The sequence below is a fragment of the Rattus rattus genome, chromosome 6 (genome assembly GCF_011064425.1).
Source record: "Rattus rattus isolate New Zealand chromosome 6, Rrattus_CSIRO_v1, whole genome shotgun sequence".
NCBI lineage: Eukaryota > Metazoa > Chordata > Mammalia > Rodentia > Muridae > Rattus > Rattus rattus.
In genome coordinates, this window is record NC_046159.1 from 12410271 (window position 1) to 12475026 (window position 64756).

Below are 64756 nucleotides of genomic sequence, written 5' to 3' on the forward strand. Positions count from 1 at the left end.
GAGCACAGGAAGAGTAAAAGGCTGGAAGTAAATCCATAGTGCATTTCAATGTATACAGAATCACAGGGCTGGCAAGATGGCAGACGGGTAAGGAAGGGGCTTGCAGCTAAACCTGTCAGCTTGAGTTCTAGCTCCGGGTCCCACCAGGTGAAAGGGGAGACCTGACTTCCCCCAAGTTGTCCTCTGATCTCTACATGTACACCATTGTATATGAATATGAGCGTGCACACACACATATAAATTTAATAAAACTAAAATCAAAAAGTGAACTACTTTACAGGAGGAATGGTTATACACTCTCCCTTCCTTTTTGAATAAGTACCAGAACCAACCTTGCTTCCCTTGTAAATGGAATACCGAAGTACATGCAGATCTTATTGGAGTCAGGTAAACTAACACCCTCACACTAGACCCTACTGACCATCCTGTCCCCAGTTAACCAGTTTGGCCTGATTTCCAGTCATGGTTGTGTGGACAGCTGCATCCTCGGACCTCTGTCAGGTTTCATGCTCAGCCCTCTTTGATGATAGCATGGTCAGGGGTCCTCTGCCCAGCCTGAGTCTAAGTCTGATCAGGGCACGGTTTCTGCTACCCAGCATTCAATCTCACCTCCTCCGATCTGAGTGTATAACACCTATTTTAAGGAAAATGTTGAGCACAAAACTAGAGCGTGAAGGCACCTGGATTAGACAGTCAACTGGAGTGTGAGATCCTCTCCAGAACCTACAAGGCTTTCTAAAGTCAACCCCAGGTCTTACTGGAATTCATCCTTACTGCTTCAGGATGAATCTAGAAAGAATAAGGGCAGCGAGCTCCACTGCCACGCCCTCCCAGAACACCAACCAGAGATCTAAATCCCAGTCTATGTTCACATGTGCCCAACTGTCCCAAAATAACACCCAGTGTGACTTAGATGCAAATCAGGGCTAGCTATGCCATCTAATCTCCTAAATCTATTTTTTAAACTTGTCGTTCTTTGAGAATTTCACGTCCTGCACCCCAATCCCATTCATCTCCCCATCCCTCTGTATCAGACCTCTGCTCTTGCAACCTCCTCACTTTAAGAAGAAAAAGGAAAAACCCTCACTGTGGAAGCTGTAGTGCACAGTGTGTCCCACAATACGCCCTTTGGTCTACTCACCTGTGCTTGCAATGAGCCATTGGTCTGGTTCATGGTCTCTGGCTTCTGCTACTCTATCCATACTGGCTCTTCATTGGGACTCCTCTTCCATATCCTGTGCCATGGAGACCCTGAAGTTTCGGATCCACAGGATCAATCCCTTCACTCACTCCAGTAGTTCGTAGAAGAGGTGGATGTTGGGGTGAGCCAACACCAAGTCCTGGATCTGGGCCTGGGTGGGTCAGTCTGCCGGCTCTCCCACACCACACCAGCTAGGTCTATGGTCAGGGTCAGCTCTCTAACACCACCTTAGCTAGTTTACCCAGTGCCACAGCTGGTACCAGCTTACCCACCCCTTCACAACCAGGGCCAGCGCTGCTATGATGCCCAGGTGAGGTGTGGGGCCCAGACTCCCAGGTGTGAAGCAGTTGAGGAGCAAGGCCAGTTCTCCCACCTGTCCCAGGTGGTGATGGTAGGAGGCGTCTCTCCGTCACCCATGCTACCTCACCGCAGAGGAGTGGCAGGACCAGAACTCCTGGAACCCTGCCACCAGAGCCAGCTCTCCCAATGCTGCCCCGTGCTCAGCACAGTGCTCAGACATCAACACGGCCTCCCTCAGGCAGCAGCCCATGTCAGAAACATCTGCACGGCCTTCGACGTTAACATGGGCCTCAGATATCAACACAGACCCCAGTCTTGATAGGACTGTAGACCCAGACATAGCCCCCAGCAGCAGCATGAGCCTGGATGTCATCATGGCCTTAGGTGGCAGCCCAAGCCACTCAGATCAGATCTCTCCTAGCAGCGGCTCAGTCCTCAGACATCCACGTGATCTCAGGTGGCTGCCTGGAGCGTGAACATCCACATGGCCTTTGGTGGTTAACTCCGGCCATGGACCTTGACACAGCCTAGGCTACAGTGGACCGCAGACCCACATATGGTGCTTGATGCAGTCAAAGCCAGTACACGCCATGGCCTCAGGCCGTTGCTTCAGCTCCCCACAGCTGTCTGCTCCACAACTCTGAGTCTCCAGTTGTGCCTTGCTCCACAGCATGCAAACCCCTCGGCTGCACTGTCTGCTCACCCTTCCCCTCTCCCCACTGCTCATTCACACATCGTAATGGCACCTACTGGGTGTGCTTTGGTGCCTTCATTCTTAAGTTTCTCAATTTAGAATAATCCTAACTCATTTTTAAAAAGACTCTAACGTTTTTCTAAACATATTTATGTGTGTATTTATTTCCGGTGTGCTGGGGTAGCCTTGGTACAGGTATGGAGCATGGAGGAAAACTTGCAGGAAACAGTTCTCCCCTTTTACCTTGGGGGTCATGGAGACTGATCTGAGACCCTCAGGCTTAATGGTACCCGTTGAGCTATCTCGGAAGGCCCAGTAATTCCTTATATATTGAAAGGTGGCCATTAACTTTGTAAAGAAGCAAGTTAATTTGCCTTACAAAAAGATTCCTCCCAGGTTTTTGGTCCTGGAGTCACAGGCTGCCTAGGGCTTACAGCCCCTGACTGTTCTCCTAAGCCAGGGAGGGTAAACCGTGTCCTTCTGAGGCCTTCCTGCTAACTTAATATGCAGCAATCTTTGTTCTTCCCAAATTGTTCTGAAGCTTGAAAACGTTACAAAAATTGTTTTCCTTCATTAACTTCCTGCCCGTTTTTCTTGTAAAATATTTACATGCTTCCAGACTGAAAACACGTCCTCAGGCCCATTCAGAGAATTCTTTCCTCAACCTTGTGTTTTTCTGAGGTTTTTACTTCTAGGTTTATTTATGTTTTATGCGCATTGCTGGTCTGCCATGTGTGTATTTGTGCACCAACCATGTGCAGACAGTGACCAAGGATGTCAGAGAGGGCGTCAGACGCCCTGGAACTGGAGCTAGGAAGGCTTGTGAAGCACCATTTGTGTGTTACCCTCTCCTAGAGCAGAAAGTGCTTTTAGCCACGGGGCCATCTCTCCAGATCCTTCCTCAGTTTTTAACTTTTTCAGATGTATAGGGAGGAAGGGGCTTCCCCTGACCCCATTTTCTCTGCAAAAGCCAGCGTACGGTAGGCACTCTCTTATACCTTGGTCTCTGGCCAGCTGCAGTCTCTGGACTGGAAAAAGACGATGCACAGAGACCCTTCTGATAGAGCTATTCCTTTTCGTGGCTGTGTATCAATCCACGGTGCGGGGTTCTATTACCAAACCAGCAGGCCGCTGGCAAATCTGTAAGCGCTTCTGAGTCTTCTGCTATTGCAAATGTTACCCACATGGGTAATCCCATGTGTGCTTCACCTTTTATTTCTAAATTTATGTTTGTGATAGGCTTCCCATGATGAGATGGCTACGTTAAATAAAAGTTTCAGTAGACTGTTCTGTGTGGGCACTTTCATGTTGTTAACCCTTTGAAGGCTGTCCCAGTTATAGTGATCTGTACATAATAGTATTCCCACCCCCATGTCCACGAGTCAACCAGTTACTTCAGTACCTCTGTGCCAGTCAGGGTTCTCTAGAAAGGAATGGGCATCAATCTGCCGTGGAAATCTCCGAGAATGGACCTGGTGGGTCTGCAGGCTGGAGCTCTGATGTCTGAGAATAAAGTAAGGCAGTTGCATTCTCAGCACACAGATGGTGCCCCACAACCCTTCCTAGCTCCAGTTCCAGGGGATCTGACACCCTTGGTCTCAACATCCTCGCTCCGGAAGTGAGAGTAGAGTCATCCTTTCCTCAACCTTCTTCATTCAGCTCAGTAACATGCTCTTTTAAACACACACACACACACACACACACACACACACACACACACACACACACACACACACACACACACACACACACACAGAGAGAGAGAGAGAGAGAGAGAGAGAGAGAGTCAGGGATGGAGAGGCAGAGAGATCTGTGTTATCAGACTTGGGTGTCCTTTGGTACACACAGTATTGCTTAGAGCAACAACATCCTGTCCCCCGGGAATTCCTTATGGTCCAACTCCACTAGAAACTTCAGTTTAACAAGGTATTTCATTAGACACTTTAATGTCTGAAAGTTCACTGGCCTCTCCAGGTCTAGTCCATCATCATCAGCATCACCTTGAACTGCTTCTCAAGGTGCTGAGTCTTAGACTTTGCCTGTGGAAATTCTGATTTACTCAGCACAAGTGAGACCTACCTTTCTACAGCTTTCAAGCCTCCGATGCTGACACAAACTAAGGAACCAACTTATAAGATATTTTGTGGAAATTCCCAGAGCATGTGTACATTAAATATATAACTGGTTGTTCAGTTGGACCAGGGGGAATTTCCTCCTTGAACAGGACAAGAGTGAAAGAATCTTTGAGGCACTTGAAACTGATGCCTTTCTTTGGTGATACAGAAACGTTCAAAACTGCATTGTTGATAGTTAAATCCAGGACTGAAGGTTAAACTTAAACCTCAAAATTAGTCTAACCTATTCCAGAATAGTCTTCCACTGATTTTGTTTCTACAACCCCAGAATCTGCACGAAAGGGGTCTTTATCATTAAGCAGAGCCCTGGATATCATGCTGTGGAGTAGGGCTGATGTTGGGGAACAGTAAGAACTCCACTCCCACGTTAAACCCATGTGCGGAGGATTGAATGAGAAACGCCCCCCATAGGACCTAGTGTTTTATCCTCCCCATTCCCCACCATTGATGGCACTGCTTTGGAAGGTTTAGAGGGTGTGGCCTTGATGACATAAATCTCACCATACTCCCAGTTTGCTGTCTTGCTGGAGGCTCAAGGGGTGAGCTCTCAGTTTCTTGTTCCCACTGCCAAGCACGCCTACTGTGATGGAGTCTTGATCTTCTGGAATTGTAAGCCAAAAGCAACTCCTCCCTTAAGTTGCCTCCGTCAAGGTGTTTTAACACAACAGAAGAGTACCTAGCATCTCCCTCTTTTCGGAGAAAAGTAAATATTTCAGGTCTACTTTTCCCCTTCCTTCTGTCAGGATGCCAGATATATAATTTTCCAAGCTTCAAATGCTAAATTTAAACATCGAGGGGTGGACGCTCTATAGCAGACTGCGTGCTAAGCATATATGAAGCTGTGGGTTCAATCCCCAGCATTCGGACACAGTCAGAGAGGTGAAACGCGGCGGGCTCAGCCTCGCACTTCTGTTTCCACACCTTCACTTCTACTTTCTGGCTCCGTGGAGTAAATGTTTTTGTGTAGCAGCGTTATCAGAGCTGTAGCCAATGGTTTCACAGTGGTCAACAGCAAAAACTGGGGACCCGCCTTCTCGCGAGATTCACGGAGCTGCACTTGGATTTCAGATTTATTTCTGTGTTCATTTGGATTTGTTTGTTTGTTTGTTTGTTTGTTTGTTTTGCACACAGGGTCTCATCTAGTGCAGGTTGCCTCCACCTCACTAGCTACCGTAGCCCAGGATGACCTCGAACGCCCATCTCCCTGCTTCTGTGTGCTGAGATCCGTTGGGTGCTAAGAAGCCAAGTATGAGGTGGTTTTGATCACTGTGGTGCAAACAGAATTTCTGCAGGCATTCTTCTCCGGTTCAGAACTGCAGGCAAATGTCGTTATGATTCCCAAGGTCATCATAAAGAGTACAGGCTGTGTTACGTTTCAAACCCAGGACAAAAGGCTGAGATGCCTATTTAACATATCAAGGTGGTTCCGGCCTCCAGCTTCTCCCAGCATCCCCCAGTCCCTGTTATAGGGTATGGCTGGACCTCTACCCTAAACTCTCCAGCCCAGGGGCTGGGCTGCCCTTCCCCCATAGGCTTTTCCCTATATAATCTATTCATTCTGGCTACCTGCGCCTTTTGTACCTTTGGTTCCTGGCTGGTACACCTGGTTCCCCTCTCTACCTCTCCCGACATGCCCCAACTCAGTCTGATCATGTCTACTGTGGACTCTCACAGGCGGCTCTGACTCTGCCTATGCTCGCCCCACATATCTATAATAAACTTCCTCCTTCATGATACCTAGGAGCAGTCATGTCCTTTCTTTTCCATTTTGTTTTTCCAGTCTGTAGTGACTTCAGAGCCTTCTGTCTACAGACTTTAAAAGTCAGTTGATCCAGCACCACCAGTTGTAAGTACACGGGTTTCAAACATCTGAGCCTGTGTAAGACCCCAAGTTAACCTATAAGCCCCACCCACCCAAGGACCAAGTAACTTCCTGGAATGCTGGGAGTTGTAGTTCTTAGAAAGTAACAAAGCCTCATTGGAAAATATCATGGCCTATGGGTTTATCCTTATAAGCCCTTGCAAAACTCAGCTGGGAATTCCAGGGAGCGGTCCTGACCAAAGCCCATCCTGGTTAGTATTTAATTAGAAGCTAGGCTCAAATGGTGGAACTGTTTTTTCTCCAGCAAATCTCAGGGACATTTTACATTCCACTTACTATACTTTCCTCCACCGCGAGGCTGTGGAAGGTCGTATTCCTTTCTCCTGTTTGCTTTCTCATAATGAAGCAGTGGGTATAGCACCAGCGAAATGCATTCCAACTTCCGGTGCAGCCCCCATTGCATCCTACTGTGAACTCAAGAGGAAACAGCCTAGATAGGTTTTGTTTTCCTTTTCTTGGACAAATACAGTTAACAATGCCTGCCTTGCCGCTATGGCACATCTGTCAAGAGGATAAAATGGAAAATGGCTTGGGGTGGAAAACCACGGCAGAATCCCCTTGGACAGGAAAAGTTTTGCAGGAAAAATTCTTTCTGAAGGCCATTGCGCGGGTGAGGCAGGCTGCAGAGCAGGGAGAGCTGAGTCCTGCATTTAATCTTCCTGCAGGGGCGCGGCCAGGGCTTGCTCTAAATTGCTCTTTACTAACTGGCTTTTGTGAGCACTGTTGAATCTGGTTATGTTCTGTCATGTTAAGAACATCAAGCCAGCTAAGAGCTTTTGCGCAAACCCCACCCCGGTGTAATTTTGTGCTCAGTTCCGGGCTTCAGAAAAGCTTCTGCTGTGTCAAAAGCGATCACCGACACTTGTTCAGGCTGCTGCTTATGCGTCTCTGACAAAGGACCTGGGCTCTGTGAATTTGTTCTCTTCGCATTGTCACCGATAGAGATGTATTCTTTTTCTCTCTCTTTCAGATTCGGCGGCAAAACATTGCCCGAGCCTGCGATTACTCCTATCGGATATTCAGGACTCTTTTTCTTTTTCCGGTAGCTTTTCCCTTGATACGGCACAATGCAGAGAAGATGAGACCAGCTCTCACACACAATAGAGCTTTAAAATATCTAACAACGATCTGTCTTGTACTGCCTGGTTGAAGTAGAACAGATCTCTTACAATGAAGGAAAACGTTAGGGGAGGGAGATGTCTGGCGTGTTAAGTAAGAAACTAGAAGTCCAAAGCTCTTTCCCATCCTTCCAAATTCCCCATTCCTACATTCTCCAAGGGGCCCTTAGAGTTTGAATGTAAAGGCTCACAGCTCCTGTGGTTTTTTTTTTTTTTTCTTTTTTTTTTTTTGGTTCTTTTTTCGGAGCTGGGGACCGAACCCAGGGCCTTGCGCTTCCTAGGTAAGCGCTCTACCGCTGAGCTAAATCCCCAGCCCCAGCTCCTGTGTTTTGACAGCCCCAGCTGATGGCTCTGTTCGGAAGGACTGAGGTATCTTTACTCCGTGGTGCCTGGCTGATGGGAACAGTTCAATAGAAGAGGCCTTTGAAGGTGATGTCTGCCCTGGTTCTGTCCTGTGCTCCCCAGGACTCTAGGGCCACAGGTAGCAGTGGATGTCTTGCTACGGTAGACTGAAATGGCCCTGAAACCGTGAGCTGAAAGAAGAGCTTCCTCCCCAGAGTTGCTTCTGAAGTGTGCTCGGTCACATTCCAGAGGAAGTAGACATGATGCCGTTGTCGCATAGCATTCTTTTTTTTTTTTTTTTTCTTTTTTTGGTTCTTTTTTTTTTCGGAGCTGGGGACCGAACCCAGGGCCTTGCGCTTCCTAGGTAAGCGCTCTACCGCTGAGCTAAATCCCCAGCCCGTCGCATAGCATTCTTATATCACACCTGTGCACCCCTGTGCACCTCTGTGCAGATTTCCCCCTCAGGAAGACGGGAAGAGCAACCGTAATATTCTATTGCTTCAGCACGGATCTAGAAAGATCCCCCAAATGCTCGTGATTTGAGCTGAGTCCCCAGCCTGGGGCATTGTACAGAGATGGTAGAATCTTTAAGAGGTTGAGCCTAGGCGTGGGTCCTAACTCACCGGGGACATGCTGTCCAAGGGGATTGTGGGGTTCTGCATTCTTGGCTCCCCGGATGTACGTGAGTGGTTTTGCCTCATCCCAAGCTCCCACCATGACATGCTTCCTTGACAAAGGACTGAAGCTATGGCACTGATCACTCCTGATCTGAGACTTAAAGCAGAGCTAACACGAACATTTTCTCTTTCTATGTTTCACACACCAGATGCTTGCCATGGCGATTCAAAACATGACTAATATTATCTCACAGGAAAGACTGCTTCCTTCCCAGTCCACAGCGCAGGCGTGGGGTGGGTGGGAGGTGTTGGTGAAACCAACGTGGAACACTCATCATCATTATTCGCATTGTAATACTATCTCAGTGTGATGCACTAACATTAGCCGTTGACCCATGCCGTCCCCTTTATTCATACTGATGCTAATTGCCACCACCTGTATAACAGTGCTGGGTAGTGCCTATCTCACCCATACCAAAACAAGATTTTCAGGACTCTTCTGAGCTCAGCCACGTTTCCTCTGTATCTTTGACACAATTCAATGTCTGCCTGGGTTTCACTCGTACTTTCTTGGTACTATGAGATAAGGTCCTTAAAGAGTCAGCTATAACTGGCTCATGAACTAATGAATCTGTTAGCAAGTCTGTTTTCCAAAAGCAGAGTGTCTTTAAGAATGGGTGAGCCACAAGATGGACGGACAGACAGACCTTAGTGCTACATTTACACAATGTGAGCACACCCGATCTCCAGACCTTTATCTTCCTCCAAAACTGAGACTCTGCACGTCAGACAACTATTGTCTTTCTCTCCCCGCAACCCCTAGAGTCCGGAAGCTGCCATTCTATTTTATGTTCCTGTAATTTTGGTTACTCTAGAGGCCACAAATAATTGAGATTCTATAAAATTATGTAAGAATCAAAGAGCATGCATAAGTCATACAGTTCTAAGTGTGGAAGGAACCACGAGGATTTGGCCATCTGATCTGAGAATTTCTTTACGATGGAAGAGACAGGATTTTTTCTTATTAGAAATTATTCAGGGGGCTGGAAAGATGGCCCAGCAGTTAAGATCCCTTTTGCTCTTCCAGAGGATCAGTTCCCAGCCCCCACTCCCAGTGGCTCACAATCACCTGTAACTCCAACTCCAAGAAACTGGGTGTCCCCTTCTGGTTTCTGTGGTTACCTGTACACAAGGTGTCTTAGTCAGGGTTTCTATTCCTGCACAAACATCATGACCAAGAAGCAAGTTGGGGAGGAAAGGGTTTATTCAGCTTACACTTCCACATTGCTGTTCATCACCAAAGGAGGTCACGACTGGAAGTCAAGCAGGTCAGGAAGCAGGAGCTGATGCAGAGGCCATGGAGGGATGTTGCGTACTGGCTTGCTTCCCCTGGCTTGCTCAGCTTGCTCTCTTATAGAACCCAGGACCACCAGCCCAGGGATGGCACCACCCACAATGGGCCCTCCTACCCTTGATCACTAGTTGAGAAAATGCCTTACAGCTGGGTCTCATGAAAGCATTTCCTCGAGGGAGGCTCCTTTCTCTGTTATAACTCCAGCTTGTGTCAAGTTGACACACAAAACCAACCAGTATACAAGGCATATACACAGGAATACATACATACACACGAGAAAAAGAAAAGGAGAAAGTATTGAGTAACAGAGGACCCTCTGTCTTGGAGGATCCACACCCCATTTCTCCACAAATCTAACCATTAGATTCTAACACTTTCCTTCTTTTGAACTTATCTTCCTGGGGGCTGATCTTGAACCATAGCATTTTGACTGAAATAAAGCAAATTATGGTAATTAAAGACCCACCTTGAAACCTTTTTGGCATTCTTGAAGGCACTATTGACTTTCTGAACTCTCTGCTTTATTCCGTGAGTCACTGAACTATGACGGTTACTACTATGAGATCCCGGAATAGCGATGTTTTGCACACCGGCTCCACTCTTTGGTTTTCGGGGGAGGGGGAGTGTGAAAACAGAGAAAGTACAAGAGGAGGAGGAGGTTAGCATTCAACCCAAAGCCAGAAACAAAGAAAACGCATTGTGGTGTCTCTGCTGCTGACGGCTTACTCCCACACTGCTATATTCTACTGTAATTAAGCTCTCTCAGTTTCCAACTTTGTACAATTGTACTCTCCAAAGGCATTTCAGAAATAGGAAAGCCAAGACACATCTTGCACCCTTATTTTTAGCATCTATTAATCGCATGAGGCAAAGGGTTCCTGATGGCATTTCCAGACTTGTACATAGTGTCCTTTCATCGATTCGCAACCTCCGGCATCCTTGCTTATCTCCCCTCCCACGCTCCCGACGGTCCCCTGTGCACTTTTATTTTTCTCCAAGATCTCAGAGCTGAGAGAAAAGATGGGATATCTGTTACTGTGAGGTTGACTTGATTTGCTGAACACGATGGTCTCAGATTCCATCCATCTTCTTGCAGGGCATAGAAGTTTGTTCTTTATGGCTGAATAATTGTGCGTGTGCACCACATTTTCATGGGCCATCCATTCATTGATGGACATCTAAGATCACTTCATAGTGTGATTATGTGTGTGTGTGTGTGTGTGTGTGTGTTTGTGTGTATAAAATTTCACAATATTGTGAATACTGAATGGTACGTACGCATGGGTACTCAAGTGTCTCCACGGTAAGCAGAGCTCAAAATGTGCTTAAAACCTTAAGCAAGAATTGAAACTCTGATGATATTGGGAAGGCTGATCAGTCATCGAAGGCTGAGGATATGACTTCCTCTTCCCAGCACCCACATACAACAACACAGCTAGGTGCGGGGGTACACATCCATAATCTCTCCAGTGGAAACAGGGTTCCAGGCAGATCACTGGAGTTCACTAGCCAGCCAGCCGATCGAGGTTCAGTGGGAGACCCTGACAAAAACACAAGGTGAGAGAGGTAGATGAAGATACCTGGTGTATTCACAAGTAAATGCACGCATATATGAATGCACACACTTGCACACACACATGTGCATGTACATACACCTACACAATCAAAAGAAAAGGACGCAAGCTTTGGAGAAGCTAGAGAAGAACACACAGGAAGCACATCACTCTGGGCATGGGTAATCACCCTCTGAACGGACTGTATCAGCTCAGAAAGTAATTGTCAGCAAGAACTGACAAAGTGCATTAAAGTGAGTTTAAAACGTTTCTGCACAGCAGATAGAGTGATCCAGAGGGGAGAGACGGCCTCCACAGTGGGAGAGAGGCTTTGAGGGAGTGTGCCAGGTATCCATCTACGTGAGGCTTAACATTCAAAATACATGAGGAGCCCAAACACTGAAAGAGCAAATTGGTCACTGAAAAAGCAAATCAGTCACTGAACACGTGACCTGGGTCCTTTTCAAACTGAGTTCAACATCTCCGGTAAGTATGTGGAAATGAATCCAATATCAGCCCGCAAGGATGTAAGAAAATAAAACAAAACCCCAAACAAACAAAACAAACCATGGAGATGCCCCCTCGCTCACTCACCCCTGCATGGATGGCAATCGTCATGGAAACAAACAGACACTGGCAGGAGGCAGGTGGGGAAGAACTCTTCCATCCCCGTTGGCAGGGATGGAAGGGATTGCAACCACTGTGGAGATGGGTGTAAAGTTTCCTGATAAAACAAATAAAATACGAGTAGAATTTCCTGTGCTCTAGCTATGCCACTTCTGGACGTCTAACCTGAAGAACTCACTTTTATCATTTATTTGGCCAACAGGAAGTCTGGGAATGAGAGTAAATGATGCCCAACGTCTTCGGTGGTGACGACTCAGTCCTTTTCCCAGTCCCTACACTTCATACTTCATCAGTGCATGGTCCAGGACAAAGTGGGCAAGCCTTAGACTGATACGCATCTTTGTTTCAGTAAGGTATGAAAACCTAGACCTTTCATTCTGGGAGTGGGGCAAGCAAGCTGCGTTATTTCTGCTAGGGTTGAACAATCGAGCACTAAATCTCTCCTTAGAATTTGAACCGATCCTCAACCCAACCTTGACGGAGTTTCCAGAGTTCTGTTGCCTCAGGTTTTGAAACTGCTGCTTTCAATTGCTCTCTTGTTTGCTGGATGATGTGAGTCTTAACTAGGGAGGGGGAAAAAACCCAAAAGCTTCAGGAAGAGTCTATCAACTCTCTATACAGCCTATGGGGGGGAAGTGTGGTTAAAGGGGGTGTGGCTATGGGGGGAGTGTGGTTATGGGGGGTGTGGCTACGGGGGAAGTGTAGTTATTCGGTGTGAGGCTATGGGGGGGAGTGTGGTTAAAGGGGGTGTGGCTATGGTTATTTGGTGTTTGCAGTTACCTAAAGAATTGTTCTAAGATGACAGGCAAGAATTCTCCTTTCCACTATGGCTCACAAGCAACACAGAACTCTGAGACCTATATTTTAAATTTTTTATTTATTTGATATTTTTGCGTCTTTCAAAGACTTGCATGCTCAGGTGCTCTGGCACACAGACAGTGACTGTTCAGGGTGTTGTGGAATTTTTAGGAAGTGGGGTATGAATGGAAGAAGAGGGCCCCTGGAGTGCAGACTGGGGATTTTAGGTTGGTTCGACGCCATGTTCCAGATCCACAGAGGTATACGCAAAAGGCTTCAAACTCTGGCTGCCACAGTCTTACCTCTCCCTCCACTACCAGGCCTTCCCCATGATGGACTGTACCCCTAAACCAAGACCCAAAGTGCATCCTTCTTCCTTAAGACACCCTCAGGGCTCTCTACAGGAACAAGCCGAGAGAATGAATATGTGTAGAAAAGGATTCCCTCAACTGGCTTATAGGACGCAGTCATAATAGTCTCAGGTTATTCGGAGCTGTGTCAAACTGACATCCAAAATAACGATCACGGATGTTTTCCCAGGTATTTGGTCATGGTGACAAAAACGTAACAGGCACATCATGTATGGCCTTAATGCTGAGATGTACGACTTCTAGGTACTTTTGTGAAGCCCCAAGTGTAACCTGAGACTAGTGAGAAGTGTTTGGGGGGAAAGAAGCGGGTAAGTAGACTCTCCCTCAGACACAGGCAAGCCTGACGCCTCCGGGATGCACCTCATACTTGTGGTCCTTGCTGCTGATGCCCGGGAATCATGACTCGGCTTTCACCAAGTTGAGTCACTGCTGCCCTGGGCTAGAGGTGACTCTAGATTCCCAGGCACCTGTGGTTCTCAGCCGTGTCCTGGCAGACCTTCACCTTGGAGGAGAAGCCTGGCTACACAGACATATATCCATTGAAGGAGTGCCTTCATGTGGCACTCCTGGGCAATCGTCGTGTCCGAAAATCTAGCCATGATTTATACACGAGGGGAAGAATGATGCACACATGACCGACAGACCAGCTGGGGCCAGAGTTCTGGTCTTTTTGCTCCACCTTGGGATCCCTTGGTACCTGTGTAAGCAATATAGTTACGGTTACAATGTATATTCCTCTCTGTCATTTATTTCATCCCTCATTTCTGACTCCTCCTCCAATGACTTCCATGTGGCTTTCTATGAGTCACCCTGGCCATGTGACAGCCCTTCTTCTGTATTCTCTCCAGCCACTTCCTAATGCTCCCTCGGCTGCTGGTTGTCCTGAATTCCCAAACCCTCTGCTTCTCTCCCTGGGCTCCGGGGACTGACTCACAAGGAATGGATAGAATAGATAGAGTGGTTAGTGTGGTGGCCTTCAACCAGGGTGACCAACAAGCCCTTTAGGGGACCACTGTCAGTTCTTGAGACATTATGCTCTAATGACCTGAGGCACATGATGCTCTTAACATCGTCCAAAGCATAGGGCAGTCTTTAAAACAAACCATCTAGCACCAAATATCAATAGTACCCCCAATTGTCCCCAGCGTTAGGAGCAGTACTTCATCCCAAAAAGTCTTTACTGGACAGAATGGCTGAACTCAGTTCTTTCTAGGCCCATGATACTCAGAGAAGATAATAGATTTCAAAAGAGCCAGCATGTGGAAGGGTGGCTCCTCTCGTTACGTGACCACAGAAGATGCCTTGGAGTACATGGGGTGAAAGTTCTCGGTCCCACAGACTGGATATTCGAAGAAAGCAGAAAGGGAGAGAGGACTGAGGAGTGAGCATTCTCAGAGACAGTAGGATTTGTTATGTAAACCCAATGGCGCTCCTAGGGTAAGAGGTGCACTCGGGGGACTGGTATGGTGGCTCGGCGGTTAAGTGCATGCATTACTCTTCCAGAGGACCTGAGTTCGATTCCCAGGAGGTTGCCTAGCTATAACTCCAGCTCCAGGGGATTCGAATTCTTTTTCTAACCTCAAAGTTACCTGCCTTCACATGTACACACACACACACACACACACACACACACACACACACACACACACAAATTATGAAAACGAAAAGACGCACACTCAGGACAAATGTAGCTCAGATTACAGCATGAGATAGCCGGGTGTTAATCGTAATAAGCTGAGGGGTTAAGTACTTCTGCTGTAGTAGCCCTGTGCCATGGTGAAGAACACAGTTCTGAAACGAGAGCTTGGGTGTGAAGTACATGGCTTCGTCGTTCCAAATCCATCAGAGCCAATGGCCTAAGTCTATCCTACCATCCACACAATGATCTTTAAAAGCTGTCCCTGGGTTGGGGTCATAGATATTTCTCATGAACAAAGAACACTTTGCTCTCGGCTGCAAGCTTCCTCACCTTCCTCCTCTGACATCATCAGCCCCGTGCTTCCTGGTCTCTCTTCTCTATCCTTATGTAGGATGAGCTCGAAGACCAAAGGCTCCTGATTCCCTCGTCTCCTGCGGTCGCTTTGTGTTTGGTGCCTGTGGTTGCAGTCTCGGGGATCGATACCGAGAGAACCTTTTCTTGAAATTCCCTTCCAAGTCCAAGTTTCCCAATCCAAAGCAATGGCATTTCTCTCCTAATCAGCCCCCAGTGGGGGCCACGTCCTTATCTGTCCCCTAGACCTGCCATTGGTAGTGGGGAGACACAGAGGAACACAGCCACTAGCAGCCTGAGAAGCTCCTTCTGTCTGGGAAATTGCCAATCAAGTAAAGGCCGATCTTTGTCTGTGACTAAGAAAACACTTTCAGTGTAAATCAGAAAGAAGGGAAAAGTTAGTGAGTTTATTCCACACACACACACACACACACACACACACACACACACACACACACACACAGAGAGAGAGAGAGAGAGAGAGAGAGAGAGAGAGAGAGAGAGAGAGAGAGAGAAGTACATATAGAAGACATGGGCTCAGACTGCACTTCGGTGTTTTGACAAGTGGAGATATATACAGTTTTATGTGGGGTTTTTTCTTTTGTTTGTTGTTGTACTGGCTGGTTTTGCATGTCAACTTGACACAAACTGGAATTATCACAGAGAAAGGAACCTCCCTCGAGGAAATGCCTCCATGAGACCCAGCTGTAAGGCATTTTCTCAACTAGTTATCAAGCGGGGAAGGACCCAGCCCATTGTGAGTGGTGCCAACTCTGGGCTGGTGGTCTTGGGTACTATAAGAGAGCAGGCTGAGCAAGCCAGGGGAAGCAAGCCAGTAAGCAACATCCCTCCATGGCCTCTGCATCAGCTCCTACTTCCTGACCTGCTTGAGTTCCAGTCCTGACTTCCTTTGATGATAAACAGCAATGTGGAAGCGTAAGCTGAATAAACCCTTTCCTCCCCAACTTGCTTCTTGGTTGTGATGTTTTGTGCAGAAATAGAAACTCTGACTAAAATAGTTGTTTTTGAGATAGGACCTCACATAGCCCAGGCTTGTCTTAAGCTCCCTGGGTAGCAAAAGAGACCTGATCCTACCCTTTCCTCCTTCCAAGTGCTGAGATAGCAGTCATAGGCTGCTAGCAACTTTGTGTCTGTTAATGTTACATCATTCAGGGACTGGAGAGATGGCTCAGCAATTAAGAGCACTTGTTAACTCTTATAGAGGACCCAGGTTCTATTCCCAGCTCCCACAAGGCGGTCTGTAACGATTTATATCCCCAGTTCCAGAGAATGACACCTTCTCCTCACCTCTGAAGGCATCAGAACACACATAGTACACAGACACACATGCAGGACACCACGACCCAGGGATGTAAAAGACAACCAGTCTTTAAAACTGTTAGTTACGTTGTTCAAAGGATGAAATTTAAAACACGGTTTAGGAGATTTTAAGATGAAACGATGAAAATTACGAGTGTGTTTGCTTTTTTTTTTAATGCATTTTGCTTTTCAAATAGAATCGTGAGGTAGTTTTTTTTGTAAGAAAGGTGTGAGTAAGGTGGACTCGAGGCTGCGAATGTTGACTGTTCTGGCCCCAAGTGAGAAGTGTGTTAATTTCAGCTTCCTGATTTGACATGTCTTTAGGAAATCACGTGACTTAGGCTTTATTTATTAATGTTTCTGACTCCCAGAAAAAGTCTGGAGTGAGGAGCTTTTTTTTTTTTTTTTTGTCCTGGTTGGTTTGGGCCAACTTATCAATCGGGAAGGAAGTGTCAAGAGAGAAGATCTGTCCATGGGACTGGCCTGTAGGTAAGTCTGTCAGCATTGTGTGACTAATGATTGATGTATGAAGTCCCAGATCTTTGTGGGTGGCGCCACCCCTGGGCAGGCAGGCCTGAGTTGTATAAATCAGGCTGAGGAAGCCACACACATAAAAAGCAGTAAATCATGGTCCCCCATGATCTTCAGTTCCTGCTTTGAGGTTCCTGCCTTGAGTTCCTGACCTGACTTCCTTCAATAACAGACTGTGATGCGGAAGTGTAAGGGAAACAGACCCTTTCTCTCTTCTGTTGCTTTTGGTCATGGCATTTACCACAGCCATGAAGACCTGAGACACCTTCCACAACCCACTCCTTACCCTGGGTTCTCATTACGCCTCAGACCTCAGTGTTAACACAAGACATTTTCCTACCTTCTCTGCTTGAGCCCCAGCCTTAGGTGTCTTCCCTTTCTTATTGATACTTCCTGAACCAGGAGCATGATGGGTAAGTATGTCATTTTCCTATTCTTTCCATACTATGGGGCTCTGAGACCAATCACAATTGTGCCCAGCTAAGGAGGCAAATGGGACTCGCTCCTCCCATTCCTCCTCATAATCAAAGTAAAATGTACATGCATGTGTGCATGTATGTGCATGTATGTGTATGTGTGTATGAATGTGTGTATGTACATGTGTGTATGTGTGTATAAATGTGTGTGTGCGTGTATGTATGTGTATATGTACATGTGTGTATGTGTGTATAAATGTGTGTGTGCGTGTGTCTAGCAACAAACAGATAAAAGCAAATGGGGGAATATTTTCAAGTATTTAAACGTAATAGAAGCCATTTGTCGTAAACAAGACACTGTCCGTAACTTCAGCTAATGTAATGAGTGCACACAAAGCAGCCGCCCTGTGCTCCCATTTCAAGTTTCAGAGTTGAAGAATTAGGCTGAGAAGAGATGGAGTCCAGGATCTGTCAGTTCTCGTTCACGCTGAGTCTCTTTGGGTGCCTGGTCCCTTTTCTCTTCGGCAAGGGTTTGCTTTTGAACAGTTTCCTGTTGACTGTCCTTGGTATTTCAAAGGAAGCTGACAGACCAAACTTTGATAGGACATTTCTGGGGGTCCCTGCTTCACTTCGTTTTGGTTTTGCCCTCGAAACACAAAGCAAGCAGGGCATTTAAAATGTGAAAAAATAAAGGTGCAATTTTAACACAAGGTGTGAGCTTTGTCTATTTCACTTCCCAAAGAGTCCAGGGAAACACCATTTGACGTTCTGCCAGCCGGCTCATTCAGGTAGACAAGCTAATTACAATAGTCAGACAAGAAGTTCATGTGGAAGTGTGCATTTAACCTTTATAATAAATTACTACTTAAAAACTCAATGAATTCAGTCAGAACAGCCAAACGCTTTAAGCCTTTTAGCAAGCTGCTCCTTGTTGAGCATTTTTCCAAGAAAAATGAGAGGCGAAGGAGAGAGAGACAGATAGAGGGCGGTGGGGGTAGGGAGAGACCGAGAGAGATACAACATTACTTAGTTATAGAAAGATGAGTGGCAGGAGCGGGGAACGGGTACACAGCATAACCCAAGCCTTTTGTGCCACAAACCTAAGACCAGAGCCTAAGGACGAGGGAGAAATATGCAGAGGGGAATCAAGAGGGACAGGAAGTCTGACAAGGAGTCCCCAAGCACATACCTAGGGCCTGAAATGCAGAGACCACTGTTGAGAATGGAGTGGCTAGTTATCCAAAGTTCCTCTGGAAGGCTGAGTATGGGGGCTCACACCCTTAAACCTAGCACTTGGGAGGCTGAACCAGGAGGATTGCTGTGAGTTTAAGGCAAGCTAGGGCTACGCAGTGAATTCTAGACTAGCCCAGGAACAGAATAAGATGTCTCCAAGATGGCGAGGAGGAGGAGGAAGAGGAGGAAGAGGAGAGGATGAAAAGGAGGAGGAGGGGGAGGAGGGAATGAGAAGGAGGAGGAGGGGGAGGAGGGGAGGAGAAGGAGCAAGAAGAAGAGGAGGAGGAGAAGAAGGAAGAGGAGAAGAAGGAAGAGGAGGAGGAGGAAGGGGAGGAGAAGGAGGAGGAGGAAGAGGAGGAGGAGAAAGGGGAAGATGAACCAAAGAAGGGGGAGAGGGAAGTGGTTTCTCTGTTGGATTTGTGTACTTCTAAAGCTGAGCCAAGTCTAAATCATGGCAGAACCCCAGTGGTCACTGTGAATGAGGGACTAAACACCAGGAAGTGGAGTAAGGCAGCTGGCAACCTGGCAGCGGGTGAGCCAACCACGTGGTCCATGTCCACATTTCAATCCTGGCAGCCAGAGCTGGTTGGTACTCAGGAAAGCTCCACCTTACATGCACCCCCTTCTCTTAAGTGGCTTGTCCTTACCTTTTAACCTTTAAAAGTGTCCTCCTCAGCTGAGGGATTAGGATCTGTCTGGCAGATTCTATAAACTGTTTTACTTTGTTCAGCTCTCAGTACCTCCAAAGCAGCAGCAGCAGCAACAGCAACAACAACAACAACAACAACAGCAACAACAACATCATCAACAACAACAACAGCAACAACAACAACAACATCATCAACAACAACAACATCATCAACAACAAACATCACATCAACAACATCATCAACAACAACAGCAACAACAACAACAGCAACAACAACATCATCAACAACAACAACAGCAACAACAACATCATCAACAACAACAGCAACAGCAACAACAACATCATCAACAACAACAGCAACAGCAACAACAGCAACAACAACATCATCAACAACAACAACAGCAACAACAGCAGCAGCAACAACACAAAGGTAAAACAAGGACGTAACAGGCAACCAGGTGTGGTGCTTTGTGCACGAGTCACTTGTCTTGTCGATTCCACAAAGCACCTGACAAAACCCACCTAGGAAAGGGGGGCTTACTTTGACTCACACTTTGAGGGCATGGTGCATGGCGGTGGGGGAGGCAGGACAGCAGGAACACAGGTGGCTGGTCACATCGCATCCAGTCAGGAAGTGGGGACAGATGGGTACCGGTTCTCGGCTCCCTTCGTTTGCCACCCCAGCCTATAGAGTTATGCTACTCGATCTTCCCATCTGGATTAACCTCATCTAGAAAATCACACATCGAAATGCCCAGACATCTGTTTCCATAACGACCGGAAATCCTGTCAAATTGACAATCAACATTAGCTACACAGAACACAACTGCGGTCCTCGTGCCTGGAAGGCTGAGGTGGGAGCATCAAGAGTTCGAGGAGGGTGAGGAGCACCACCTAGGACACAAAGCAAGTCAGCCTTCACTGGCGTGTGGGATGCTGTCTTCTTAGGGGGAAAAAAATTCCCCTCTCTACCTCCCTTCAAAACAAAACTGTTGTGGTTCAAGGAAAGGTCAGAGTTCATGGTTTGTGCAGCAGTAGGGGAGGGGCAGGCTGGGAGTAAGTCAAGATGAAATTTTGCTCAAAGGGAAATTGGAGAGAACTCAACCTTACCTTACAGAGGTAAGCATGGCCACCCCATCAGCTCTGACATCTTTCTGCCTCAACCTTCTGAAGTACCAGACTGTCATCTTAGCCAGGAAGTTTGTCATTAACATTTCTCAAAGATTCCAAGATCAAGACACGTTAGAAGCCATGTTTTGTCAGAGCAATGGCTGCTGTATCTGTCACACCCTTCTGTCGTAGTGCTGAGATGTCTGACGAACCCCACTGTTGGGCTCTTGATTTCAGGGGCGTCAGTTTGTGATCTGTTGGCTCCACTGCTTTGGAGGCGCCATACATCATGGGGGAAGTGTGTGTGCTGGAAACCTGTCACCTCAGGGTATCCAGAAAGCAAAGAGAGGAAGAGAGAAAGGCTCTGTATCTCATCGTCGCCTTGGGAGTACATTCCTAATGTCCCAGCTTTCTCTCACTTATTGTCAGCTCCTGTAGATTCTAGCATGCTCAGGTTGGGTTAGCCTTCCACACACGGGCTATGGGGTGACATTTTAGCACCTTGTTACTTGTTATTAGTAGATCCTACTGCTAAGGTGGGAAATACATCATTATTTTAACATGCTTGTGGCTTTATTTAATCCTGAAAGTATGTGGATTTAATTGTTCCGCAGCTGTTGCTAAGAATGCATGGTTAGTAATTCCCCAATAGCTGCCCTGAGAATTGAGTTTAGTTTTGTCTGACACTCAGGACTCGAGTCTTCCCACAGCGCTCAGTGTGCTTTACGTCCTTTGAGGAGACCGTTGTTCCATTTAAAGGCATGTCCAGTCCAGTTTCGTTTTGGAGAAGGTAGTCGATGAGTTAGCCGAGCTGACAGTAACGCTACATCTTGTTGGCAGCATAAACATTTGTCACTGTGGCTTCTCTAGGATACACTGAGGTCCAAGGAGGTCATTGGACACCTCCTAGCCACCAAGAGGAGTTAAAACTATAACAGGGGGCTGGGGGGAGATGGAGTCGTGCAACCCTTCTCAAATAAAGCTACACTTAAGATGATTAGACATTCTTTCCTGCCTTCTATTATTGACCCGTCCAGCAGGTCCAGTTATTCAGGGTCCCGAAGAGGCTTTCTACCTGTGGGTCAATGGGGGTGAAGAGAAGAAGGAGACCAAGCAAAGTTCTGTTGTCAAGGTCTCGTTTATTGGGGTGAGCGTTACAGCTTTTAAGGCTTTCAGGTAGGGGGAGTGTCCTTTGTGAAACACAAAGGATGGAGGGAGGAGGGTACCCTGATAGCAGGAGGTGAAGAGGTCATGCGGTGGAGACACCGGGTGTTTGCTCAGGAGACGTCTGGTATTTGCTCGGGCTGAAAGCATTCCATGATTGTTATCTTCCTGTGCCGTAAATTCATGGGAGAAGGCTTTTGTCCAACAATCTCAAGACTTTATGGAGGGGTGAGTATCTGTGGCCATACAGCCCAGAGTCACGTAGCCACTTTGAGCCATACAGTCACAAAGCGGCCAGGCCCAAATCCAATATGGCTCCCTACATATTATCATTAACCTGCTGGATGGAATTGAAGAGTGTTCTTCAAATTCAGGTCTATTGCCAAATTTGGAATATGACCTCATTTCAAAGTCTAATCTTGCAGAATCAATGTTAAGGCGAAATTATACCAAACTAAAGAGGGCTCAAATCTTCTCTCTCTCTCTCTCTCTCTCTCTCTCTCTCTCTCTCTCTCTCTCTCTGTGTGTGTGTGTGTGTGTGTGTGTGTTTGTGCTGTGCACACTACTAAGGGTGTGTACTAAGGGTGTATGTGCATGCATTTGGAAGTCATAGAATAGTCTTAGGAGCTATTTCTCAGTCTCTATCTACCTTGTTTGTACAGACAGTCTCTCCCTGGCACCTGCAGCTGGCTGACCAGGTTAGGCTGGATGGACGGAAAGGGATCCCCCTCTCTCTGCCTCCCCAGATCTGTTATTACACCTGTCTACAGCCACAACTGTCTTTTTATAAGACTCCTGGGCACCAAGCTCAGCCTTTCATGTGTGCCTACTCTCTGGGTCCTCTCCTCTGCTCCAGACTGGCATGTCTGTAAGAAGTGCAAGGGATTTTAGGCATCAAGGCACAAAGAAGTCCTAGCTGAGGACACTATGTAACGATGGTGAGTTACTGTTGCTGCAAGCACAGAAGTCAGAAGCCACCAGAGCCACCTTCCTCTGGAACTTCCCGGAGGAGCACAGCCCTGCTTCAGACCACTCAACATGTGGTGCTGTTATCAGCTCCTAAGGAAGTTAATCCATCCACTGTCGCAGACAGTTCATGTGCTCTCCCACTGAACGCTCAGAAATGCATTGGGTTTAAGGAGTGAAATTTCAAAAGTTGCCAAGAAAAGTGAGATACTGCAAGTGTCTGGGGGTGAGGTGGGGGGACAGGTATGCTGGCCCAGCATCTGAGGAGAAAGCGCGAAGTAGGGAGAGCAGGGCAGAAGCATTAGGGAGAGACCATGGGCTTTTCGCTTTTACTTTCTTGGGAGGAACAGATAAACAGGAGTCAGTGCTGCTGGTCTCTTAAGCTCATATAAAATGCCTGCAGGATGCTTTATAAATTATCTTAGGAGTTTCTTATCAGACACACCAGAAGAGGGTATCAGATCCCATTACAGATGGTTGTGAGACACCACGTGGTTGCTGGGATTTGAACTCAGGATCTCTGGAAGAGCAGTCAGTGCTCTTAACCACTGAGCCATCCCTCCAGCCCAGGAATTTCTATCACCACGCTTTAGACATTTTACGCCAATAAGTCACTATTCCTGGAATCAGTATCTGTTAAAGCCAAGCATACATCGTAGACAAGTGAGCACTTATTAAAAGAATGAAACTTGGGTCCGTTCTCCAGCTCCTTGAGAAGCGGAGGCAGGAGGATGACAAGGTCGAAGTCAACCTGGACAGTTCTCTGACATACTGTTTCAAACTGGAAGTGTCACAGGATCTGGGTGTGGATTGGCTCAGGGGTAACGAGATGCCACAGCATGTGTGAGGCCTGAGGTACAACCTCATTGTTATGAGAAGTGAAGAAGTGGGGGAAAAAAACCTTCAAAATAAAAAAAACCCTTCACATAGAAGTCTTGTAAACTTGATCGTTTGCCCTGGCTCTGGCTGGAAAACCCCTTTGGAACGCTATTTGTACAAACGGTGCTTCATTTGACTTCATAAAAATGTCTTAATGGGTAGTTTCAATGCTCTGCAGGCAAACAGAGCTGGACTTCAAGTTGATTGCTCTCCGAGTCTGCAAGTCTTGCGTGGAACTTTCAACTCACTGCTGGTCTCATTTATTATAAAAGAGAGAAAGGGAGGGAAAAAGCAACAACCCTGAAAGACCATGGTTTCATGAGGAAAGAGAGCCAGTGTTGGCAATCAGGGGCCTTCAGCTAACCTCAGCCCAAACTCTGAGGACGGACTCGCTGTGCAACGTTAAGGCAAACGGTTCGGCTCCTGCTGGCACACTTTACTATTTGTTTGAAGCTATGTGGCATTGAACATGTTATGTAAAGCTGTCGGACTTTAGTTTCCTTTCCCATTAAATGAAAACCATGACTTCTAGCTGCGTAGCCATGGCAACAGAAATGAGTTATCATATTGCGGCATGGAGAACAAGGCTTGCTGCGGTGTAACTAGCATTCATAATTCCTTCAGAATGTGTCTTCCCATTCACCCTGGCCTTGTGCCTTTTCAGGATAAGGAGAAAGTTATCCACCTGGCTATCTCTCAAAATACCAAATAAAATATGTCGCTCAGAGTAACTGCTCAGTAAGGCTTACTGACCCAAGTTTCCAAGTCAAGGATAAAGGCTATGTATTATCTACTTGGTAGGAGCTGTTATTATTAATTTTTAAAAATCCAGTTATCTGGGAAAAATATGAGAAAGCATCTTTGGGGAAAACATCTGTGGAGAAGACATTCCCACGAGAACATTTTTATCAGGTTGGAAAATGTTTTTCAAAATCCCCCTCCTTGGGGGCTGCATTCTTCCCTTCAGGCGACACTCTCTGTTCTCATAGAACAGTCTGGAACATGCCCACTAAGGCAAGGAGCTCACCTCATTGCTTTCTTAATCTTCCTTCCTGTTCCAGATTTCCCTGAGAACCCTTCCTCCCAGGAGAGCAAACAGTAAATTCATTACTGCATTAACTTTATTGCTTCTATCTTTGGAAGTCCTGAGGCTTTAGATCGTAATTATATTCCATTTATAAATATTATCTCTCAGAGAGGGCTAATAGCTTCTTCGCAGTGCGCTCTCGTGATTCTGTGGCCGCTAAATTTATGTGGCTGCCACATCTTAAAGTAAATAAAGTCTATAAACTGATTCCTATAAAATGACGTCAGACTTTCTGCTCAGATTAGAATCTTTAAGTCCGTCCTCAGCTAATTAGCAAGCAGAATTTAAAAATATAATAGAACATTCTGAACAGACCTGAACGACCAGGACAAATTCAAAAGTAACCTCAACAAGTGAGATTCGAATGTACTATTTGGAAGTCAAGACGCACTCTTCTAGAGGATCAGAGAAAGGACGTACAACTTCCAGGGGATCAGAGAAAGGACACACAGCTTCCGGGGAATCAAAGAAAGGACACACAGCTTCCGGGGAATCAAAGAAAGAACGCACAGCTTCCGGGGAGGTGGGGGGGGGCTGGTGGGGGGGGTGACAGAAGCGCACAGCTTAGTGGATTGGGGGTCGGAGAGGGATTGCAAGATAAAAAGTTTAAGGAATTTTAGGGAGGGTGGGAGGTTACTAGAGGGCCCAGTAGGTGGAAGTGCATCTCAAGAAGAAATTGTTCTCACCATGTGGGTTCAACAGAGAGCAGCAGCAGCAGCACCGGAGTGTGTAGATCCCTTCTCCATACAAGGAAACACCCACACAAAACTGGTCCAATGGCCCTCGCAACAAAAACGAGCCTTAGGTAGGGGCAAACAACTTCCTCTTTCATTGGAGGAGATTTGGAGATGTGGCCTCTCTGGGAGCCAACCTGCTTGGAGGACAGACGGTCGTGAATTTAATGTATAAGAATCTAGTTGGACAAGCGACAGTAGTTATTTCTAATAAGATAAATAATCGTTGTAAAGCTAAATGACCTAATATAGTTGGAGTGTTTACAGCAGGACCTAGCCTGTCCTAGGAGATCAACAAACACTTGCTATCATTACATTACTATCTTTAGAATAATTACTGGACTATTTTATTCAAGCCGTTATTTAAGATCTTGCCATCTTCTGTGACCACCCAGGAATGGCTGAACTGCCATGTGAGGAGATGTGGCACTCTCATTGTTATGACTCCAATAAGCACAATTCCACTGGCCCTAGAAGAAGGGATCTTTTTTTTAAAGACTAAAGTCCCTGTCCCTCCCCCCGTCCCCCCTGTCCCCCCGGGCTGGAGAGATGACTCAGCAGTTAAGAGCACTGACTGCTCTTCCCAGAGGCCCTGAGTTCAATTCCCAGGTTGTTCAGTCCCAAGGGGACTCACAACCATCTGTGATGGGATCCGATGCCCTCTTCTGGTTGTCTGAAGACAGTTGCAGTGAACTCACATAAAACAAACAAGCAGAGAGATAATAAAAATCTGAAATGATGGAAAACGCAGGACACAGTGTTCTGTAATGACTTGTCACTACAAGTATGAGAGAGCTGGGGTCCCTGAGGACTCTTTGTAGTCTCTAGGGCCCCTCTAGTCTCAGAATACAAGGAATTTGGACTGTTTTCTCCCTCCTTGGATCTGTGGCTTTTGTTCTCATCCAAGATTGGCTTTGCAGGAGACCTCTCCCTCTGCCGGGATTCACTTCCTTTCTGTAACTGACCACCAAGCAGTCTTTGCCCATCTGTTCCCATACTAGTCTCAGAAAGGAAAGAGCCCGGTGACCTGGTGCTAAGGACTGAAAGGACACAGTGTCAAAGTCATCACACTCTTGGGGACTTCTGAGCTAGGGTGGGGATGGTCCCCTCTGACCAGCTGATCCCAGTGCCTTCCAGTCCTCTCTGTCTGGAGATAGAATTTATCAGAGTGTCACAATTTACAAAACTTTGTTCTTCTTGCTGTTGCCTCAGAATAAGAAAAGGATATAATTAAAGTGGACTAATTGGACTTTTCCCAAGTGAGTGGCTTAAATCTCAGAGGAGTTCCAAGCACGTGCCTCACGTTTGGGGTCACCTGCCATGCATCTCTACCTCTGAACTGGGAATGTTGCTGGATGGTGGTCATTCATTTGAGACCTCACCTTCTTAGAAGTAATCACACAGATTCCAAGTTCCATTGCACACTGCAATCATTTGGAAGGTTCGTCCACACAGAGAATGTTGGCCCCACTATTGGAGCGTCTAATTCTGTCTGGATTAGGGCCCAAGAATATTAGCCTTTCCAAATGTTTCAAAGAGCTGCTGGCTCTGTGTTGATGAGCTGTGGTATCTATTCATTTCCAGTCCTAACGTGGTCTTCCTGCCTTCTTTTCGAATAAAGAGAGTCTGTGTGCAGATTGAAGCCAGAGTAAAACACAGGAATAAAAAAAAAAAAAGAACGGTGAGATTGTGTCAGGAAAGACCCATGCAAGATTGGTGGGCTCTAGGATCCGTCAAGGTCTGAAACTGTCTTCGATGCTCTGACTCTCAACTATGCTCAAAAATGTCTAACTTCACTTTTTGCTAAGCTGCTGTGACTGGAGTTTACACCAACCAACAAAATAACCAACCAAGAGAAACTTAGCAGCACACAGATATGTCAGGGCCTCAGTAGAGCATCTCTCTTCACTCCTCCAGATCACTGTGGGCATTGTTTGTCCACACAAGCCTATCACCCTCACCCACAACAATTCCAACACGACAGCCACCATCTGTTCAATTGTGGAGATCTGGTGGGACTCTAGGCAGATGGACACTCCTCCAGGTAAACGCAGGCACAGAAGGCAAAGTCTAGTACGTGTCTGGCAAACCCTGAGTCATCAATGCATTTACTTGACCATATCTGCTAATGACCGAAGAAGTGCTATGCACTAAGCCAGCTGTTAGAAAGAAACAGTGAAAGATTCTTTTTTTTTTCTATATGGGATTGAAGGAGTCAGCGAATGCTATTCCATCCTCTATAGGCATCAAATGCTCAAGCTGACTTTGGAACTCACCAACAGGGAGCACCATGGCCTCAGACACTCGCTCGGCTAATCAACACCCACATGTGCTAAGGCAACACAAGAATGAGATCAGCAGAAGGTTTTCAGTGAAGAATCTGAGAGCTGGTTCTTTAAAACGGATGCTTGGTGGTGCGTGCCTGTAATTCCAGCACTCGGGAGGCAGAAGCAGAGGGATCTCCCCCCCCCCCTGTGAGTTCAAGGCTAGCCTGCTCTATGCAGTAAATTCTGGGACAGCCAGGGTTCTGTAGAGGTTTCTTTTCAAAAAAAGAAAAGAAACAAAAACTCTATACTCTATTTTGTAATACTTATCCTACAAATAAAATAGGACATTGTCCTAGTTAGGGTCTTATTGCTGTGAACAGACACCATGGCCAGTGTAAGTTTTATAAGCGACAACATTTAATTGGGGCTGGCTTACGGGTTCAGAGGTTCAGCCCATCATCATCAAGGCGGGAGCAGGCAGCATGACAGCATCCAGGCAGGCATGGTGCAGGAGGAACTGAGTTCTACATCTTCACCAGAAGGAAGCCAGGAACAGACTGAACATTCCCAGGCAGCTAGGAAGAGGGTCTCTAAGCCCATCCCACAGTGACACACTTCCTTCAACAAGGCGATATCATCTAATAGTGCCACTCCCTGGGCCAAGAATGTGCAAGCCATCACCGACATCATACACGAGAAACATGGAAGGTTAGAGGCCATGAAGATATGAGTCTTATACGGCCGTCGTTAACGTAGATCAAGGTTATACACATTATGATATGTAATGGGAGGGGCGTGGAGAAAACAGGCTAGAACACCTGGCTTTAGACTCAGACTTAACCAAGAACCAGTTCTACCCCCTGTCCTGAGGTATTCCATTTTTAGTTCAAACTTCATGGTAAACACTGTCGCTGTGGTGCCAACTTGACAGGCTCGTGAGGATTGAAGACACTAATGAGACTATAACACCGGACCGTGAGAGGAGCCGAGTACTAGGCGGAGCTACAGTGACTGAAGCGAGCATGCGCCCTGCCTTCAGGTCGGCCATGATGACTGGAGACCTGGCCGTAGCGCTTTTCCAAGATCTTGCAGATCATGAGAAAAAGCTGCCACTAACAACGTTAGATCGGTCGCTGGACCCCTGGTCAATGGATGTCTCCTGCAGAACAGACTGGGAATAAATTACAAGGAACTTCAACAATCTTAAGAAGCGAGTATGTGTCCCCGCTGTGGCCCTTTCCCAGTTGTTTCTATCGAACCATCCACGCTGTGAAGCTGTCGTCTCTGCCCCAGATGGCAGACACATCAAAATCCACATCAAATGCTACACGTCTCATGTCACCACCCCTCTTGCCATAAGCACACCACTTTGGGGACATGCAAGTAATCTCATAAAATTAAGCTGCCTGGAAACGAATGGAAGTATCCCATATAAGGAAAAATATTTTTTAAATGACTAAATGCAGTGCGTGTGGGACCTTGTTACCAGACAGGCATTAGAAATAGTAAGGTTGAATGAGCTCAAACTCTGGGAATCTCAGAATTGAGAAGTCGAGCCACTCCCTGACTACCTCTACCTGCTCTGGAACATGTAATCACAACACCTGCTGAGGCCCATGGGCAATAAGTCCTGTAGCATAAACTCCTGGGGTTCTCCATAATAATGAGGTATCTAGATAGGACCCCAGCGTTCAGCCATTGAGCTTCCCTTCCTGGATATTCCTTTTTTTGAAAGCTATTTAATCCCTGGTCCACCCCGAATAACATCCGTCAAATAAACCAGTCTGAACAAGCAAGAATAGCCTCTTCATCAAGGTTCACCACGGGGGAGGCCTTCGTCGTAAAGAGCCATGCTTAAATCTCCTGGAAAAGGCCTTCTCTCTTCCAACCCTTCCGTACTCCCGGCCCTCACTTGGAATCAAACCATGTTTTGCCCACATCTCAACTTCTGCCTTCTACTTCCTGCCCAGCACACGGACACCTTGGGGGGGAAGTGTGGACCAGGAACCCCCATTCCGGATTCCCAGCAGTATGCCAGCGGTATCCAGGTACACAGGAAACTGGGAACCACAGCCTTTGTCCCAGATCCCGCTGTTTCTGCTTCTGGTCCAGTGAAGGAAAACAGGGATCGGATTGTGGACCACCGTTGCGAACTCTTGCCCTGCCTTCTCCTGGTGGCACCCTAAGGCGGCACTCCCGGCTTCGCAGTGGAGAAGCAGGGTGTGGCCTGGCAACTAAATATTATTCCTGCATGGGGATATAATTCTAAACCTTTAGAAAATATTTCCTCTATATTACAGAAAGATGCACTCGGATTCACGAGTCATTTATGACCCACTGAAGGGTGGATCATTTTCTTGGAAGGGGGTACATTTTCTAAAAGAAAAAGGTTAAGTATACATACATGTACATGCACATACATATACATATATATGGCCAGAGAAATGGATTGGTGTTTAAGAGCACTGGCTGCTCTTCCAAAGGATCTGGGGTCAATTCCCACCACCCACAGTTTAGCTCACAATCATCTGTAACTCTGCTTCTGTGGTATCTGATGCCCTAGTCTGACCTCCTCGGATACTATGTGTATGTCATGCAGAGGTAGGCAAAACCCACACACACATAAAATAAAAACAAATATTTCTTTTAAAAGAAATAATCCGGTTAATAATCCGTTAATCTGGTTGCAATGTGTTAAAATTGATGTGCAACCACCCACCTGCTGAGTGGGATCGGGTGCATGATGTGATGTTCACAAAGAATCAATAAAAAGTTAAAAAAAATTGATATCTAGCAATATAGTATTGATTTTCTGAACTTATTTCTACTTGGTCCATGGCTTTAAATAATGCACATCATTGGAAAAATATTTTTAAAAATTATAAAATTGTACTTTAAGTTAACACAAGCCCTGCATGCCTGCAGAAAGTTTAGCTGTGTGAGCTCTGAAGTATGGACGTCACGGAGGCATCTGTAGCTGTGAGAACAGGGACTTTGATGGGTATTCTTAACCATCAGAGTACAGTTCAGGGAACTATCATGAGGTAATCCCAATTAATGAATGAGAATTGAGGACGGGGATGAGGACGCAGAAGAGACCCCCTGAGGAATACAGAGATGACTCCAGACGTACTGTGCACCCTAGGGGGAGCAGAACCAATGGAAACGTGGGGTTGGAGGGGCCCAGAGGAGCTGGATCCACACCCGTATCTGTGCTCTGCTCGCAGGAAAGCTCACTATGTAACCACCATGGGTAAGGTTGGAGTGGGCAGGGCAGAAAGAACAGGAATGGGAACCATCAGCCTCCCACAATGCAACGGGAACCTGTCGCTGGCATGCTAAGAGAGCAAGGACTCCAGCCTTCAGGGTCCACCCAGAGAAGCCTAAGGGAACCCAGTAGATACTTTTAGCGGACCTATTTTTCTCCAGCCTTACAGAGCCAAGCATACACTGACTTGGAGTAGAGTTTCCGTGGCTTAGTAGATCAGCGCTGTATCTTCTGAGACGCCCTTCCATGTAAAGTAAAATAGATTTTTTTCTAAAGCCCTAGCGAGAAACTGCTAAAAACATTGGTCTATTAACAAAGAAGCATGTCACCTTGGCTTGAGAGAGGAACTCTGCTGACAGCAGAGTGACTCTTGTCGTTGGCCATACATAAAAACAATTGTCTCATCCATTTATTGTCCACCCAAGAAGTGTTGGTTGAGTACGTCCTATTTCCGGCTGTCTTTTTTAGGTGCTAAGATGCTTGTGACACGGAACAGTGGCGGGTTCTGCTCTGTGGTGGGCAGTTTGAGAAGTGTCCCTCGTAGGTTCATGCATTTGAGTATTTGATCCCCAGCGCTTGGTAGTACTCCGGGAGGTTGTGAGACAAGCAGCTGAGCTTTGCTGGAGGACAGAGGTCATCATGGGAGGGCTTTACAGCCTGACCTCACCTCCTGCTTATTCTCAGCACTTCCTATGTATGGATGAAATGTGCGACCGCTGCTTTCTGCCTCGAACTCTGCTGTGTACTGCTCTTCTTCCCCTGCTGGGATGGGATTGGTCTCCCTGAACCGTGAGCCTAAGAAATTCTTTCCCCTCTAAGTTGCTTTTTGGAATGGTGTTTTAGCACAGCCACAGCAAAGAAACTAATACACTACCCTTAAGGAACACACACAACAAAACAACGTACAGTGCATGAAAATAGTGGTGTAAACTTAGTAAAGGTCTGTGGGAACCAAGGCATGTCCGATCCACTTCTCTTTCCTCATATGACAAATATACACGAGTTGCTAATTAACAGTGATCATCTCGACCCATGAGGATTAACATTCTATATTAACTCTCTTGTGCACTGGCCATTACTTCAACTTCCGTCAATTTGTGTTGAGTAAGCCTCATTAACTTCATGTCCCATAAAAAAAATGAGACCAAGAGACCTTACGGTTACCAAATCTGGGAAGAACCAAAGCCCACACCAGCAAGATCTCTGACGCTAAGGAGTGTTGGTGACCACAGAGACAGGAACTCATCCAGCATGTCCGTTGGGCCCAGGCATACCTTGTGGGTGTCTGAAATGACCCCTCTCAGAGAGATCTAGTGATGAGTATAACAGTGGGTCTTTAAGTGACAGTAAAAACCAGGGGAGACGTTTCAGAGGCCAGCCTTTCCTTCGGAAACTTGACAGGCAAACCTTGTCTTTTGTAGCTTTGTATACACTTAGTCTCAGGCTGGAATAGCATCACAGGGGAGCCGCTGCAGCTCTCATGGGGCCTTCCTTTATACTAAAGAATGATCCTTTGACTCCAACTTGCCTTCCTTTTTCTAAGAACCATGACTTCTAAAATATGGAGGGTAACCAATTCTCCTGTCAAAGAGTGGTCTTCTCCCCCTTGTTTATTGGGTCGATGTTTCTCTTGGTTCTTTACCCTGTGCTCTTTCTGCCAGTGAGACAAGAGTACGTACCCAACAGGGTAACCTAATGTTGGAATAATGAGAATTCAGCATGCACTCATGGGTCCTAAATAGGGGTAAGATTCACCTTCTGTACATCATTTAAATTAATGTTTAGAGAACTTTCTAGTTTAGTGCTGTGACTTCTAAACTTCAGTTCATTTCAGAGGCATTGAAAGACCCCCTCCTCATGTTTCTGCTTGGAATTGATATAAACCCGATCTTTCGATTTTCTTCTAAGCGTGTAGTAATTTTGGGTCCAAGCTAACAATGGTCACAGCTTTCAGACAGTCCCTAGCAAGAAACCTGTGCTCTCCCCACAATACTATATCTAGTTCTACTCAAACTCGCCAAGCTCTATCTTCCATTAGCCTCTGGAAACATTTAGGCTTCTTAAGTTCTGTATTCTACTGACTATCCTGGAAGAGATCTTTAAAATATTTCTTAATCCATAAAGCACAAGAGATTGAGCGCTTCGACATTCAGAGTTGTTAGGCATTCACCCTTTCATTATCTATCTATCTATCTATCCATCCATCCATCTATCCACCTACCTATCATCTATCTATCTATCCATCCATCTATCCACCTACCTATCATCTATCTATCTATCTATCTATCTATCCATCTATCTATCATCTATTCATCCACCTACCTATTATCTATCTATCTATCTATCTATCTATCTATCTATCTATCTATCCATTCATCCACCTACCCATCCTCCTCCTGTCCCTCCTCCTTCCAGTCTTCCTTTCCCATTTTTTTTAAAGACAAGGTCTCATGTAACCAGGCTGGCCTTGAGTTCTGAATCCTTCTGCCTCTATATCCTGCATGCTGGGACTTAGGTATGAACCACCACACCTAACTGCCTGCATGTTTGCAAAATCGACAGGTGGCACTGTATACATTTATGACATGTTTACACACACACACACACATACACACACATACACACACATACATACACACACATACACACACACACATACACACACACACATACACACACACACACGACTCATGAGGATTAATGAGGCTTAATGAAATGCTTAACAAATGTCTTATCCCGTGTCCTTATGGTTTTGGCAGTAAAAATATTGAAAGCCAGTAATCTTTCAGTATTTGCATAACATTTGTCACCACGATTTACAACTAGGCTTTGAACTTATTTGTTCTTTCTCTTTGCAGCTGTCTGTCTGTCCACGGCCACATTCCCAATCCCTGGAGCTGACTTCTGGAGCCAACATTTTACCCTCTGCTTCTGTGAGTCTGACTTGTTTTTAACATTCCTCAGTGGAGACCACTCGATTTGTCTTTCTGTTCGTGGCTTATTTCACTGAATGTGCACATGCTCGCCTGTACTGTTACAAAGGAGGATCTGCCCTCTTCCTCAAGGTCTGACGACGCTCTGTTGTCTGGTTCACTGTGTTTCCTTGACCTGTGTTCCTCTGTTGAAGTTCCCGCCGGTTAATTCCTCACTTGTCTATTTTACCAGTAGACATTCTAGTCTCACTGGCAGAAATAGCAGAGTAAAGAACCAAGAGAAACATAGGCGACGCAGTAGGAAAGGGAGGGAAGACAGCTCTTTGACAGGATAATTAGTTATAGTTCTGGCCCAGTAGTGAGATTGCTGGACCATTAAGGAAGTTCTATTTTTAAGTTCATTTCTATCCTGTTTTTCCTAATGGAACGGACTGAGTTCCATTCCCACCCTCAGAACACACATTTCTAGGAAATGCTGGTAATGGAAGAGGTGGTGGGGTCATCTGTCACCCACCCTGACTTTACTAATAGAGGCACTCTAGGCCGAGCATGTAACACAAGGGGTCACCACAATGCTCGCATCTGGCCAACTGGACAGATGATTAGGATCTGTGAGCTTTCTTTCCAAGTCAGCAAAGGGATAAGGCGCAGAGCGGAGACCTGTGAGACCAGCATTGACATCAAAGACAAGAAGAGGTTCAGGGTGGAGGGTGAGGGGTGATTCTCAACACACTATCTCCTTACACAGTCAGCATCCAACCTCAGTCACCCTGGGCTACACAGTGAGAATCTGTTGGAAAGGAGGAGGCTGGGAGGAGGAGAGGGGGAGGAGGAGGAGGAGGAGGAGGAGGAGGAGGAGGAGGAGGAGGAGGAGGAGGAGGAGGAGGAGGAGGAGGAGGAGGAGGAGGAGGAGGAGGAGGAGGAGGGAAGAAAGGGGGGAAGGAAGACGGGATAGAAGGGTGATGGGGAAAAGGGGGAGGGGGAGGAGGGGGGACTTAGTTTTATCTGCAACATTTTTGGTGTTTGTTATGAACCCAAATATCCACAAGATGGCAGTCTAAGTCAAACCTTGTAAGGACTTCTAAAAGTCTAGTATTATTGGTTAAAGTAGCACAGAGAAATGGTTGAAAGAATAGTTTAATAAGGCCTTAAGTAACACTCAGAGACCGGCTTTCCTCAGGCTTCCCTCCAACCTGCAGCTTCCAGGTCCTACAGCCTGTGCCTTGCCCACTCTCTGGCTGGAGCACCCTGGGTGCCAATCCGTGTTGAGTAAACACAGAGCACGGTGTCTGGAGCTTGAACTGCTGTCCACCGTGGACACTCCATCTGCCTCCTATATTAAGTCCCTCCAATACGTTGTTCCCTTGTCCTTCCCTCTCTCCCTCTGTTTCCCTGTGTAGCTCAGACTGGCCTTAAAGTCGCAGTCTTCCTGCCTCAGCCTCTTGGGCTCTGCATGCTCAGCCCTCCAGCTAATTCTTGGAGATTGGGTTCTCCAGAGTTTTGTTTGTTTGTTTGTTTGTTTGTTTGGTGTGTGGGTGTGTGTGGGTGGTGTGTGTGTGTGTGACTATTCCTCCAGAGAAGCATACGAAATAGCATATAAGCAAACGGAGAAACTAGCCCCAGAGAACCAGCGCACCCAGCCGAGAGGCTAGAATGGCTGTCGTGACTGGAGTCTGGCTGAGCAGGTCTCAGCTCTGCAGGGCAGGCTGTCAAAGGAAAGGCAGCTGAAATATTCCACGAGGTCAGTGCTGCAGGCAGTGGGTGGGGTCCTTCCCCTCCAGGAGACGTCTGTCCTGCTCTGTCCGGTCCACCTAGATTCCCTGTAGTAGTGTCCTAATTATCAGTGGACTACAGATGTTACAGCCTCCACAGCGGTGTAGCACTCACAAAGGCGTGAGTGTCGTGTCCCTTCTCTCTCTACTCCTTGGCGAGTCACAGGCTTCCTAAGACGCAGCGCTCTTTGCTCTAATGTGCGCCCCTGAAGCTGCAGCCACCCGGGTCGGTCTCGTGCTGCTCCTCAGCCGTTGGTCTCCAGACGTTTCATGACGATGTAAACAACAGCGACTTTGAATTCTGCCTTTGCCCAGGTGTGAGGATGAAGGAAGATCCGAGTAGGGTGAAGCCAGGGAGGGCGCAGACATCACCCTCAGCAACCACGGCCACCGCTTCGGACTAGCCTGGTGCCGGTGGATTGACGCCTGTGTTTCAACCCTTGACTTGGGCTTCAGCTGGTGTTTCCGAAGGTTATGGAACCTTTAGGAAGGGCCTTCATAGGAGGAAGTGAGCCACTGGGGTCGGGCACTGAGGTTTATCTGGTCTGTCCCTTGTCCCTATCTGCTCTCTGCTTCCTGTTTGACCAAGACAAGCAGTGAGGGGACCCAGTGGCCCGCCCCTACCACCTTGGGCTGCTCACCGTTGTGATTCTCCCTCCATGGTGAACTGGATCACCGTCCTCTCAGACTATTGAGTCGCAGTCAGTGCTTTTTTGTTTTAAGTTGTTTCATGCAGGCATTGGGCAAAGCAACGAGAAAAGTAACATGGCACAGACTTTTCGACTGATTTCCATTTTCGCTGGATGAATAAATGCTAACCAGCTGTGCAGTGAGCCCTGTTCCCCTCTCCGGCTTCTTCAGTGTGCTCCCTTCGCCTCCCCAAACTTGCATTAACCTTCCCAACTCTCTCTTTGCCTGGTGTATTCCCACCCACAACGCCTTCTTTAAAAATTATCTATCTATCTATCTATCTATCTATCTATCTATCTATCTATCTATCTATCTATCTATTATGTATACAGCACTCTGCCCGCACATATGCATGTAGACCAGGGAAAGTGAATCAGATCTCCTTATACATGGTTATGATCCACTATGTCATTGCTGGGAATTGAACTCAGGACCTCTAGAAAAGCAGTCAGTTTTTTTTCCATTATATCCATGTGTGGTCTTTTATGTCACAAATAATCACGGACCCTCCACAGGTGGCATTTTAGTTCCGTGTGCATTCGTGCTTAGTGTTTCTCTCCGCTAGAGTGCTAATGCCATGAGTATCGGAGCCACACCCGATTTCCTTCTTTACACGCCGGACCTGAGCAAGAACGTGCCGCACCTGCCACTCTGGAAGGAGAGGAAACGCTACCTTTTGTTTGCCCATCAAGGTCTAGCACAGGGTGTTAGCTTCCCATGTCTGCGATAATAAATCATGAACCAAAGGGCATACAAACAGAGGAGACACATTCTCTTCCGGTCTGCAAGGTTTGACGATGAAATCCAAGAACTGGCCAGGCTGGGCGACCCCAAAACCAACCTCTTCTGCTTCTGGTTGCCCTAGGCACTCTCTGGTTTGTGGCGATTATCATCAAACTCCATTCTCTTATGGCCATCTCGTGTGTGTGTGTGTGTGTGTGTGTGTGTGTGTGTGTGTGTGTGTGTGTGTGTGTGTGGTGTGTGGTGTGTGTGTGTGTGTGTGTGTGTGTGTGGTGTGGTGTGTGTGTGTGTGTGTGTGTGTGTGTGTCTGTCTGTCTGTCTGTCTTTTTATGTTCCCTTTTCTCATGAGGAAGCAGTCACATTGGCTTAAGGGCCCACCTTGGATTCAGCTTAGTGACTTTAAGAGCCTGTTTAAGTTCATAGGTACCAAAAGATCTACATGTATTTTTTTCCTATGGCAAAACACAAGCCCAACCTATAACACTAACATTTAGAAAAAGAAATAGGTGATACCAAAGATTTTATGACCTATATAGGTATGTATTTAGGTTTATGAAATTACACAATATTTGAACAGAAATATTTTTGTATAGCTGACTAGATTTTAGCTACAGTCAGTTGTATCTTGTTCTCAAATATACTGGGAACACTCCTTTTAATAACTCAACTGATAAATTGGACTTTGCGAGCTAACTTAAGTACTGTTTAAATGCAAGCAGTTGTTATAGGAAGAGGAGCTTTTCAATTAGTATCTAGTGGCCAAGATTTTAATCGTAGTTCTGCTATTTTAAATGTCAATAGGTCTGATTCTCCTGTGGTGGAAACCGGTATCAATAACACTCAGGATGATGTCATGACCGAATAGGATTCATGTAATTCACATGCACCTAAGAGTTGTCAAATAATGTGAGATAAATTCTCTTGTGCATTGTTAGAGAAGATACACACACACTACAACTGACATATGTTTGCCCATACATGGGAGAGGTGTGTGTGTGTGTGTGTGTGTGTGTGTGTGTGCGTGTAAAGAGGTTATACGTTCTAATTTCATTTCTGTTGCTATGATAAAATACCCTGAGGGAGAAGCATAAGAAGGAGGGCTTGTCAAAGCTCACTGTGCCCAGTTATAGTCCACCATTGTGGGAAAGTCAAGGGAGGAATTTCAAAGTTAATTCAAAGTTAACCATATCATGTCAACAGTCAAGAGAGAGGAGTGAAGCATCCTTGCTCTCTTTCTGTGTCTTGTGCTCAGCTCAGGTTCTCCTCTCCTACACAGCTCAGGACACCCTGCCTAGGGAGTGAGGGCTCAACAGTTAAGGGCACTCGCTTCTCATCATGAGGACAGGAGTTCAGGCTCCAGTAAGTCTGTAACTCCAGCTGCACAGGATCCAGTGCCCTCTTCTGACCTCCATGAGCATCTGCATACACATGTGCACACACACGCATGCACATGCACACACACACAGAACACATACATGCATAGAGAGGGAGACACACACACGCACACACATACACACACATGCATACATACACACAGAGAACACACACATACACAAAGACAGAGGGGGAGACACACACACAGAGGCACAAACACACAGACACACAAGCACACACAGACACATACACACACCGAAGGAGAGAGAGAGAAATCTCTTTTAAAAATCTATCGATAATACTAAAAAGAAAAAAAACAACAGAATCTAAGACCTCATGAATTAACCCATAATTACCATTACAATTCTTCTTTACAACTCCCCACCAAGGCAGTATATGATAGAACAGAACTAAAAATAAAAGCTAATACCAGCTAAAATCTTAGGCTGAATTGAAAACAGAGAAAGGTTCACTTCAAATATAGGAATTTCTGAAAATATGGAGCAGAAGAATTCTGCTAACCCAGCAAAATATATGCGAGCAGCACGTGTGAGCCTTAGGAAGCGTCATGGCTTTCAGGAGGCATTCCTCTAACTAGGACAGTTTTGGCTGAACTTAGAATTCACACTTACACTGCGGGATCAGCCTAACATCGCAGAAATTCTACTGAGTATCTAAGAAGAGAAAGACAGCATGCAAGAGGGTTCCCTTTGGCTAAGAGAAGCCTGCCAGTACTGAAGGGGGTGTGTGTATGCTTGCTCACACGTGTGCCTGCATGCGTGTATATGTGTGTGTGTGTGTGTGTGTGTGTGTGTGTGTGTAGTGTGTGTTGCCACACTCTTTCCCCCTGCCCCAGAGAGTATTTTCCAGGTCCCAGAGAGTCTCTTGCTGGTTGCAGGAAGTATTTTGCCAGCTCCAGAGAATCAAACTCTGTTCCCTCAGAGAAAAGTCTTGTAGGTGATCAATCACTGACTCTATGCCCCACCTCAGTTTTCCTGTCAAAACTGGTCTCTGACACAGGCTGGTCAGTGAGCTCAAAATATCTGCCTCCTTAGAGCTGGAGTTACAAGCCAGCTCCACCATGTACAATGGGAGCCAAATTCAGGTTCCCGGGGGTGAGCAGCAAGCATTTTACTAAGTGAGCCACTTCCCAATCCCAGGACCAAGTGTCTTAGTTCATCCTTTATCCATTCATCCAACAACTGTCTACAAATTAGTTAGAATGGTGGCTCGTATGGGGACAGATCACACCAGGCCAGCACAGTTCCCTGGGAGAGGTTTACTGGGGGAGAAAAGGATGAAGGGGGGCAGAGGAGGAGAAGGAGGAAGAGGAGGAGGAGGAGGAAGAGGAGGAGGAAGAGGAGGAGGAAGAGGAAGAGAAGGAAAAAGAAGTAGAAGAGAAGAAGAAGAAGAAGAGGAAGAAGAGGAAGAGGAAGAAGAGGAAGAAGGAGAAGAAGGAGAAGGAGAAGAAGAAGAGGAAGAAGAAGAAGAAGAAGAAGAAGAAGAAGAAGAAGAAGAAGGAGAAGAAGAAGAAGAAGAAGAAGAAGGAGGAGAAGAAGGAGGAGGAGGAGGAGAAGGAGGAGGAGAAGGAGGAGGAGGAGAAGAAGAGGAAGAAGAAGGAGAAGAAGAGGAAGAAGAAGAGGAGGAGGAGGAAGAAAAGAAGAAGGAGGAGGAGAAGAAGAAGAAGAAAAGAAGAAAAGAAAGAAAAAGAAGAAGAAGAAGAAGAAGAAGAAGAAGAAGAAGAAGAAGAAGAAGAAGAAGAAGAAGAAGAAGAAGAAGAAGAAGAAGAAGAAGAAGAAGAAGAAGAAGAAGAAGAAGAAAAGAGAGCAAAGGGTCTGGTTCTACCTTTTATTTGGACTGTGATGTAATCATACGGAGTACCTTGCACAGGTGAACTTTGGGACTCTATGGCAGTTGCATGGCAACAGATGCATGGCTCCTTGTCGCCTGTAAGTGACGTCATCACTGGATTCGGAGGCTGTAGGCTCCAATGCCAGCACTGACTACTGCTAGGCTCCATGCCAGACAGACAAGGAAGCAGCTGAGAATGTACAACGTCACTGTTCTCCCACTCTACGTTCTTGATCGATACTGGGGAGTCAGAAGGTGGCTGCCATCCCAAGGATGGGATTAGCAGATAGGACTAAGGGCAGGATGATTACTTACCATCACCGCTGTCGTTCACTCAGGAGATGCTGCGAGCAGAAGCAGCAGGCAGATTCAGCTAAATCCTCTGTATGCCGCTCACACACCTTTCCCGCCGCACAGATCTCCCAGCAATGACACACTCTTCACCATAAGCGGCCCAGTGCTAGACTATCACTACATTGAACGTAAAAGACCCATAGTGGCTGGGATAAAAATTACTATAGTAAACATGATACAGTCAGTGAAAATGGGACCAGTCGCTTTCCTTCTCTTGCTGCCATGCTCTTGCCATGTCTTCCTGGCAGCCTTGAACGTTAACTATCTGGAGCCCAAGGCTAGAGCAAACCATTTCTTCCTTAAGTTGAGTTTGCGTGTTATTTTGTCACAGCAGCAAAAACGTAATAGTTTGTAAGAACAAACTGATTTTGATGCTGGTTACATATGATGAAACTTACGCAAGCATTTATTCTTCAGAGTTTGAGTGACGTCTTTGGGTCTAGCACTATGCTATCAATAAACAACCGTACACTCTCTTTCCAGTTTGGATATCTTTAATTTCCTTCTCTTACCTAGTATTTCAGAATAGAATGGATTTCATGTTCTCTCTCTCTTTTCTTTCTTCAATAGTTTTTGAGAGTCTCGTGTGCCTGAGGCTGGCTTCAAACTCATAACATAGTGGCTCACTTACTATTTATCTTTCTGCCTCGACTTCCCAAGTCCTGGGATGACACCCATGGGCCGCCATGTCTTGTTTTGTGGAGCCGTGGGGATAGGCACTTCGGCTTTCTGATGTGCTAACCAATCACTCCACCCACTGAGCTCTATCCCTAGCCCAATCTGGATAGATTTTAGTACCGTTGGGATGTGAGTAGTATGAGTAGAGTCCTTGCCTCTATCTTAGAGCATATGGTAGCCACTGCAGACGTGACATAGAAGATTTTGTTACACTGAGGTACATTCTTCCCGGCTTGCCAAGAATCTTATCATAACGAGATGTCAACGTTTTTCTTTCAAGTGCTCTTCTCTGTCAGTTGAGACAGCCATGCTCTCGGCAGGGTTTATCAGCTCTGTTGGTTTGCCCATCTGATAACTGAATTTTATCTTGTATTTGCATCATTTCATTATTCACACAACAAACACCGGTTGAGTATATCAGGCGCTACCGTGGACTTGCCGAGCGAGGGCCTCCACAGCACCCTGTTTGCTGCTCTCTCCCTCTCCTGATCTCTACCCTCCCGCCTGTGTCCACGCTCCCCCCTTGATGCCACTCAGGCCAGAGATGGTCTAGGCTTAACCAGAGAGTAATGAGGTATATGGTTTTTTAAAAATTAAAGCTCTTTGAGTCATTCATTCTATTTGGTCCATTACTTATAAGCAGACGCTGCAGACTACAGAAATAATTGGATGGAGCCTTAAAACAATGGCAGTTCTTCTCTAAGTAATGAGACAGCATAATGGATAATGATAAATATGTCGGAGGATATCTGTCTGGGGACATTGTATGTATGTGTGTTTATGTGTGTGTGTATAATGTATATGTGGATCTGTTCAGTGGGTATGAATGCACATAGATGCTTATGCATATGTGTAGAAGCCAGCATCAGGTGTCTCTGTTACTCTTCACCTTATATCTTATTAATTAATTAATTAATTATTAATTAATTAATGTCAGTGTCTCTTACTAAAACTGGAACTCATCAATTCAGCAAAACCAGATCGCCAGCAAAATCCATGGACTCACACCTGTCTGCCCCCAGGCATAGGACTGCCACCACATCCAACTTTTCCTCTGTGTGTCATGGGCAAGACCTTAGGCTCTCGTGCTCTGGTGGTGAGCACTGTCTCTAAGGAGCCTCAAGTTATCAAATGATAGGATGATAATCTAGGAGCCCTTGCATGTGAATTACATGAATCCTATTTCAAGCTAGAAATGCTGAAAAGGGTTGCTAGATTTCCTATCCGTGAACAGCATTCAGTTAGGGATTATGGCGTTATTTGACGTCACAATGAATTGTTTGGACATACATGAATCCTGTGTGGTCGGAGTCTTAAAGCATTATGCAGTGCATGGGATGGCAGTGAAATGCAGCCTGTGCTGTGCTGACCGTTCAGCCTTCTAACGCTCGCTGTGTGGATTCCCTTTCCTGAATCAAGTGTGCAGCAGCAGTTGGACTTGGCAGCCAACGTTTAGCTTCATCGCACGCTTTCCAGATCCCTCAGGGAATCGCCAGAGTGGGCTGTATCTCCCATCTGAGGCTGTCTCTGATACTTACCGGTGATTTTTACAGGTTTCTTGGAAACTGACAGTCAAACATGAAAGTGCTCATTGCCGACACCAGGTGGCAGTACTGTACACAATTTTACTTCACTCTGGGCTGTGGGGCTCTGTGAAAAGAAAATTATTAAACACTCCTAAAAGGAGCTCCAGGCTCTGTGCCTGAGGACTTCTGGCCACAAAAGGGGAACATTTTGTTCATATTTAAAGGATATTCAGATTTATTTCTTTTTTAAAAAGGAATTTGTGGTCAGAGAAACTTTGGCAAGCCCAAGATCCTAGCTTTATTTTCAAATATTTCATTTTCAAAAAGGAAAATGAATTAAGCAGTTACACAGATACCCATGGGCAGAACCAGGACACGCTCGAGTCTCTTACCTGTTCCTGCCAAGTGCAGAGAGAGTGGCCCATGTCTAGAATCAGTTATAGTTTATGCTTTTAAATTCTGATGATCCCAGCACCAGCATCCGGGAGGGTGAGGCAGGAAGACGGCCACAAATTCGAGGTCAGCCTGGGACAGGTAGTGAGTTCCAGGCCAGGGCTTCAAAGTCCCCCCAATGCCAACATACACCCCAAATCAGTAACATTTTATCTCTCCTCTGCCTCATGAAGCTAAGAAAGATGAAGAACTTGTAGTTGCGAAAAGTGTTTTACTACAGTCAACGCAAAGTGTTTATGTCACAGTCAATATGACAGTCAGCTTGCTCCACGGGCTTTTATACAACACATCCCTGTTGTGTTTTTCCTCTCTCTCTCTCTCTCTCTCTCTCTCTCTCTCTCTCTCTCTCTCTCTCTCTCTCTCTCACACACACACACACACACACACACACACATTTTGGGTTTTGCCCCTGTTACTTCCTGTTTCTCTTAGATTAGGTGTTGGTCCTGTAGGCCAACCTCACTTCATGCTTTTTACTTTCTCCTTCCTTCTTTCAGCTTAAGCTTCTTCCTGTGCTTACATCAGGGGTCAAAGCCCAGACTCTCCCCCTCCCCATGCTGTTTTCTGCCTGTCTGGGGTACTACTGGGTTTAGGAATGGCCACAGTGTATAGATTATGGGTAACACCAACCTCAACCTCCATCCAGTCCAGGAACAGGCCGGGAAGCGTGCTCACTAGCTTCATCCCGTCCTTTCCTGACCTTTCAGAGGCTCACTGGAGTGGGTTGAGCCCTCTGGCATCCTGTAGCTATGAGCCCTCTCTGGTTGCTCAGCTAGCCAGGTTTCCTGGGATTCTAGCTTCCACACGGTTGCTGTACCCACGTTAGCATACTGACCTGTACTTTCAGTTCCCTAAAAAAATCAAACAAACAAAAAAAGATTTTCTTAGTGTTTGGGGGAAGGAAGGGTGGGGTGGGGGTAGTTCTCAGAGACTGAGAGAGCAGCAGCTACTCTGAGACTGGAATCATAGGCAGCTGTGAGCCTCTCGACGTAGGAACTTTGAACCAAACTCAGTTCCTCTGCAAAAGCACCAAGCATTTAACTGCTGAGCCATCTCTCCACCCTCCCCCAATCTAGTCCCTTTCTTCAAACTTCTGCATTACCCTCTGAATTTGGCACCTCTGTTGCCCCAATGTTGAGGCTATCTTATTGCTGTCCCAGGTGCTGTCTCTACAGTAGAGCATTGCTTGTGTCTTATCAGCACCGAGGAAATGGTAGGATTGGAGCGTATTAAGAATGGCAACAAAGGAGCTTGAGTTCGGATGCTGTGCTGGACAGTTTTATATCAACCTGACAAGCTAGAGTCATCTAAGAGGAGGGAGCCTCCATTAAGAAAATGCCTCTCCATAAGATCAGGCTGCAGGCAAGCCTGTAGAGCAATTTGAAATTAGAGATTGATGGGGAGGGACCAGCACAGGAGGATACCCTTGGGCTGGTGGTCCTGGGTTCTATAAGAAAGCATGCCTTTAATCCCAGCACAGTGGAGGCAGGTGGATCTCTGTGAATTTGAGGCCAGTTTAGTTTACAGAGCTAGGTCTGGTACAGCCAAGGTTATACAGAGAAACCCTGTTGAAAAAGAAGGAAGAAAGGAGGAGGAGGAGGAGGAGGAGGAGGAGGAGGAGGAGGAAGGAGGAGGAGGAGGAGGAGGAGGAGAAGGAAGAGGAAGAGGAAGAAGAGAAGAAGAAGAAGAAGAAGAAGAAGAAGAAGAAGAAGAAGAAGAAGAAGAGAAGAAGAAGAAGAAGAAGAAGATGAAGAAGAAGAAGAAGAAGAAGAAGAAGAAGAAGAAGAAGAAGAAGAAGAAGGAAGAGGAAGAAGGAGAAGAAAAGGAGGGGGGGGAGGAGGAATGGAGAAGGAGGGGGAGGAGGAGGAAGAAGAAGAGAAAAGAAGGAGAGAAGGAGGAGGAAGAAGAGAAAGGAAGGAAGGAAGAAAAGAGAGACGGAAGGGAGTGAGGGAAGGAGAGAGAAGAACGAAGAAAGGAAAAGAAAGCAGGCTGAGAAAGCCACGGGAGACAAACCTGTAATCAGAACCCTCCATGGCCTCTGCATCAGCTCCTGCCTCCGGGTTCCTGCCCTGGGAGTTCTTGTCCTGACCCCCTTCAGTGAATGACTACAATGTGGGAATGTAAGCTGATGAACTTTCCTCCCCAATTTGCTTTCTGGCCATGGTGTTTTGTCACGGCAATAGAAATCCTGACTAAGACGAGATGCAGACTCCATCAACTTCTGCTTGCCACCCTGGGCTGGCCTTCTGTGTGAACTATGCTGTTCTGCTTCCTTGCTACAAGTTCGCAAACACCGGATGGTGGGTGACAGTTTCTGTTCCAGGCTGTGTCATTGATCCTTCCACTGCCCCTCCTGCAGCATCGTATCCTGATCCTTCTCCTCCCTGGCCATTGGTTATGTTTGTGTAATGGTTGGTCCTGGTTGTCAACTTGACTAGATTGAGGGATAGCTAGTCCATTAGAAAGGCGTGTGTCTGGGAGTTTCTGTGATAGCATTTCCTGAAACAATCGGACCATGAAGAGCTGAGGTATTGAACAGATTAGTCCCATGATCAAATTATAATCTGAGAGTATATATCGAGAGGCGGTGAAAGTGGGGGTGGGATCCAGTTGGAGGAAATAAATTGCTAGGGGTGTCCCTGGGGTCTATATATCCCTATATCCCACCTCCTTCCCTGTTTCCCAACTGCTATGATGATGTGAGCTGTCTCACACACTGGGCTGAATCCTCTGAAAACGTTGGCTGAGGTGCACAATCCCTCCAAGTTGTTCCCCAGATATTTTGTCATGGCCGTAAGAGAAGTAGGTAATGCAAACCCTTTGATTCAGTCTGTTTTGTTGACACTGTTTCAGCTTCAGGGGTGGGGTGGGGGATCCCATCTATAAAGTAAACAGAGTGTGAACTGGGGCTTTGTCCAGCTGGAGAATTAGATCTCCCTGCCCCAAAGACTGACTGAATGGCAGAACTAAGAGCTGGCTGTCAGGTGTCACAACTGACTCAAGTCATCTGGAGGGAAGACAGGGAGGGCAGGGGGATTTCCTGCTGCCGCTCAAGCTCACACTCCCCTGCTGCCTCCCTCATTAAACACTTCCACTTTTCGGATCATCTTTTGTCCTTTCTTGTCTACTTCTAGCTTTATGGCTAGAAGATAATTTAGCCATTACAAACTAATTGTCATGGAACCCTCAGCGAGGACAGGCTCACGAGTGCTGAGTCCCTGTCCTGGGTCTCTCCCTTTTCATACTTAGGTGCTGAGGGCCACACCACCATTCATTTTACCACCACTGTGAACCTCAGATTCTGGAATTCAGGCCAACTGGAGGTTCTAAAGGGTGAGTTTCATGCCTGTAAGTGCAAAGCAAGGCACCGGTGGCTCCAGGATGGAGAGCTGAGCCTCCCCTGCCAGTTATCCTCCCTTCTTCTCTTTTCAGTTAATTTACTCCATCCTTTTACCACAGATTACAAAACTGAAATGAAGAAATTCACATCTTCAGCAGCAAGGCCTAAAGCCAGAGGCGGCTTTCCCATTGCTCAACTGCCTTGAAAGCATTGTGGAAAGACAGCTATGTGCACACGGCTTTCGACACAACTTCTGGGGTGAAGTAAACCTGATAGCTGAGAGTCTCGGCTTGAGCCATTGGGTGGAATAATTTGAATGAATGAATGAATGAATGAATGAGTGGGTGAGTGGGTGAGTGAGTGAATGGGAACTTTGTGGAACCAGAGCTCTAGAAAGGAAGCTCTCATTGTCAGGGTTATGACTTCCATTCTTTGGTCTTTCAGATAGAGTTAGAGCAACAGGCAACCTCTGAAGTAACCTGGTCCAAGTAAAGGATTTTTTTTTCCCATTTGCAAAGCAGAATTATTGCTTGACTCCTAACGCTAGGCTGGCTCTTTAGTAAGCCTTGCCACCTACTTCCTGTGTGGCCACGACTCCTTTAGACATTTGCACACAGTGTTTAATACAACTCCACTATAAAAGTCGAGACTCCTCTGTAGATAAGAAGGGAGGAGTGTGGCATAATCCCTTCTCCGAGCATGACGTGACTTGCCGCCATCTTAAAATCAGAATGGCTGTGATGTCAGCTGTCATTAAAAGACTGGGTTAAAGCATCCCTTCGTGGAGATAGGGGAGGAGTCAGAAAGAGGCCCATGAGGCCTCCCGAACCCCTATAAGCCACTAACAATCTCAAGGGGAGAAGGTGGCTCCCCTTCAGTGGTACAACTGCCTGAAAGTTGCCCCTGCCCCTGGGAATAGCCCCTTATTCAGAGTCCCAGAAGTGATAACAATGAAAGTCCCCGTTAAATGAATTCAACCTGAGTGGAATTGTTTCCTGTATGCCATTAATTCCCTAGTTGTTTCAGAGATGTTTGTTCTGATTGCCCCAGACGGACGTATTACATTGTCATTTTGTTTTGTTTTTTGTTAAGGGATGGTCTCACATCCAGCTTGTCTGGAACTCTCTAAGTAGACCTCGCTGATCTATAGCAATCCTCGTAACAGAGCCTTTCTAATATATTAAGGCTATGCTGTGATTCTGCTACTAACGTAATGAGTGCCCGGCCTGCGTTTAAACAGAACATGAAGAAATGTGGACGACTTTAAAACAACAAGAAAAGGCGTAAAGTTGAGGGACCCCCCCCAACAAAAGTGCCGCTTTATTCACCATCGAAGGTGAGCTACCATGCAGGAAAGAACACGACGGAAACTCATGGGAATGCAAGGAAATTCCTCCCAAATACTGGATTTCAAGACTCAGAGAGACCAACTGGGCAAAATCAAGGCACTCAAGAGCAGCAGATGCTCCCGAGAGCAGCCAAGCCGCGACTCCTCAGATGATCCCGAACTGAGCCAGCTCGTGCAGTTCCAGGTGGCTGAATGCTTCCCAGGGGCAGATCACGGTGATATCTGCAAGAGGCAGAAGGAAACCTCAGCCAATCACTCACCAGGAGGAGGAGCCTCTCCCGCAAGAAGACAAAGGCACCCTCTAAATAGTTACACTTCTGCATGCTCCATTCCTGGGAAGGTGTGGGGAATGACCCCCAGCCAGGGAGGACGCAAGCAAGCACATAACTGTCAGACACTGCGCATGCGCATGCGCACACACACATGCACACACACGCACATGCACACACACGCATGCACATGCACACACACATGCACACACACTTGCACACACGCATGCACGCGCGTGCAGACACACGCATGCATGCACGCAGGTACATGAACACACAGAAATTTTATTCATTAATGCTAATACAGGAAAGAAATCAAGATGCCCTTCAATGGAGTATCCATAAAATAGAACTAAATGAGCTATTGTGGCTGGAGAGATAGTACAGTGGTTAAGGACACTGGCTGCTCTTTCAGTGGCATCAGGTACACGCACACATAAATGTAGGCTAATGTGGGGCACACATAGAAGGAGAACAAAGAAAAGAAATGTGCGGTTGAACCATAAAAAGGCCTTGCAATAAATACTGCTAAATGGAGAAGACCAGGATAGGAAAGCATTGTACCATGTTCTTCTAACTCAATAACATTTCAGAAAATTCTAATGTAAGACCCAGAAAAGAGTCCTGTGGTGTTCGGGGTGTGCAGCTAGGGAAGGCAGGCGTTACCAGGTAGAGGTGGGGGATGTCTGGGATGATGAAACTAATCTATCTGACTTAATAATGACAGTTGCACAACCGTGCACAAGTGTTAGAACCCTTAGAACCCTACGAGCCTCGGACTGTGTGTGCTATGGACATCAGGAAGAGGGGTGCACACAACTCTAGGAACAGGGGTGCAAGCAGCATCAGGAACAGGGGTGCACATAACACCAAGTGCAGGGGTGCACACAACTCCAGGCGAATTCAATGTTCGGCAAGAATGATTGACAGATAGTGGTTCATCACACTTGACAGACGTGCCACACTCACGCATTGTGTCAGTTACGGGGAACCTGTGCAAAAGCAGGAGCTAGGGTGATGTGATGGGAATTCTGTGAACCTTCTGTTAAATTCTTCTAGAAATCTAAGACTTCTTAAAAAAAAAAAAAAAAGGAAAGGCTGTTAATATTGTTAAGCCGTTGTCATTATCTACTGAAGGAAAATAGTCCAGCCAAGTAAAAAGATTGTATCAGATGCAATCAATGTGTGCACCCCTGTTCTTGATGCCGTGTGCACCCCTGTACCTGATGCCGTGTGCACCCCTGTCCCTGGTGCTGTGTGCACCCCTGTTCCTGGTGCCGTGTGCACCCCTGTACCTGGTGCCGTGTGCACCCCTGTCCCTGGTGCCGTGTGCACCCCTGTCCCTGGTGCCGTGTGCACCCCTGTCCCTGGTGCCGTGTGCACCCCTGTCCCTGGTGCCGTGTGCACCCCTGTCCCTGGTGCCGTGTGCACCCCTGTCCCTGGTGCTGTGTGCACCCCTGTTCCTGGTGCCGTGTGCGCCCCTGTTTCTGATGCCGTGTGCATCCCTGTTCCTAATGATATGTGCACCCCTGTTCCTGGTGCCTCAGGACATGAGGAAGAGGAAGTTGGTAAGTAGTGGGTTCCTGGGCAGAGTGGAAGGGCTCTCTCTAGACCCTGCCTTTTTCCCAGTTCCTCAAGCTGTGGCTTCACGCTGGCACTCAGTCTGCCTCAGATTCCTCTTCTGAAAACTGAAGTTGGGATGGATCGACTCCAAGCATCCTGTACTCCACCAGCCCACAGCTTGCACCAAGGTTGTTTAATAAACCAGCAGGAAGCATTCCCTCAGGCTTACTCTCACTTCTTTTACCATTTTTGCACCTAGGTACACACAGACTTAAAATGTCAAATCGCTGTCTGTCTTTCTGTCTTTCTGTCTTTCTGTCTTTCTGTCTGTGGGTGCTGTAACTTTAAACTGTCCCCTGAAGGTGTAAACTTTGAAGACAACTTGCTCAGTTAAAGGTGAAGTAGCTCACCTGTTCCTAGCCCCTCCATGCCTGGGATGTCATCTCCAAACCTGTGCGAAAAATAGATGAGTAGAACAGAAAAATGTTAGCTGAGACCATAGGCGAGAGGCCTGGAAACTTCTCCCAGGAAGGAGTCTTCACTCAAAGGGGAAGAAGCCCCAAGTGTTTTATTTGAGATTTTTGTCCATGTTAAACTAGATCCAAGATGTCACTCCGTAGGGGGCTCAGTGTGTCCTCGATAGGAAGCGGGTGTTCTTTCCCTCTAGAGACAGCATGAGACAAGAGGATGCCCTTGGCCATGAATTACCGATTGTTCTGATTTCCGTTATTCTGGGATTACAGACTTTGCTCTTAAAGCCAGTTTATGCAGTGCTGGGAGCTGAAGAGAGTGCTGTCTTCAGGCTGGGCAGGCAAGCCCCTACCAACTAACCCCAAGTTTCAGATAAAAATTTGTTCTGTGGTGTGTCTGTATGTGTGTGTCTGCTTGTGTCTGTGTGTCTGCGTGCATGCGTCTGTCTGTGTGTCTGCATCTGTGTGTCTGCTTGTGTCTGTGTGCATTTATATGCCTGTGTCTGTGTGTTTGCTTGTGTCTCTCTGTGTGTGTCTGCATGTTTGTCTGTGTGTCTGCTTGTGTATGTGTTTGTCTGTGTGTTTGCTTGTCTCTGTGTGCTCATGTCTGCATGTGTGTGTGTGTGTGTTTATATGCCTGTGTCTGTATGTCTGCTTGTGTCTCTGTGTGTGCGTCTGCATGTGTGTCTGTGTGCATGTGTCTGTATCTGTGTGTCTGCTTGTGTCTGTGTCTGTGTGCATGCATCTGTCTGTGTGTCTGCATCTGTGTGTTTGCTTGTGTGTGTGTGTGTTTATATGTATGAGTCTGTGTGTTTGCTTCTGTCTCTGTGTGTGTGTCTGCATGTTTGTCTGTGTGTCTGCATTGTGTGTTTGTCTGTGTGCTTGCTTGTGTCTGTGTGTGTTTATATGTCTGTGTCTGTGTGTTTGCTTGTGTCTCTCTGTGTATGTCTACATGTTTGTCTGTGTGTCTGTGTGTCTGTGTGTCAGTGTGTCTGTGTGTGTCTGCATGTGTGTGTTTGTCTGTGTGTTTGCTTGTCTCTGTGTGCTCGTGTCTGCATGTGTGTGTGTGTATATGTCTGTGTCTGTATGTCTGCTTGTGTCCCTGTGTGTGTGTGTCTGCATGTGTGTCTGTGTGTCTGTGTCTGCTTGTGTCCCTGTGTGTGTGTCTGCAGGTGTGTCTATGTGTCTTTGTCTGTTTGTATCTCTCTGTGTGTGTCTGCATGTTTGTCTGTGTGTCTGCCTGTGTGTGTTTGTCTGTGTGTTTGCTTGTCTCTGTGTGCTCGTGTCTGCATGTGTGTGTGTTTATATGTCTCTGTCTGTATGTCTGCTTGTGTCTCTGTGTGTGTGTCTGCATGTGTATCTGTGTCTGTATGTCTGCTTGTGTCTGTGTGTGTGTGTGTGTGTGTCTGCAGGTGTGTCTGTGTGTCTATATGTGTGCTTGTATCTGTGTGCACATGTCTGCATGTTTGTCTGTGTGTCTGCTTATGTGTGTGTCTGTGTGTTAGCTTGTCTCTGTGTGCATGTGTCTGCATGTGTATGTGTCTGTGTGTGTGTATATGTCTTTGTGTGTGTGTGTGTGTGTGTGTGTGTGTTCGTGTGCTTGTGTATGTGGAGGTCAAACAACAACTTTGTGGTGTCAGGTCTCTGTTTCCACCTTTCTGTGGGTGGGCTCTAGCGTTTAAACTTTGAACACCTAGATTGCCTATTCAGTGTCTTTACCCACAGTGCCGTCCTACAAGCCCTCAATCTTCATTTATTTTATATACAAAGATATGACTAAGCATTAAGACATTGACATGAGTTAATTAATCTACTACATTTCCCAGCATCACATTAGGCACAGAGAACTATGGAAAAACCAGATTTCCTCTGAGTGATCTTAGCCCCAGTGAAAAGATATAGACAAGTCAATGTAATAGAGACCAGCCCAAGTTCTGATGGCTGAATACATCATGATAGAAACACGAAAGTGATGATGCAATTTAAGAGGCAGTAAAAGAGAAGCCAGCATGTGGGGGATGTGTTGAAAATAGGATTTTCTCCAAAGAACGACAGAGTAAAATAGAGAACTGAAGAAATAAGATGTGAAGATTAAAAAAAATCAACTATAAAAACAAAACAAAACCCAGTGTTTTCTGGAACTGACCGAGGATTCAGAATTCCCGGTTAAAGCACGGGTTATGTCTGCAGAAAAGAACAGAGAATGGCCCCTGTGCTGGCTGAGTAGGGAAGAGCACTTGCTGCTCTTGCAGAGGACCTGAGTTCTGTTGCCATTACTAGAATTGGACGGCTCACCGTAGCCTGTAATTCCAGTTCCAGAGGATCCAAAGCGCCCTCTGCTGGCTGCTTCTAGTACCTGCACTGAAAATGCATATACCCCCACACAGACATACCATACACACATAATTAAAATAAAATAAGTTTTTAAAAATTATTTTTCGAAAGACCGAACAGGAAAAATCTGGAAGGTCAAGTTAAAGGTCATTGTGAACAGCTCTGATTTCCTTTTAAAACTGGCCATTCTCCCTGGGGCTTACAATGGAAGAGATTCCAGGGAACCCAGACTGGATCCAGCAAGGACGAGCTGGAGAGGAAGACAGAGGGCGTGGCTGACGGCTCTGGGTTTGTGTGATCACGATCAGAAGACGACAGCCCTGCCTTTACCCCTCACACTCACCCTTTCACCCCTTTCTTGGGAGGCTTGCTCTTGAACTGTCGCGTCTGCCTCTGCTTGAACTTGGGGGGCCCCTTGCGTGGGGTAGTAGGACCCTGGCTTGGTGCTGGAGGACTCAGGCAAGGGCTGTCGCTCATCCTGTCGGTCCGTAGATGGCTCGAGCTTTGCTTTCAGGATCGCCGGAGTTGGAAGGAAATGAAGACCCTCGAGGCAAAAAAAAGGACTGGTAGTTATCAGATATTTGAAGAAGTTTTGGCATTTTGTGTTGACACAAGCAAGCCAGGAAGTTGTTTTAGAAAATATGCTATAAATCAATGAAAGTATACAATAGTATACAATGAAAGTATACAACAGTCAACTAAGAGATTTGTCAACTAAAAGGTTTTAAACTTTAGAAAGGTAGATATACAAGGGTTGGGCCTTAGCTCAGTTGATAGCGTGCTTGCCCAGCACACACAAAGACTTGAGTTCAATTCCCAGCATTGGAAAATCAGACCTGATTGTGCACACCTTTCCTTCACACACCGAGCTGAGGACCTGAAATTCAAGGTCATCCCTGTCTATGTAGCAAGTTTAAGGTCAGCTTCAAATACACAAGAACTTGTCTCAAAAAAATCGAAGTATATCTCCCCTCACCCAAATAAACCAATAGTATTTGGCTATAATATCATACTTCCTTCTTCTCAAGCAATCCCAGGAAAAGAGGAGAGATTATCTGAATGCTATGATTACAATATTTGTAGATATTTGAAACTTTACACTCCTCCATCTGTAGACTAGCCCACCTCCGAAAGACATTTCCACAATGTGCTCTTTTCCCTTAGGCTCCCTGCTTAATCTTCAATTTGCTCGGAGACTTTTCAGTTAGTTCTGAGCGTGGGGACATGGCCGGAAGGATTTCTAGACTGTGGGCCATAATGAATGCATTCAATGTGGCCTGAAACAGACATGCAGAAATAGAGGATTGGGTGATGGGGATGGGCTAACCGGTGCTTTTGTTCTCTCACTCCATGCCCAGAGACAGAGTCCATCAGCCACGTATCTCTCAGATGTCTTTAACATTCCCTGCTCTTGTGCGAACCGTGGGCCTGTTCAACGCTGCGTGCTAGGGTTGTCTGCAGACTTATACCTTGCTCTATAAACACGAACCACAGGGGAAAGCACCCACAGCTCTATACTTCACTCTATGAACATAAACCGTAGGGAAACAGAAAAGCAAAACGTCAAGGCTAGAGAGAGAGCCCAGAGGTTAAGAGCACTTGCTGCTCTTGCAGAGAACCAGGGTTCCGCTCCCAGCTCCGTCACGGAGACTCACCACCTTCTATAACTCCAGCTTCAAGGATTCTAATCTCCTCTTCCGTCTGTCAATGGCGTCAAGCGTGACACACTGACACACGTGCAGGCAAAACAGCCATGCACATAAAGTAAAATATGAAATAAAATTTTAACTGCTAAGTTTAACCTAATCTTTTTGTTGTTGTTGTTGCTATTTTCCTTTTCTTTCTCGACATTCAAGAAAGTTTACCTTGGGAAGAAAGTGTCCAAAAACCTCCAGAGGACACAAAAAATAGCCTTAACCCCTTCCTCCAAAGCAGCCTATCCCATGACGTAATGCCCTGGAGCCCCGCTGCATGAGATTAACCTTCCACGAGACCGCTGGCCCTGTCCAGGTTTAACTCGCATTTACTCTGCGCATCCGCACCTCACTCTGATGCCCTCTGACGTCATGTACGTGGTTTCTACCTCGTGGTCTTTCCTTTGGACTCTCTTTGTTTCTTTTCTCTCTCATGGCTACCATCCTTGCCTTCGAGCTCTCACATACCGGCCAGTCTGAGAACAGTGTCTGGGAGGAGCTAGGGGGCTCTTGCTCTCATTCCTGGCTGCCTTTATCCTACTGGAATGTCCTTCATGTGTCCCCTTTTCATCTCGGAGCTGGTTCCACAGCCTCGCTACTGGCAGTAGCAGTTGGCATTTAAATGAGTTTGCTGTAGGGACTGTTTATTGAGTGGGTGAGTAGTGTGGGGATTCAAGGACCGTCCTTGACTGTGAGTAATGACATCTCACCTCATGACTCTTCCATCAGACCGCAGAGGAAACAGTAGCTGGCTACACCTTACAATGCCCTCAGTGGCTTTAGTGAGGTCATTGTAGCTCCTCTAATTACCAGATCTGATTCCTGTGAGGTGAGCCTTCTTCACCCCTGTCAACAGGCAAGATCTGTGACTCTCCAAAGTGTGGTTGGGAAAACAGGAGACAGAGGCAGTGGTGAGCAGCCAAGGGCAGAATCGCTCTCAGCGCGTGCGACCAGTGCCAAAGCCACAGGGGAAAACTAGAGAATCGCTCTCAGATCAAATTCTTGAACTCTCCAGTTCTTTCAAAATAGTAATAAATCGTGAACCCTCCCTCTCCAAGTCTGGAGAACCCACGAGAACAAAAATTACCAGAAAAATGAATAAATATAAATAAACAAATAAGTAAAATAAGTCTGGAGAACCTAAGAGAATAAAGAGTACCAGAAAAATAAATAAATATAAATAAATAAACAAATAAGTAAAAAAGAATTTTTGGTGAAAATATATTTAAAATATTACTTTTCAAAAAGTCAAAAATTACCTGGGCATTTTATATTTTATCTAGAAACTAATATATCAGAAACAGTTCAAAATATAAAGGATTAAGTTAACTTTCACTGGTAGCAGGAGAGAGAGGGAATTCTTTGGGCTCAACTCTATGTGCAGTTTTAAATTCCTGCTCCACAAAACTGTGGGTCCTTGACAAATTTCGCACTCCATTCTAGGCCCCATTCCTTAAAACGAATCAAAGGAAATTAAAGGACTGAATACAAGAATTGTATCTGATACAAAGCGTTCAAAATCAGGAAGTCTACACGAGACCCTCGAGGACAAGGAAACCATGAGAGCAGACATGTTCGCAACCTGTGTTTCCTCAGGGTTCTCCTCTTTCCCACCCAAGTGCTGAGGAGTCCCCATTCTGCACTGGGAAAGATGGCTCAATACTTAAGACCATGGACTAAAGCCACTAAGAGACAATCCAGCACATACCTTCCAGAGGACCAGAACCCACATCAGGTGGCTCAGAACCGCCTGTACCACCAGCTGCAGGGATACCCAATGCCTACGGCCTCCAGCTTCCATCGACACATGCATACACTTGCATGTACAAACGAACACACACACACACATGTGTGCACATGCATACACGAGAGTGCATACACACATACATGCACAGGTAAATTCTAGAGTAATAAAATGTAAAACCGAGGGCTCCTCACAGACTTCCACAGGACACACCAGGCTGACGTGGTGTTTGCTCTGTGAAAGACTTCTGCTCGCTGAGCTTCACCGGGAGGCGGTGACTGAGAGTAGCTGAGAAACCCGATTGATACTTATGGAGATTTTGTAACCGATTTAACCTCCAAGTCTCTGCAAAGCCTTTGGGAAAGCCAGGACAAATGCGATCCTTTCTTTCCTTGGAGGAGAGTCCCGTGGGCTGTAGACATCACCAAAGGCTAAGCTCACCTGGCTGTGATTTCTGGAATACGGGTACGTCATTTCAGTCCTGAAGTCCAGTGTGCCCACACTGAATACCAGACTTGGCTTTAGTTCACACTTAGGACCCTCCAAGTGTCAAGGGATCCATTCCTGTGTGAGAACCGATTTTCCTGAATTTTAAAGTGATATTCATCCTTCCTGCTTTGAGATTGTGAAATGCTCTTCTGCAGAAAGAAGTGGTGTGTCAAGGCACGGTGTGTTGGGGACCCAGTGTGGTGATATGCATTCAGCTGTGTGGAATTACATAGCTCAGTCTTTCACTAGAAATACACCAAAGTAGATAGATAGACAGACAGACAGACAGACAGATAGATCAAACATTTGTGGCAGGATTGACACAGGTTCTCTGATGCTGTTCCATCACCCAACACCTCCAGATCCCCTTCTCCTCAGCAAAGATATATAGAAAGAGAGACAGTCACATGCATGGTTCGTGAACTGAAATGAAAGAACCAGATAGAGGCACTGCCATTTCCTCCCCTACTAGGTTAGGCCCATAGATGTTGCCCACGGTTCCTCTGAATCAAGTTAAAGATCCAAACAAGAGCCAAACCGAAGCCACTAAAAGACAATCCAGCACGTACCTTGCTTCAGAATAGAGCAAACATTTTAACCTCAGAGGGAGAAGGCAACGCCACCCACACTGCCCTGTGGTCACCCCCAGGCTTGCTTTCTGCCCACGCTCACACTGTCCCATCAGCCTCGAGATCACCCCGGGGAGGAAAGAACTATTTGTGCTGTGGTTGTGTAATGCCTCAGATCCATCCTTTTCCAGAAAACTGTTTGCCAGGAAGCCACCAACAGGGAGGGTCCTTCTCCGTTCCTTGTGAACGAATTCAGCAATCATGGTTTGCAGTGAACTGGTAATAACCGCGTTTCACGCACCAGTTTGTCACAGGACATTATGAAAAGGTCTGAGTGTGCTCTGTCCCATGTTCAACTCCTAAACTCAGGTCAGACCCACAAGTCCAGAGTGTTCTCCTCTTGTATGGTTGTGGTTGTTGTGTTTTTACAGCCAGATCAACCCTCCAACACATTGAGTTAATATCGTGTTCGGACTTACCACGAGTTAAAAATTCACGGAGCCGAATGTGTTCCTGTACGTTGTCCAGTTACCTTCTCCACAGCTGACACGAAGGTCTTTGCATCCTGATATATATCCCTCCTGCCACTTAAGCCCAGCGTCAGAGGCTTAGAACACCAAACCAGAGGCAAGGAAGGTGGGGGGAGATGGGGTGTGACTGAGACAGGCTGAGGATATTGTTGACAAGGACGTTCTTACCAAACGACAAGGGCATCTTCTTGCAGTGAAGAGACATTAAGGTCACAGATGCACAAAATGTTGATAACCCAGGGCCAATGCTCAGGTCTTGATTCAATATTATTTTTGTTTCTCCATTACCAATTTCTTTTTGCTTTTACTAAATCTATTTTCCTCTTGCTTTCACACACACACACACACACACACACACACACACACATACACACACACACACACACACAATATGATTTTTATAAGACTGTACATGACTAGAGAAAGCCAACTCCTATGTCCTCTGCCACTTTAAGGAGTTGATCACAGGAACTGTGAAATGGAAGGTTACAGAATATCTCTGGCTCATTGGCATTGTGTATACTTCCTCATAGACACGGAACCCAAGGGTTAGCCATTGAAGCTTCGTGGCATTTGATGGAGAATGAGGCCAAGAGATTGCCAGGACTTCAGAACGGGCACCGAATGAAAACCAATCACTACATCATACATTTTCATGATTTGTAGGCTGTCATCTAATTAGTACAACTCTTGCTCAGCCCTCCATGGCATTTAGCTACTAGTGTTAATTTGTGTGTTGCCTTACATAAATTTTATGTAGACCTTAGCTCACAGGTCATTCAGCTTTTTGATAATTTTAGCATAGAGAAAGTCAGGGACGCGTTCAAAACTGCTGGGAAGGTTGGTAGTGGAATCCGGAGCAAGGTGAGTATTTGTAAACCCCTGAACACTCCATGGTCTCTTGACTGTGTCCTTGCAGTGTGGATAAGGAAGGAAATGCACGTTTTCTGTTCACTTCTGCACTTTGCCTTAGAACTCAAGGGCACCTGCCTCAGATCTCTATTGGCTAGAGAACTGCTCCCCTCAAGGTGATAAAGATAGAAAGCCCTTGGTCCTCCCAAGGCAAGGAAAGATCTTACCCCGAGGCCCCAAGCAGATTACAAGAGTGGCTAAGCAGCTTAAGAGTTGTTTGTATGCTCTCCCGTGCTCTTTACCAAAATTAGAGCCACTCTGAAAGTGATGATTTTTATGTAGAACAAGCAAAGTGTTTAGTCCTGGGCTGGCTTCCTCCTCCCTCCTCGGTAACCCCATGACCATGTCTTCAGGAACATGATGTTTAGATGAGTCCTTGTTGGGGGTCTTCAAATGTAATTTTTTTCTCCTTTCCTGAAAGGACTGAATTGAATTCACAAAGGCAGTGTGAGGAGTTGTAAGGTGAGTAGGTGTTCAGAGCTTTGTCTCTCAAAGAGCAACACCGGAGAGATGAGTAAGCCGGAGTAAAAGCTCTTGCTGCCCATGCATGAGGGCCTGAGTGCAAATATCCAAAGTCACTAAAAAGCTGGTGGTCGAGTGTGTGTCTGTATCCATAGACAGGGGGCAGACAGGATGTGTACTTGGGCTTGATGGCCTCTAGCCAGCTCCAGGCTCAGTGAGAGACTCCAACTCAAGGAAATAGAGCAGAGAATGACAGAACAAGGTACTAGATGTCCTCCTCTGGACTCCGTGTCCATAGGTGTGCATGATCACACAAACACACACACACAACACACAGACACACACAACACACTACACACACAACACAGACAACACACAGACACACAACACACAACAAATACAACACATACAACACACATGCATACACACAACACACAAACACACACACAACACACAGACACACACAACACACTACACACACAACACACAGACACACAACACACAAAACACAACAAACAACACACATGCACACACACAACACACACAACACACACAGACCACAAACACACACACACAGACACACACAACACATACAACACACACAACACACATGCACACATACAATACACACAACACACACACAGACCACAAAAAACACACACAGACACACACAACACATACACACACACACAACACACATGCACACATATAATACACACAACACACACAACACACACACAGACCACAAACACACACACATACATACACACACACAACACACACAACACACACACAACACACACACAGAGACCACAAACACACACATAACACACAGACCACACACACACACACACACATACACACACACACCACACACAACACACATACAACACACACACAGACCACAAACATACACACACAGACACACACAACACAAACAACACACACAACACACATGCACAATACAATACACACAACACACAGACCACAAACACACACACATGCACACACACAACACACACACAACACACACACACAGACCACAAACACACACACACACACACACACACACACACACACACAGAGAGAGAGAGAGAGAGAGAGAGAGAGAGAGAGAGAGAGAGAACTTCCCAGACTCCTGATAGGGTGAGCTTCAATGTCTGCTGTAGACTCACTGAATCCACTTGCCTTATGTCAAGCTCTACACTGACCTGTTTGCAAGTCCATATTTGAGAAGTGCTGCCCCAGACCTGTGTACTTGGTGCTCTGTGTGAAGACTGCTGCCTCTCAGAGCCGCCATCTTCTAATCTATGAAAGAAATGATTGACAGAGGCAGGATTGCCCATCCAACACTCTTCAGACAGTCCATGGTCATGGGAGAGGCCATAAAGCTAACATTTTTTTCTAGCTTTAACGCTGCTGTGAACGTTTCACTTTTCAGTGGTGGGTAAGTGTTTAATAGTGAAAGCATGAAGTCCAATGTGAAGTCCTAGAGCTTCAGAATGGTTCAGAAGGGCTGTTCTAACCACATAGAAGCCTGTTGAAATGCGTGGACTTGGGTCTGGTTTAATTTTGGTGCATGAATATTTTTTCTTGATAAAGACAAAATAGGGTTTTAATTATAAAAAAAAAAAAAAAAAAAAAAAGCAGGGGCTGGAGAGATGGCTCAGCAGTTAAGAGCACTTGACTGCTCTTCCAGAGGTCCTGAGTTCAATTCCCAGCAACCACATGGTAGCTCACAACCAATTGTAATGGGATCTGATGCCCTTTTCTGGTGTGTCTGTGTACTCATATAAGTGAATTAAATAAATCTAAAAATAGATAAATAAATATATTAATAAAAGATATAAGTAAATAAATTGAGAGCCAGCAGACCAGCTGCAAGCCTTGGGACCCCAGGGACCATATGGCTGCTAAGTTCCTGTATTTTCTCTTTGCTTTTGGATCCTGACCTGTGTGTTTGGGAAAGTGCAGCAAACACTCCAAAAGCAGTGAACGCATCTCTCCCAAAGCCCATCTTTCTAGACAGATGAGCAGGACAGATGCCGTCCAGCATAACAGAAAATATTTAGATACAATCTCCACTGCCATCAAATTTCGTGGCAAGTGAGACTTAAGGAAGACGGAGAGAAGGACCCACACTTTCATCGTGGTTCAGCTCCCTTCCCATACGGCCAATCCTAATGAGCCCTCTTCTTTTCTTACCTAAATGACGTCAGAAACGCTTAAGTGAAAATTTGATATATTTTTTAGCCTCCATTAAGCAATAACAAAGCATCTAAAGGAAGAAATTTAAAAATCTGATGCATATTTTAGACTTAAAAAGAAACCAACACAAAATGCATTTAGTGTGTAAGCTGAACCACAGAACACAGAACATAGCAAAGAACAAGGAGGTTAAAGTGGGGCTGTAGGAACGAGTCCATGTGAACAAAGCTGGAAAATTCATCAAGACAGTTTAACACAAGCTCAGAGAGTTGTGAGACTAAAGGACACTGCACCGCCCGCATCTATGAAGGAAAGAGAACATAGACTGGGAGAGAAAATGGCATGAATGCCTGGGTGACTAGTTCACAGACTGGGAAAAGACACACACACTGGAATCAAGAGCCTTGGTGTACTCGGCTGTGGGGGGTAGGGGGGACTTGCCTTGCCTTATGTTCATGTCTTAACTTGCCAATCAGTCACCCACGTACATGTCTCTTCCTTCCAAGTAGGATGTTAATTCCCAGGGAGGTCCTGGAAAGTTAGACCCCTACTCAAAACGGAAGTCTTATTCCAAATGGCTTCTTACATTGGCATAGCTGTCTCTTTTATGTTAGGGTCCATCCCAGGGGCAGCTTATCACACACAGGTGCAGGAAGAACTGCTGGGTGGTTGGTTCCGGGCCAAGCTTACAGTGGCTAACTATGCAAAGCAGTTCTAACGGACTTGCATTGTGATTGGTTTCCAAGCGCACCAAAGCACAGAACATAACAAAGTATCCAATCAACTCAGGCATGAGAAAGTTTCCTAGTAACATTAGTAACAGCTCAAAGTGGATTGCTAGACAAGCATCCGTTTCCCAGTATACTAGAAGAATGACTGAAGTCACTTACCAAAATAAAAAGGAAATGATGACAAGGAATTTGGGGACACTGGGAAAGAAAGGAGCAACAACAAAGGAACAGGTACAGAATTGTGGGAGGCAAAGAGCTCAGCCTCCTTCTCCTTCGGCAGGGCTGAAAGGAGGGAAAAATCATTGCTAGGACACCGAGATTGTCTAAGAAGCTGTTTGCTCTCAAGTATACAAGGAATGCACCCATTGTTTTCTGTGCAAGGGGCTGCACTTTCTGTCTCCTTATGAGCCTGTGTCTACTGAGTCTCAGCTTGTTGGAGAAGGCTAGCCCACTGGTAGTCATAAGTGCTACCTCTATTGGACAGAATGATTCTACTGATCACATCATTGGTCACTGTCTAGTGTCATTTTAGAAGTCTTCAGGTGATGGTTTGTGTGATCTAACAATCAGGTACTGAGGCTAGGACTCTAAGCAAGGTGACCAATCAGTATAGAATTCCTCTAAGAGGATTTTGGATGGGCAACAGTGTCGTACTAAGAAGCAAAACTGGCAGGAATCTCATTAACCAAAACAGGAAAAAAGAAGAAAAAGAGGAGTGTGGGTGACTGGGGAGACTACTGATGGTTACAATGATATATGAACCACATTGCATTAAAACATCTTTACACTCTGGTTTCATTGGTAACATTTTAGCAGGTTAAAATATCTTTGCACTCTGGCCTCATTGGTAACGTTCCAGCAAGTCAGAACTACAGCCCTAGAAAATAAACCAGAGGTTGAACGAGTCATTACTGCAGAGGGAAAAGAGGAGGGGTATTTTGAGGGATAGACAATTTGATACCTGATATATAACTAATGTATATACCAAAAAAAGTACACCCTGATGAAAAAAATTGTAATTTTGTTCCTTTAAAATTAAATGTAACAAGCCAGAGTTTTAATCTAATTTAAAATTAAATGTAACAAGCCAGAGTTTTAATCTACGTACTACACATTTGTAATCTTTAGCTTTTGATCCTTTCTGACAGAAGAAGGGTTGTTGATTCAGTATGGGGAAGCTATTGCAGAGCAGGTATCAAGTAATTAAAAGATTAGCTGCTCTGTAAGCTGCTTAACCTCAGGGTTAATCTCTAAGCCCTCTTTGGTGTTTCTGAAAATATCCATGAAAACACGGGTTCACTTCACGTCTCCTCCCTGTTTGGAGCCCTGGACAGGGGTCCCCACTTTTACAAATGCACATACAGCCTGACAGGAGACTCTAAACATGGAAGCAAAACACACAGCCTGGAGCCCTCTGTGTGTAGTGTCCCAAATTTTGATTAACCAGAATAGAACTTTGCACCTTGAAAGAGGAAAACATGTTTTAAATGTAATATTCTCTTCCAAAAAGGAGAGAGTAGAGAATACATCAGACGCTCTTCCATGATGTCTGATTTCCCAAAGCATCAAAATCAGAACAGATTACAAAAACCCTGAGATGTACACACCAATAGCTTCAATGGAGCTATAGACAAAAATGCTCAGCACATCAATTATATAGAGCAGAATACATAAAGAATAACACACAGCGAGCAAATGGAATGACTGTAATCAATCAATGTAATTCATCACATTAGCAGAACAAAGAAGAAATCCCGTATGATCTATCCAGGGATGAAGTAAACGCTTTGGGGGCAGATAACAAAGAACAAAGACTCAGTGGGAAAAGCCATATGAATCCTTGTGCATTGTTTACCAGGGGTCCCAAGGATCCCAAAGCAAGAGTGGCTCTTGCCACTTCTCCTGGTTACCGACCAGAGCTGTATTGTAGGACCCTAAAACTGAGGACATCCTGTGCCTTGATCGTAAGATTTAAAGACAGAACTAGAACTGAACTGGCCACGTCCTCTCCGGTGCTTATTATTCATAATTGAAAGTGACAAGAAGGCTGCTGGGGAGGGGTAAAGGGCACTGTGGTCTTACCCAGATAGGAACCCTACAGCTTCCAATATCAAGCCAAGAGTCGAGGTGTAGCAGAACCACTGTATCTGTCATGGATTTTAAGTGATTGTACCAAGGCTTTGAAGAAGCCTTCTGTCAGTCATGGTCATCTGATGGGGTTGTTCCATTGAGGAGTTCTCAAAACGTTGGCATAATGCAGAGACATTCCTGACCAACCAGGAAGTCTCCTACGGCTGGCAATTGCTTGAAGTGATGATTCTTTCAAGGAAACCCCTAGATCAGATAAGAGGTTTGGGTATTCGGAAATCGACTTGCCGAAAGGTGAAGGTGCCTTTTGTGAAACGATAAAGAGGCTCTTAAAAATGGGGTTGGCACTCAGTCCTCCAGGGGCTGAACACACACCAGCCACCACCGACACCACCGCCACAATCAGTCCTCTCACGTAACCCGGAATACCGAGGTTCCCCCCTGATTTAATGGTGGCACAACTGCTGAAATGAGGAACAGCTTTCTAATTGGATTCCAGGCCCATTCCACAGAAAGAAATTCACGCTTGGCACTGTAAACCCAATTTAAAAAGCTCTTGGCTGGCGTGGTCATAGGCCCTAGGGGAAATTTACTTCTGTTCTGCTGAAATAGAAATGGCGTCAAACTGCCTTCCAAACACCTAGGAGTGTGTTAGGCAAGTGCTACTCTCAGCTTTCCGATAAACAGCAGTGCACCCTGGGATTCCTGTCTGTCCACAGTTCTGAAAACAAGGGACAACTGAATATTCTGCCCTAAACAGGGCAAGTATACCACTGGTGTCAATTCATTCCAGTCCCCTTAATGGACCAGCATGGAGGATTTAAGAGGCTGGTCCTAGGAAAATGGGTTGTGAAACATGATCTTCTGGGGGTGAAACAGCTGAGGTTGCCTGCTCTGGCCTGGCCCAGCACAAGACTGGCACTGTCAGCAACCAGTTATTTGAGAGAGGGGCTCCTGGGGCCCTAGCCTTTATCACTAAGCCATCGGATACTGGTGGAGGAGGGGAGTCGAGGGAGAGATTATCTTC

General features: G+C 46.1%; 1 protein-coding gene across 1 annotated transcript; it reads right to left on the reverse strand.

The window, feature by feature from the left end:
* Positions 1 to 47597: 47597 nt before the first annotated feature.
* Pde6h (phosphodiesterase 6H) lies at positions 47598 to 52844 on the reverse strand. Its single transcript, XM_032907324.1, has 3 exons — positions 52646 to 52844; positions 49909 to 49949; positions 47598 to 47888 (listed from the first exon to the last, which is right to left on the reverse strand). Exons 1-3 carry the CDS (start codon positions 52777 to 52779, stop codon positions 47812 to 47814), a joined length of 252 nt encoding a protein of 83 aa, XP_032763215.1. The 5' UTR covers positions 52780 to 52844; the 3' UTR covers positions 47598 to 47811.
* Positions 52845 to 64756: the final 11912 nt, after the last annotated feature.

Bases quoted from the DNA above. Each gene is read 5' to 3' on its own strand.
- Pde6h (XM_032907324.1), bottom strand. From the start codon at position 52,779: ATGAGCGACAGCCCTTGCCTGAGTCCTCCAGCACCAAGCCAGGGTCCT. The intron at 49,950-52,645 runs GTGAGTGTGAGG...TTTTTCGCACAG, and splicing joins CCCAAGAAAGGGGTGAAAGG to GTTTGGAGATGACATCCCAG. The intron at 47,889-49,908 runs GTGAGCTACTTC...TGCCTCTTGCAG, and splicing joins CATGGAGGGGCTAGGAACAG to ATATCACCGTGATCTGCCCC.